This window comes from Carassius gibelio, chromosome A14, assembly GCF_023724105.1.
Source record: "Carassius gibelio isolate Cgi1373 ecotype wild population from Czech Republic chromosome A14, carGib1.2-hapl.c, whole genome shotgun sequence".
Taxonomy (NCBI): domain Eukaryota; kingdom Metazoa; phylum Chordata; class Actinopteri; order Cypriniformes; family Cyprinidae; genus Carassius; species Carassius gibelio.
In genome coordinates, this window is record NC_068384.1 from 17,319,536 (window position 1) to 17,391,624 (window position 72,089).

Sequence of the window (72,089 nt, forward strand, 5' to 3'; positions counted from 1 at the left end):
TTCACAATGCCTTCCTATCATGTTTTACAATGTATGACACTTTGTTTCCATAGGGACACTGATGAATGAGTGTTGATTTCCGAGTCTCCTGATAATGTAGTTACTTACACGTTTCCTATTTTCATTTTCCTTTTTTTTTTTTTTTATCCCACAGAGACTAAAGCTTTTTCTAGCGGAGCAGAGCGGAGCAACATTGCACTTCCTCATACATCATGTGTGTCAACACTCAAATCTACTGCATTGAAAATTGCCCCACAAATCAGCAAGCAATAAAGGAAACAGAGTGTTGAAAAAACGAATTTTTACAATTACGAGCAGCTGTTTGTGGATCTGCATATTGAGCACATAACAAGTTAAGTTTGAATTGCTAATAGAGAAAAGAAAAAGCAAAGCTACAGTTTAAAAGCTCAGATAAATCTAAACTGACTGTGGAAGCTGTTTTAAATATGTACGTTAACTTTAGCGTAGGTTATCCGGTCGCGTGTCTGGGCTGGTGACTATACAATGGATTTGTAATTTCTGTGTAAATTCCAAGAATCCAAGACTCCTCCCCAAATGTCCCACTGCCCTATATCTTGAGGTCATCGCGATGCATTTTTCAGTCAAAACTCATTTTACAAAGCAGGATTTTCTCAGATTGTGTCTTTTGTAATTCGCACTGCGGATTGTCATTCGCGTGAATGAGATTTCAGGCATTTGCCTGCGATTTTGCAAAACCTGACAGCGAGTGAAAATCGGGGCCAAAATATAGCAGTGTGAACTCGACATAAGCTACAGCCTCAAAGCAAGTACCACACCCCTCTTAGCTGGTTCAGTTCCGTGCTCTCCAGGACCAGAGTTGCCTATCACTGGTGTAGAGGACTATGAGTTTTTGTCTATATAGATAATTTTGCCCTTCATGACAACTGTGGGTGATTATATATATATATATATATATATATATATATATATATATATATATATATATATATATATATATTAGGGGTGTAACAATACGCGTATTCGTATTGAACCGTTCGGTACGAGGCTTTCGGTTCAGTATGCGGTACACATTATGTACCGAACGGTTCGTTGGACTAATTAATTATATTTGAAAAAAAAAAGAAAGTGAAATATAATGATATGCGTTCAACAAGGTAGCCCAATAACCCAAACGATTTAACAGGCAATGTCCCTGACACCCCCTAAGAAGAAAAAAACACCAACTTGTTTATGTTAGGCTACTCAGTCAGGCGCTCGCTCACTCAGTACACGCTGAGTGAGCGAGCAGTTCATGCACGGTACGCTGTGGCCAATGCGTTTAACAGACCAGAAATAGAAGATCCTCCAATAACCAACAGGTCTGGTGTTTGGGTGCACTTTGGATTCCCTGTAAGCCATGGTGATGGCAAGAGAGTGGTGGATAAAAAAACAACGGTATGTCGCATCTACATGACATTAGGGTACACCAGCGAAAAAAAAAAAAAAAAAAAAAAAAAACACCAGTGGGAATACTTAAAACATGTCAACTCATTTACGCCGACATCACCTTAGTGTGTCAGTATCTGGGAAAAGACGAAAAATAGGGGCCGTTCACATATCGCGCTTAAAAACGCGTGGAAAACGCTAGGTGCGTCTTTCTCCTCATTTCCAAAGCGCTCGGGCAGAAGCGCCCCTGAGGCGTCTGCCTTTGCTAAGCAACCATGACGTGCTCTCTCCATGAAGACGCGGAAATTTCAGCAAAGGATAAATGGATTTGCAGCTCTAAAAATCGCTTATAGTAGGCTAGCTCTGCTACTAAATTTATTTCAAAATTGCAATCCATTTACAACTATGATCAGCTTGGCTGAGCTTTCAACATTGTTACGGGAAAGGATGTATCTGATTGGTTAGTTCTTGTCACATGACCCGTGGTGCGCTTGCGGCATTCTGAAAAGTTGAGATGTTTTTAATTTTTGCTGTATCTAAAACGTACCGAACCGTACCGTACCGAACCGTGACATCAGTGTATCGTATCGAACCGAACTGTGAATTTTGTGAACCGTTACACCGTTACATATCTATATAACTCATCCATTTAAATTATATTAAGCCTTAAAGTTCTGCATAATTAAAGGCGTGGTCATTTGATTGACAATTGTATTGCCGCTGTTTTCACCACTGTTGAGCTACAGTATAGCTTTTTTTTTCTTTTTTTCTTTTTTTAATAAGGTAAAAAATACAATTTATAAATAAATGAAAATAAATTATATTAACATAAAAGCTTATTCAAAATATATATTTTTTAATTATAATATAAATATTACTGAAATCAAATTGCTGTAATCAGATCATTGACTGATTTGGGAACAAATCATTCAGACTTATCCAATAGGCAAACTCACATCCAGGTCTGGCTCTGTTATGATCTGGAACGTCCCCTCACAGTCTAACCAAATCCCACTCTACATTGTCTTCTCATCAGATATTCTGTTTCACTCAGAATGGCATCAAACTATAGATATAAAATGGGTCACAAACAATGTTTCTCTATAAGGTGTGTTTAATTCAGAACATTATATTTAATATTTATTGAACTATGTAATGCAATATCACAAAGTCTGTTACAGTCCGGTCCGACACTACATACCGTGAAGATAAGCTCTGGTATTTTTATGCTCATAACACAAATCACAAATTCTTTTTGCTCTTCTCTGTCTAGTCTGAGAGTCAGGACAGAGTAAATTCTACAGACAGCTGAATTTCGGAACTTGGGGGGGGGGGGTTAAGCTGGATATATTCCCAGTGCGGTGAAGTCTCTGGATCTGGTCATAGTTGAGCTGTCACTCTGGATTTAGACTGACTGATGTGCACAAGGTTCTCAACACAGCGAGTGATCTTGCGTATGTTGCAGGGGCCGTGAAGGTGCCAGGTATTTATTGCTTTAATATGGCTGGCAGTGAGGTGTCAACAAACACTGGGCATTTACACTCCGCGAACACTCTCGCACCAGGCCAGAGAGAGAGAGATGGGGAGGTGGAAGAACACAAGGCTGAGGTGATGCTGCTGGATGAAAGGGCAAGATATATAAATCTGGGGTTTACGCTTGTGTGCAGTAGGGATTCTTTCTGCCTTTTTTCTTGTTTTCATTGCTCTGTCTCCCTCCGCTTTTGTGTATTCATACATAGAGTCTGAATATTGCAGCAGAAGACAACGGGAAGCAGCCTCCTGTTGATTTGGGGTTATTGAGTTAAGTTCTGATGTTTGACAGTAGCTTCATCACTACTGCTTTAATGTGCCCACAGGACAGGTGCCAAGTGGGTCCACTTCTAGTCTTGTCCTGAGGCAGTTGAGATCAGAGTTAATTGTTTAAACTGTAAAAAACGAAGCAATGTAACTCTAGATCAGAATTCTTCCTCTTTGACTTTTGTTTGACACACTCTCCTCTTCTTTTTTTAAACGGGATGAAATATTTAGTAGTGCAGGCTTCACAGTTTTGTTGTAAATCATCCAGTAATCTCCACACACTCCTGCAGCACAATACCGCAGCTCTGTGGCTTGATTTCTGAGCAGCTCTTTTTAATTAGGTGACATATTTAAGCACCCCTCCCCCTGGTTTCATATCCATGTCTTCCAACACCGCTTTTCTCTTGCTACCCTTCAAAAATGCGCTGCGCTCTTTTCCTGAGGTTCCTGTGAGGAGAATCAACACCCCTAATGAGTTTCATCAGTGTAATTGATGCTGTAGGGTTGCTTTTACAACCATATAGACCACTTAGATCCCCAAGGTTCGCAGTCTAAGATCTATCTGGGTCTGAAACCACTTCAAGCACGCACAGTACCATCTAATCTGTGAAACTGCACACACTGGGCATGAGTGTAGGAGAAAATGTTAACTTATAGGCAAGTATTTATAAGTATGCACAGACAGTTGGATCTTTATTTTATTGAATTCGTTATTATTTATTTATTTTTGGTTTGGTTATAAGGTAATGTACAATTTAATGTTATATATATATATATATATATATATATATATATATATATATATATATATATATATATATATATATATATATATATATATATAAAATTGATAAACAGTGTCAAGGTACAGAAACCAAATAATAGCACTGGATAGTCTTCAATGTAAAAATGAAATATACAATCAAACCTACATTTATTCAGACACCTTCAACATTTCTCACATTATTACAGTTTTGCTATATATATCAAAAATTATATCTGGTGTCTGAATAATTTTTGGTTTGACTGTTAAAACTTCAAAGAAATTCAGTCAAGAGCAGTGAGTGATTTTCATTTTCATTTTCTTGGATTAACATTACATCAACCAGTAGCTAAATTAGGCGCGGTCACTTTAAGAGACCATGAACGCATCCAATATAATACACATCCCATTTTTTCCTTCATCTGTTTACTTTCACTTAAGAAATAACTGATTGTTTTTTCGAGCATAATTTCCAAGGTGGATATTTTGACATATTTTGTATGTATTTGTCGGCACAAGAGCATGTTCAAGTGTTTTGAGACGCCTTTCTCTTCTGAGCAGAAGAGTGCTCAGTTCAGTGTCGCTGTCCATGATACTCAGCTCTCTCTCTCTCTCTCTCTCTCTCTCTCTCTCTCTCTCTCTCTCTCTCTCTCTCTCTCTCTCTCTCGTGCACACCGAACACCAGTAAGCTACTCCGTTCAGATTTTCCGCGTCTTGTGTTTGGATGCTTTTAATGTTTAAGGCGTAAAAACATGTGAAAAAGATAAGCTTTCGTGACTATGCGCAGCAGCCTGTCAACTGTCCTGAGCATCTTTTTAGGCTGGCCTCAGCGAGTCAGTTATATAAAATATCAAGGTGAAAGTCATCATAGCTTGCTTAGTATAGACCCAGCTCCCAACCCAACTATGAGAATAGATTAACGGCGATATTTTTTTTTTTTTTTTATCGCCCGATAAGAGTCTCGCGTTAACGCAGACCTTTAATGCCGATAACTGCCCACCACTTATATATATATAACATTTGTGCACAGTCATTCAAAATCTGGGTTCAGTAATTTGTTTATGTTTTTGAAAATTTTAATGCTTACAAAAGTACAATGAAAAGTGAAAAATGTTAAATGTTCTAACAATAAAAATGTTCCTTTTATAAATGTAATATACATTTATAAAAGGAAATGATGAAAAGCACCCAAAACAGCTTTAATGAGACATCTTTTATATTACCTTCAAATATATTGTCCTAAAATCATCTTCTAAAAAGTGGCAGAAGTTGAAAAACAATATTTAAATATGGAAATAATCATCTATATTTAAAATGTAAATTAAGTCGCTTTAACTACAAAGAATCATATTCCTTTTATTAGTTATGTTACTCTATAAACAGCCCTAATTGTTATGTAGGCAGAACTTGGTAAGACTTTAGGGTTTTGAATGTGTCCCTCTCTGAAGGTAACTAATATATATCATGCTTCATTTCAAGTGGGTGGTGTTTTCGATGCCCTTCAGTTTGACTGCATCTCTTCTTTATTTGATCCCTGTGTGGCCATCCCTTTCCCTTTTTTTTAGAAATGAAAAAAATACTTTTTTTCCATTCCTTCATCCTCATGGAAAATTTTTCTCTGTTGGCTCCTGCATCACTTCCTCAGCCATCGCTGTGGCGACACCACCCCCCACCAACAGCAGCAGATGTAGCCCCAGCACTTTTCTGGGGCTTGTGCTGAGCCGGGAAAATGGCACTGAAACCGATGGAGCAACATCACCCATCAGAAATACCCTCAAAATAACATACACAGCAATGTCTGTTTTGTTTGTTTGTTTGTTTGTTTGTTTGTTTGATCTTTGATGGACTCATAGAATTGTTTTACAGTTTCCAGCTGAGCGTATTGTTCTGCTGCTCAATCTTTTCCTGAGGCCAGATCACAGATTGTTGATGCAGTGTGTCCACAATCTCACCTTTGAGATGTTATGGAGAAATTTAGAATACAACACTGGCCCTCAACCGGTTTTGCTCCAGGAACCAGATGTCGAAACCAACACAGTACCAAAATTTTTTATGAAACATAAGTGAACAAAAATGTCCTTAAAATCAATTGACAGTTGATAGTTTTGGTTTTCTAAATGTGTCTTGAGTTTCAATGGTTTCATGCTCTTGGCAGCCAGTAATTCGCTACAGAAAAGAGGGTGTGCTTGACGCAAACCATGTTTATCCTTGCTGTGATCTATTTTTAATACTGTCTGGTTTGTATTTTTGTACCTTGTGTAGTTGTATTCATGGATTTCAAGGATGAGGGCATGTCAACACAACCTGTCCATTTTGGCATCTGCTTGGTTTGGCTGCTTCTAACTCTCAGATCAATTTGTGCCAAAATACTGTAGGGTTTCATTGGACATGCAGCCCTTGACGTCAACAACAAATCATATGGTTAGCATTTTCTACTGCCTTTTAAAATGCGATAGGTTTTCTTTTCATATGATTAGGCTGGTTAGCATGGCCTTGCTAGCCCCTGCTGGAAGTTACCATAACTGTACCATCTGACAAGAGCATCATTTTTCATTGATAGTCATTCAAATTGCCATGTATTTTCTTCCAAGCAACAAATATTTGATCATATTATGGTAGATGCTTTACCATGCTTTTTTTTTTTTTTTTTTTTTTTTTTTTTGAGGCTCTTAAAAGCATGAAATAGATTTATATTTCTCACTGTCTGCTGTTTTTGACATCGTAAATTAGTGGCAAACGAAGGTCTTAATGCTCTTATATGGTGCCTTCAGTCAATCCATGTTGTACTGGGGAAATTGATGGCCCATGAACAAAGATGCCACATTCTTATTTTGTAAAAAAAAAAAAAAAAAAAAAAAACTACATGACGGAAAGTTTTTATTGCTGCTGAGCATCACCAGATTAGGTAATATTTGAGCAAATCAGCAAAATCAAGATTCAGAGCTGTGTTATATGGTCAGTTGCGTTTTATGATTTACACTGAGCATAGTTTTTTTCCCTGCTTTCAATGACTTTTTCATAACAAACCAGTGGGCTGTTTTTGGGTCACAACCCACCAGTTGAGAACCACTGCAATAAAACATGTAAAAAAAAAAAGTCTGCCAACAGCCAGAGCACAAAATACCACGGATCTTACAAAACGAGCTGTACAAACCGATAACACGGTGATAGACGGCACATCGTGAGCTGACAAATGAGAATGGAGGTTGCGATAGGATATCTGAAATGTGAGCAAGGCAGCTGTGAAGCTGTGAAATGCTGGAGCGTGGCTGTTAAAGATTGCGTGTAGTGTGGGAGACCGATTGTGGGCAGTGGATAGGCTTTTTCAGCACAATAATACAGGGATTTGTCGGGAGCAATGGTGATCATAAGAAAATGTGGCATGTTTTGTGTGTGTGCTTCTGCTTGCGTATGTTTGCTCATGTCAAGTGCTTATCTGTGGATAGGATTTGATTACCAGACAGTTTGAGTCACAGTTCTGAGTCATTAGTTTCATTTGCCAGTCCTTCCATAAGAGCTCGGAGAACATGCAGTAAAACAGCCCACTTCTCTCTCGGTCTCTCTCTGTTCCCAGCTCTCGTTTCTCTCTCCCCCATCCTCAGTTTCTCAGGCGCTCTTGATGCTCTCACACTAGCAAACACCTCAACGAGCCATTCCCTAATGTTCCCCAATGTTCCTACATGTTCCTGAGTGTTAATGCACATTGATTAACAAAACTAGCAATCCATGTGGCATGGTACGAGCAGAGATGGGCAGTATTTTAATTAAATGTATTAAAAATGTGTACTAAATAACTTTAGAGTATTTTTTTATTTGTATTTTTTAACTAAATACTTTGAGAGACAGTATTTTGTATCTGAAATATTTAAAATACAAAATCAAGTATATAATTTTATTCTAAGATTATACAATATCTTACTTCACCTGTGTTATTGTGCTACACAACTACAGCCTGAGATGCAAGTGAATCATATGACATCCTGTTGGATCCATAGGTGGAGTCTTAAAGGGTTAATTTACAAAATACAAAAAAAAAAAAAAAAAAAAAATGTGTGGTGAACAAAGGCCTCCTGTAGCAAATCTGTAGAGTTTCTGTAAGAACAATATCCATATTTAAAGTGTTATAATCACTTTAATCTAGCTTGTGCTCACTGTTGTAAAGGAAGCAAAGTTTCCTTACTTTAGCAAAAGAAAACCAGTTTCCTCTTGGCACTTATGCATGTGCCACTTCTGATCGGCGTATGCACAAATCTGACCTCATATTTCATTTCCCCGGAACTGCTTTGTTTACAACTGTATTTTTGTAGCACAAGTTAGATAAAAGTGATTATTAAACTTCTCAAGGAGTGATGCAGTGCAACACCCCCTGAGTGGCATCAAACAACTTGAAAGATCAAAGACAATTTTTAAAATAATTCCAACTGGATTCATCTGAAAGAAGAAGTCGTATACAACTAGGATCACTTCAGGGTGAGTAATTAATGGCTTAATTTTCAGGTGAACTAACCCTTTAAACCACTACAGTTACATGGAGTAGCCTACTTTAGCCTACTTTTCCTTTCCAACCATTCTGAGCTTTGAATGTGTAGGTTGCTGCCTATAAGGATAGAAAGCTCTCAGATTTCATTAAAAAAATCTTCATTATATATTCGGAAGAGGAGCAAAGGTCTTATGGGTAAGAAACACATGAGGGTGTGTAATTAATGACAATTTCCATTTTTTGTGTGAACTAAAATTTAAAACAATAAAAGACGAATGGTATGTATTAAAAAATATATTCCACTGTATTAAAATATATACTATCAGATATTGCTCACTGAATATTATTACAGGACAGAAGAAAAATCTGTGCTGCTCTAATGCTTTCTAGCTGACAAGTGAAGTTAGCTACTTGTTTCTATGGACACAATTATTTTTTAAGGGGGATTTATGAAATAATTTTCAAGTATTAATTGCTTTTTATTGTGTTATTATGTGTGAACAGCATGTAGCGGAACTTTAAAAATTAGAGCCTGCATATATTTGACCTCTATTCTACACAGCTGGTTCCATTCTCATTAAAACGGTCTGTTGAGTTCCTGGCTCTATGAAGCCCCTCCTTCAGAAATACGCAATCGGGCACGGATTGGTTAGTGTGTTGTGATTTGCTAAACATCACTCCCCCATACCATTGAACTTTGAGCATTGTATAACTTTGCAAAAGTTGTTTATGCTCTAACAGCAACATTACACACTAATTAAAGTTAGTAAAAAAAAAATAATAATAATTATCACAATAAACCACCCCTTAGAGCTAGTCAAATAATACTAGTAGATACATTCTTACAAAATCAGTTCAAATCAGACTGATGTCAACTAACAGGTGGATGAGAATACCTGAGGTGTGCTCAGAAAGATTTTACAGTGCAGGTGTGCAGTTTGATGAACTGTCTTAAATGGCCAGATCTCTGGCCTATAACATCTCTGATCCTATTTCAGTACAATTATGCATGTTAGCTTTATTTTTGGAGGCAAAGTGTGTAATTTCTGTCCATCTAGCTGCACCTAATGGAATTAAAAATGCATTAAAAATTCCTGTTTTCAAACAGGTATCCAGAACACTCCCCCTCTGCCAATTGTTGACCAAATTATTATTAATTATTATTATTATTATTATATTAATTTGTTATACATGCAGCCCTGGTTACATCAGCAGAACAGCAAAATCATTTTAAAAATGTATTTAAAAATAAAATTATTTAAAAACTTTTTGAATTGAATTGTAATTTTATTTTATTTTTAATGTGTGTAGACTCTTAGGACAATCCTCCAAAGTCTCATTCTCTTCACATTATGATTACCATAAAAAAAGTTTTAAATTTAAACTTTTCTCTCTAATTAACAATGAGGATGACAACTTTAATTGCAAACTCCTAGCTGGTTTCTTCACTCAGAAACAAATGTAAGGCTAATATATTTTTGTCTTAATTGTTTTATCACATATTCATGTGATGTTACACTAGAGTGCCACCTCTAGCTCATTATGTTTATTATAAGCTTTTATTAAACGCGAACAACCTGTGAATAAGTCCAGTGAATACGCCACCAGCTGCCCACAGATCATACGCTTTAAACCAGTTAGCTATAGTGCTGACTGAAGATAAGGTTTTGCTTTTTATAGCCAACTAAATACGGCATAGCAGCTATTCCTGGATCAGCTCGAATCTGTTGCTTTATATAGACTGTGATAGACAGACTGGAGTGATATGCATGTGAAATGTGTATGTAAGCTTGTGCTGATTAGGGTCGCTGGGTATGATTGCTATCGAAAACAGTTGGCCAAGAGTTAATTAGCTTTTCTTTTAACGGCTACTATCAAATGTGGGACCAGGATGGAAACCAAGCGTGGTCTTCGCAGGACAGCACGCACGCGCGCGCACGCACCGCACGCATACTAATTCGAATACTGTCCAGTCCCAGGTGTACAGGAGCTGCGTGTGGTTTGTCCTAGTTCCTGTACAGTGTGACTGTACGTCGGATTGTGTGCGAGCATGTGCGAGCAACGTTGCGACAAACGCTGACCCATTTCAATATGCTGTAGCCTAATATTTGCAAGCCCGGATAAGTTTGATCTTTTTCGAGAGAGTATAGGATCTGTTAATCTTGTAATGCAAGCGGATTTAATTATAATCCAAGAACGCCAGAATTCAGTTTAGCACCTTTAGTTGCCAATTTCAATAAGACCCGTCCCCCAAAATCAAAGTTTACCACAGGCAAGATCTTGCATGAGAATTGCTGCGCTAAGTGAGTTCGTGCGTAACGTCGCCACTACTTCACCAGTGTGATCTTGCCGAACGTTCGCAGGCAGACTTCTCTTAAGTGCGCTCGTGTGTGTTGCGCGTCGGACACATGTCCCAGTTTTGGCACTGAGGCGAGTGTGTAGGAACCCAGCGCGTCCTCCTCTCTCTCCTCTAACCTCATCACAGCGAGACGGCACGATTCCGCAGGATGCTTCACCATATGCTTATCTTATCCACTGAGGTTGGGGTTTGGAAGTAAGCGATCCATCGGGCGCAGAGCGAGTTCTGGATTTGGACGCTTCGCTGGCACGGCTTTGCGGGTGATGGTGAAGCGCGTCTTGCGCGCTGACGCTCGTTTCCTCGAACTTTCCTCGGGACGTTTGGCGAAGGGAAATGTGAAGAAGGCTTAAAGAATGGCATGTAAACATGGTTTCTGCCAAGAAGGAGATGGTGACTGCGATGTACCCTACTTCTATTCCCACTCTCCTCTACTTTCTGTGTGTGGCGGCTTGGTGAGTTCCAACTGGATGTGAGCGTTACGCATGGCTTCTTTACGCCTCGCCAAACCCGGGCGTCTTTGAACTGTTTGTGCTGTTGATTGATACGAAAAATAGGCGTTATTTCATGTGTGCGCAATGTTCAAATGCTACAGTTTGCTCTGTGTTGTTTTTAGCATAAAGAGAATATCTGGACAGATCAGAAAGGATGAGAAATTATACCCGGAAAATTTCACACGCATTCTGGACCGACTTCTGGACAGATACGACAACAGGCTCCGACCTGGATTTGGGGGTACGTGCCAACATTTTCACAATCATAAAAAAAAAAGAAGAAAAAAAAAACACGTTGCTTTTAATAGCCTACCTACTTCTCGCGCAAAGCGAACTCTCCAAATGTTGTGTTTTTCTGCAGGTCGCATGCTGTTTACAAAGTGTTGTTTGTTTGGTGAGGGTTGGTGTCCTCTGAGGGGAGATGGAGGTGTTAGCCAACTCCAAATGTCATTTTGCTGCCCACTTTCTTTTGCTGCTCTCCATGTATCTGTTAGATCGGTGCCGTTGAGTTATGTAATCGCGCCGAGAAAGCCGCTTAATGCACACATTTTAAGTAGGAAGAGTACAGATGTTCGCTTTGTTTGCGTAAACCGCTCACTTTCTCCACACTATCCTATCTTTAAACAGCGCGCATCAACGTTTTAACCTGTTTTCCGAATCCGAATGATTCGCTGCTGTACAATGGTTGGTCATGAGCGAATTATTTTATTGTTGCTCTATTTTTGAGTACAATAGCACAAAAGATTTGACTGCTCACTGTGGTTAAAAAACTTCAGTATTAACCCTTTAGAGTGTGCTTGAAATGTTTAAAAATAGCCAAGATCTGGATATTAAACTTCGCGTGTTAACACTTTATCTTGTTGTTAATAGCATGAAAAATCATTATTAGATTATATGATGCTTTGGAGATCATTAGTTAGTGTGCATGCAAATAGTTAGATTGGAATTTAATATTTTCAGCCTAGAAACATGAGCTAGTGATGTATAAATCATTACATAATATTGATTAATGACTTATTGATGAAAGTTATTATGTAAAGAAAAACATCAAGACTTGCTGCACACATCACAGTTTCCGCTCTTCACTTTCCCTCGTTTAATTTTTTACCCAAGAAATAAATAATCAAATCAAAGACTGTGGTTCTCTGTGCGTAATGCCAGGATGTGATTGGAGCTCTGGGAATGAAGCTCTTTTTTATGTAACTTTTTAGTGAAGAGGCAGAGAGCACATCTCTCCAAACAGAGCAGTACACCCACCTTCACATTACAAGAGCTCTCGAGCGGAGCTGGATCAGGCTGGAGGGGATTGATCAGCTCTCAGCTAGATGGTGTGGGTTAACAGTTCTAGTAGGATCGCATGAGTTACCCTTGCCAAAGAATCCAGTGCTTCTGAGATGATAGATATCAGGGCTTGGGTGCGTCTCTTACCACTGGCTTTGTTGTTGTCATCTGATTGTTGCACTGAGGACTTGGGTTTGAAGAAATGCACTTTTAAATATACTGTATTTTGAAATTGTTCACCCATTGTGGAACATAAAAATAGCAAATTTGGCCAATGGTGCATATGACAAAAAAGCACCATAAAATCCCATATGACTTGTCCACTATTTTCCAAGTCCTCTGAAATCAGTGGCTTGAGGGAAAGATTTGTTTTGTAAATGACAAGCTAAATTTTGAGTTACTGTTTCTCATACAAGCTGTCTTATGGCTTCAGATGGCTTGGAACATAGAGCATGAGTCATATGGACTATTTTATGACATTTAAAAGGATTTATTTCTTTATTTATTGTTGTACTTTCTAGAGCTTGACTAAATACTACTGAAAAGAGGTGTAGGATTTACTTTCAAGCAATTTTCACAAATATTTAACTTTTTTTTTTTTTTTTTTTGAGCAAAATTTACTCAAATGGTTATTGTTTTTACAACTCTGAAATAATAGTAATAATAATAATAATAATAATAATAATAATAATAAATTTTATATTGCATGAACTGTTATACTGTTATACTGTCTTCCTTGTGTTTCAATAGAAACAAATGAGATAATTGTCCTGCAGTAAGAGTATTGATAAAGTGAATGTGAAAAGCAGCTTGGTATTCAAAGAATTTGATGAGAAGTGTTTCATATTGAGACCTTTGACTTGTGATTGCATACGTTGGTCTTTTTGGCAAATCTGCGCAGTTTGAGGGACTGTTGAGATCTCTTTTAAATCTCTAGAGGAGATGCATCTGAAAGCTGGAGACCTGAGAAATCTCCATTTACTCGCAGTTTAATCTAATTTCTGTTGGAGAATCATTTGAGATATTAAACAGATCTCTCTTTTTTATTTTTGTGTGCATTGGGGTGAGTGAGATTGTTCCTGTCTTTCATATTTCTGTAGGATTCATGGTTGTCAACTGTGAGAGATGCTCAGAGTGTCTGTTTAATGACAGATGATCCATTTTCTTGTGTTTGACTGAAGGCACTTCTGTCTCAAGTGATTTACTCCAGCATCGATCAGAGAACCTCTAGAACATTAAGAGTTTAGCCCTCACAAGTTCAGCCAATGAGACGGTTCAGTGATTAATCATGTGATTTAGAGCTTTGAATGCCTGGGTCTGTTTCCAGTAACACTTTATTTATTTATTTATTTATTTATTTATTTATTTATTTATTGTTATTATTTTTTTCTCTCCACAATTTTTAAAAAGTAGATAAATAAATGAGACATTGTTTCAGTCAGAGAAAACTGGAAAAATTAAAATCCAAACTGACAAAATTTCCTTTCCTACAACACAATCCTGATCATACTGTGCAGTACTTTGCGGTGTAGGTTTTTAAGAAAAGAAATCTGCATAATCTGCCTCAGACTTGACTTTCCTTTTGGCTGTGTCACATCCAAGATGAAGATGGGTTTTATTTATTACTCATTTGGAGGCATTTACTGTAGCATTACATCACTTACCAATAGATCCTCTTGCAATGAATGGGTGCCTTCAGCATGAGAGTCCAAACAGATAATAAACCATCACAATAATCCACCCGACTCCATCTATTAACATCTAGTAAAGCAAAAAGCTGCATTTTTGAGGAAAACATCCCCATTGTTACAATGTTCCGACCTTTTAACTGCTGCTTTTGGTTAAAATATGAGTCCTCTGTCCATAATTTTCCTTTTATTAAGTGAGAAAGTCATCAAATCATCAAAGTTTTATCATCTTTTTGTAATCTCATTCTGATGGCACCCATTAACTACAGAGGACCCATTGATTAGCAAGTGATGTAATGCTAAATTTTTCCAAACCTGTTCTGAAGAAACAAATGCCTCTACATCTTGGATGGCCAGAAGGTGAATTTTCATAATTGAGTAAACTATTACTTTTAGCGAAATAGCTGTTTAGGTGTTGTTTTAGACTACCACAATACTGTAGGTAATGCTTCAAAGAGTTGTTATCTAATGCTGCTTAACATTGTCAGAAACTTTATGCAATATTAGCTAATAATTACAGATTTTCCTCTCTCAGATTCCATTGTGATATGAAACACACACTTTATATCATCAAATATATTCCTGACTGATCAAATCAATACCTGCCAAACATGTTTTCTCATTTAAGGCGGCAAATGAGTCGAGAATGTGGATTTATGTTGACTTAGACAGCAACAAAGCAAAAGGAATGCTATTAATCCATATATATATATATATTTTTTTTGTATTTCATTTGTTGGTTCGGTCACATTCATAAATCACATCAGTTTTGTGCATTTCTTTCAGATTGATTTCTAGTCACAAGAGTTTTAATGTGATTCTGATTCCTGTGTCCGACCAGGTCCAGTGACGGAAGTGAAGACAGATATTTATGTCACAAGTTTCGGCCCAGTTTCTGATGTGGAGATGGTGAGTGCTGTGAGATTTTTATGATTATGTGTGAACAGGTTGGATTTGTGTGAGCGTACATGTATGTGTGCACAAGCAGCTGTTACATAAGGTGTCATATCCATCCGCTGAGATATTATTACAATTAATAATTCAGGCAGCTTGCTATATAGATCAGTTCAAGGTATCTGCTTAGTCAGATTGAATCAAGTACTATGTGGCAGAGATTCAAAAAATATATATATAAAATTTGTGGTTGAGTCAACAGTTTCAGCAGATATTTTCCCCTGAGAAGAATATGAGGTTCAGCACCTCGCACAAGAGCATAACAACACTAAATGTGACCAAACTTATAGTGTTTACAGCAGATTGGTACCTGCAATATTAAAACCAGCAAAAAGGAATGCACCAAAGGACATTCAATATCCATGTTCTGTATTGTTATATGTTTCCAAGTGAAACAGAAAATTCAGCTGGTTTTCTCCAGTACACTAGGGAAAAAATGGTCTTGAAACAATTTTCATTCAAATAATTAAAAACAAATAATTACAAAGAAATGTCAGGTAACACATTAAATTAAATGTGACATTTTGAAGTAAAAAAATAAAATAAAAATAAAAATAAATAAATAAAAAAGATTGTATTAAATTGTAAAACATGCTCCAGCAATCTTTATTTTATTTACAACTTTGAAAAAGAATTTTTACGGTGGACTTAATTGGCTTTCGAATATTCGAATATATATATATATATATATGATGAATAAATGCTGGAGTGATTTTGGAGACCCTTGACTTTAGATTGCATACTCTTTTGAATAATCTGCACAGTTTGAGACATTTCTTTAAAAAAGTACATAGGGTTAATTTTCATTTCATTTATTTATTTACAAGGAAATTCTTTCTTGGTGGAATTTTATGAAAATGTTTAAGTTCATGTTGAGAACTTTGACTTGACTAAATTGCGTACTTTGATATTTGCATACTTTTGGTGAATCTGCACAGTTTGAGAAGTATTTGATTGTATGCTATTTTTAAGGGTTACGCTGGATTTCTTACAAGAAAACTCTTACTTGGAAGAATCCGATGAGAAATCTATAGTCCCCGGGAGTTGACATGGTCTGTTCACTTAGTTTTGTCGTGGCCACAACATAATAACTCGTGGGAACGTGATAATATGTCATGGCCATAAAATTGTAACTTGTGGTTACGTCATATTAACTCGTGTCAATGTGGTATTATCTCATGGCCTCGAGATGCTATGCTATAATGCGTGTTGCTTTGGTCAAGCCGGGTTGTTTACGCATTAAACTTGTCATTCCCTCAACATAAGAAGTTGTGGTGATCAAAATGATCTTGTGACCATAACATAATATCATGTTCCAATGAGTTATTATGTTGTGGCCACGACAAAACTAAGTGAACCAACCATGTCAGCTCCCGGGCACTATAGAAATCTTTGAGTTCATACTGAGATTATTCAAAAAGTAAATAGGGTTCATTTTGATTGTTTTTAAGGGTAACGGGAATTTGTCAGGAGCACAATTTGTCAGTGTGGGGGCAAGTGTTTTTTTTAATGTGTAAACAGTGTTTATGCAAGATTATGGTATATTGTTTATTTTATTTTTAATTGATAAGTTGATTTTTACAGAAGCACTCTTATGAAGGATTCTGGCAGGAATAAGTCAGATGGATTTTGAGTGCTGTTCTGACTGCTCTTTATCTGTGCTTTCTTCCAGGAGTACACCATGGACGTGTTTTTCCGCCAGACATGGGTGGATAGGCGGTTGAAGTATGATGGCCCGGTCGAGATCCTCCGGCTAAATAACCTGATGGTGACCAAAGTTTGGACCCCAGACACTTTCTTCAGGAACGGCAAAAGATCTGTGGCTCACAACATGACGGCACCCAACAGACTCTTCCGAATCATGAAGAACGGCACCATCCTGTACACTATGAGGTACAGCACACATCCGTCCGGTCCTGAGTTCAGTTTACGCTGAACAGAGTTTGGCAGACTGTGTTTGCTCGTGGGTGACTGACGTTATGCCAAGTAGGATGTGTTCCTGGATCATCTTTTGTTGGTCCTGCAGCCACATTTGTGTTCAATGGAAAATGGCAGGTTGATATGAATGTTGCTGAAGCCTCAAAGGCCAACCTAAGGCTAACACTACAATACTAGCTGTTTGAAAGAAAAGGATGTTGATCCAGGAACATGTCCTACTTGGTGAAAATAACTTTGAAGGTGTTGCTGGACATCACATCCTCGATATTTTACTAATTTCTTTCTGTGTTTTTTCAACAGGTTGACAATAATTGCAGAATGTCCAATGAGGCTCGTTGATTTCCCGATGGATGGCCACTCCTGCCCTCTGAAGTTTGGCAGCTGTGAGGATTACTCTATATATATATTTAAAAAAAAAAAATCACAGAACACTAAAGCATGATTTGAGATAGTATTTCAGAGTAAAGGAACATGGCAGTTTGAAGTGAGGAGAAGAACATTACTTATGAAGCGTTTCTTCAAGAGCACTGAAATATTCCCTTCTTTGAAAAATGGATTTCTCTCTCTTCACTGTCAGATGACTAAACAATTCATATGAGAAACAGAATTGATAAGTTAAGGATTTATTTTATGTTACCCTACACATTTAGAATTGAAGTTCATCTACAGTACAGACCAAAAAGTTTGGACACACCTTCTCATTCAAAGAGTTGTCTTTATTTTCATGACTATGAAAATTGTAGAATCACACTGAAGGCATCAAGGACTATTTGACCAAGAAGGAGAGTGATGGGGTGCTGCGCCAGATGACCTGGCCTCCACAGTCACCGGACCTGAACCCACTCGAGATGGTTTAGTGGTGAGCTGGAACACAGACTGAAGGCAAAAGGGCCAACAAGTGCTAAGCATCTCTCGGGGAACTCCTTCAAGACTGTTGGAAGACCATTTCAGGTGACTACCTCTTGAAGCTCATCAAGAGAACGCCAAGAGTGTGCAAAGCAGTAATCAAAGCAAAAGGTGGCTACTTTGAAGAACCTACAATATGACATATTTTCAGTTGTTTCACACTTTTTTGTTATGCATATAATTCAACATGTGTTAATTCATAATTTTGATGCCTTCAGTGTGACTCATAGTCATGAAAATAAAGAAAACTCTTTGAATGAGAAGGTGTGTCCAAACTTTTGGTCTGTACTGTACATGCTTGTGAACTTCCAAAAGCTGACAAAATTAACTCATAGCATGAAAATTTAAAATTCAAGAGATTTCAGGAAAAGGTCAAACCTATTGATAACTTGTCCCATCAAATGCTTTCTAGGATGCAAATATCACTTAATATTAAAAAACACCAAAAACACACTTTGAAAAGGTGGCTGATTCAGAAAAGCATACTACCACAGGCTAATATGTTAGTATACTATTTCAAATTGAGACTGTGTTTGTCAAATCACGGCTATGTTAAAAACAGCACACTGCGCATACTATTTCTGCGGCATATAGTATGTACACTACCATTCAGAAGTTGGAATCCATGGGATTTGTTTATGATTTTGAAAGTAGTCTCTTATGCTCACCAAGGCTGTATTTGTTTGATCAAATACATTAATGCTATAAAATACAATTGCATTTTAAAATAACTGTTTTGAATCGGAACATGTTGTAAGATGTAATTGCTGTGATGCAAAGCTGAATTGTCAGCATCAATACTCCAATCTACGGTGTCACATGATCCTTCAAAAATCATTCTAATACTGAATACTGAATTTCTTTACCAACTCCAAACTTTTGAACGATGTTATTTATAGTAAATAGTATTTATGTTTTATGTGAGTAAAAGCCAAATTGCTTACTAAATTTGCTAAAAAAAAAAAAAAAAAATATATATATATATATATATATATATATATATATATATATATATATATATATATATATATATATATTTATATAGTGTTCAGCAGAGCATACTGCATGGGAAACTGCTTCCCACAATGCAATCTGCTCAACTTGACCATTCAAGTGATGTTACAATTTAAAATATTTTTTCTTAATAGTCAGGCTGTCAAGTTTTGTATAAATAAATAAATATTTATTTAAGTTTAAATAGCATGCAGTATTCAGTGTTTACTGCATATTATGTAAACTGCGAGATTCCTTGGCTGCTAGTTTAAACACTGAATAGTTAGTTCTTCGTCTAGAATTACTTTTTCATAGTTGCAAAAAAAATTAAAAAATAATTAAAAAGACAGTGCAGACCAAAAGTTTGGACACACCTTCTCATTCAAAGAGTTTTCTTTATTATCATGACTATGAAAATTGCAGAGTCACACTGAAGGCATCAAAACTATGAATTAACACATGTGGAACTATATACGGAATTATATACGTAACAAAAAAGTGTGAAACAACTGAAAATATGTCATATTCTAGGTTCTTCAAAGTAGCCACCTTTTGCTTTGATTACTGCTTTGCACACTCTTGGCATTCTCTTGATGAGCTTCAAGAGGTAGTCACCTGAAATGGTCTTCCAACAGTCTTGAAGGAGTTCCCCGAGAGATGCTTAGCACCTGTTGGCCTTTTGCCTTCAGTCTGTGTTCCAGCTCACCACTAAACCATCTGGATTGGGTTCAGGTCCGGTGACTGTGGAGGCCAGGTCATCTGCAGCAGCACCCCATCACTCTCCTTCTTGGTCAAATAGCCCTTGATGCCTTCAGTGTGACTCTACAATTTTCATAGTCATGGAAATAAAGAAAACTCTTTGAATGAGAAGGTGTGTCCAAACTTTTGGTCTGTACTGTACGTATATAGATATACACACAGTATATAAGATACATGTTTAATTTAAAAGCAAATACCTTAGAGATCTGAAAAGCAGCTCCTTTCCACAAGGAGAAATTACTTTTTCCTCCAAGTGTGTGAATACGGAGTTGGTTCATATTCTAAAAACTGAACAAAGAATCTCCATATCAGCAGGACTGTTCATGACAGTCGGTCAGCAAAAATGAAAATGAAAAAAAAAAAAAAAAAAAGAACAGAAAGAGACATCTGAAAAGGCATAATCTAATGGGAATATGTGGCAGGTGGGTAGGGCTCTTTTATGGAGACTGCTGGAAGATCTGGAGATAAAATCAGCCCAGAGAGCTCCTGCTGGCACGTTGTGACATTGTGATGGAGGACGATCTCGATGTTTTGGTTTTTTAGTGGTGACTGTGCTAATGTGCTGACGGATATCTTGCTCTCTCTTCTGTGTCTGCTTATACATCTTTCTGTCCTTTCTCTGGGCCGGAGGGGAAGCATCTAGACAGAGAGCTTTTCATCCCCTGTAGAGGCGAGAAGGTCACCACAGCTTTCCCTCCTGCCCCGGGACAGCGCAGACCTATAACAGCTCTCGTTTTCATTTTACACTCTTTCCTTTGCACTCTAATACAGTTTTCTGCTCCTATCTCATGTCATGTCATTCTCTTTCTTCTGTATTCATGTATTATGTTATGGTTGCTGAGGTCACTAGAAGAGTTAGGATTAGTGATTTGTACTGTACAAGTACTAAACCTTAGAACAGAAATAGTAGTAGTAGTATTATCAAAGGTTGTGGTTAAATTAAATAAATATATGCAATGCATGTTTCAGAGTGAAGCACGGCACTTTGTTCATTTACACACGCAGCTTGTGGTCTGGTGCTTTCAGTCTCTCAGTTTGTAGTTGATGTGGCTCACTTGAACTAATCTTCGCATCTGCTCTGAGTTTGGGTTGCATTTTTAAAGACAAAGTACAGAAACCATCTTCCCAAAGCTTGTTATGGTGCTTGATATTGCGATCTGGTGTTTCTTATCTTACTAGATCAAATGTATTTTCATAAGTGTTTATAATTATATTAAACCAACAAGTTTTTAAGGCAGAATGTTGTCATAATTATAAACACACTGGTTTGTAACACAGTTTTGTGGTTTACTAGACTTCCTTAGTTCCTTACCCCTGCGTTCCTACTTTCTGCCATAAAAACTTGTTGGTTTAATATTTGGGAATTAAGTGATTAAGGCAGCCATAAATATTGGAATTATAATTTTATAGTTGTAATGTAAATTAATATAATATTTATTATTATTATTAATATATATATATTTTTAAGTATTCATTTTTTTTACAATGAAATTTTACAAAAGCAATAGGCCCTATTTATTTTGTTTATATTTTAATTGAGTAATAAAATTTAATAAAAACTGAATAATAATAATTTTATTGTTACCGACAACTATTATCTATTGTCATATTTAAATACAGTTATAACATTTTTGACAAAACTGCACAGCCCAAAAAACAAAACTGTTTTTAAGAAAGCTTTCTTATGCTTTAACTAAAAATCGTAGTATCTCATCTTAGTAACAACCTGTATTATTTTATTCATATTGATAATATACTTTTAAAAGTTAAGTTAATTTTGTTTGTCATTTTTATTAGCTTTTTATATCTCTAGACTGCTTTTATTCATTAGTATTTATTAGTTTTTGTTTTATTTATTTTGGTACTTCAGGTTATAAATAGGTTATTATTATAGGTTGATTATAGGCTATATTATATACGTAGATTAAAAGGTTGTTATTATATTAATTTCAGTTAACATTCATTTTGTTTCAAGTAAAGAAAATGGTTTTATTTTAGCTCATTTAAATACCCCTGGCAAATAGAGACATTTTTGACAGAAACTTTTGCTCTGACAAGTTCCAGTCTCCAGAAAATCGTTTGTAATTATACCCATGTTTATCTGATCCGTCTTTTTCTCCCGCATGGGTTCGTTCAATTCCCCTCGAAAAATTCTGTCATGCCCAGTGTGACTTTGGATCAAAACTTGCTTAGTCTCTTTGTCCCCTCTCTCTTGTCTCTTGCTCACTCTCTTTCTATTTTCATGGGGTTGTTGGTGGGTGTCTTGGAAGCCCTTGCTCTGCTCTATTTCCCAGTGTGTGGGGGTTCAGAAAAAAAAGGAGAAAGAGACAGCAAGGAGGAGAGGAAAAAAAAGAATTAAGGAAGATAGAGATGATTATGTTGATGATCTCAAAGGAGGACAGGAGCACAGGGAACGTGCTGATGGACTCCTGGATGTTCAGTCAGTCTCTACTCCGAGAGCATGAGCCGTTTGATGTATGGATTCACCCCATAAATGAAATCTGTCTGATTCCAAGCAGGAGAACTTCTCAGCGGATCTGATTTCTGTGTCAGGCTGATTGTTCTGCTTGGCTCGGATTTGAGATTGGCACGTACAGTGGAGGAAGTGGGCAGCAGTGAAAAAAAGATCAGTGTCTAAGCGGCGACCGTTCGACCCCGAGCTCAAGGACTAATACGCACAGTTCCATGCGTAGGCATATACCCAGAGGAAGATTTATTGCTCAAAAATGCTCTTTCATAGCTATGGAGATGTAATAATGTTGTCAGATATGTTTAATTGAGGTATTAACCCCTTTATTTTTTTTTCGGTGGAATAAAAATAGTTACAACGAGACAGTTGTAGATATGGTGGAGTTTGTTCTTCCTGTTCGCAGCAGTTTTTGGAAAGAAAAATCATAAATTAGATCTCTTTAATATCTCATTTGTTTCTTCCTAAATATTTTTTTTCTTGTTTTCCAGAACAAATATATAAACATTCTTAAATCAAGTTATATTAACTAAAGAAGTTAAATGTCTTAAGGTATTATGTTTTTTTTTTTTTTTTTTTTTATGCATCCAAATCCAAATATATATATATTTTATAAAAAATTTGTATTATTAAATTAAATTCTCTTGAGAAAAGAAGCCATTAATCTCACATGAAACTTCACTAGAACAACAATCTCACCAATGTCTGTGCTCAGATTTGCCAAAGCTACCAAAATCTGCAATCATAAATCTCAATATAAACAAATTTTTTTCCAGTCATCTGCAGTTTCTAGCAATATGCCAGCAAGTGCCTCGTTTGTTTCCAGTTTACCTAAGGCTTTTTTTCTCTGGAGAAAAATCTGAGCATCAGGAGACTGCAGCAAAAGAGTCCATTTACTCTCTGTTTAAACACATTAGTCTTTTTCATTTCCACTGGGATACACACAATGCCACATATATGGTCTGATTGTTAGTGTTATGCACACATATTCTATATATGTTACCCTGGACCAGAAAATCAGTTTTAAGTGTCAATTTTTCAAAACTGAGATAAATAAGCTTACCATTGATGTATGGTTTATTAATATCAGACAATATTTGGCCAAGATACAACTATTTGAAAATCTGGAATCTGTGGGTGCAAAAAAATTCTAAATACTGAGAAAATCGCCTTTGAAGTTGTCCAAATTAAGTATTAGCAATGCTTATTACTAATCAAAAATTAAGTTTTTATATATTTACGGTAGGACAAAATTTCTTCATGGAACATGATCCTTAGATTTTTGGCATAAAAGAAAAATCTAAAATTTTGTCCCATATAAATTATATAAATTTTTGTTTTTTTGACTATTGCTAAAATTATACCCCTTATACTTAAGACTGGTTTTGTGGTCCAGGGTTACATATCATAAGGTCTTGTTAGGACAGCTCTTTTTTGTGTGTCAGATGCCTACCCAAAGACTGAGATGATCTACACCTGGACCAAAGGCCCGCAGCATTCTGTGGAGGTCCCACCTGAGTCGTCCAGCCTGGTACAGTACGACCTGATCGGACAGACTGTGTCAAGCGAGACTGTAAAATCTATCACAGGTACAGACACATAACACACACACAGTGACACCAACATTTTCGCTGCAAATATCTTGCAATATGCAGTATACTACCGTTCAAATGTTTGGGGTCTGTAAGATGTTTGAAATTCAATTTAAAATTATTTTTAGCAGCATTTATTTAATTAAATAAAGTAATACTGTAAAATGTTATTACATTTAAAATAACTGTTTTGTATTTGAATATATCTCGAAATGTAATTTATTGCTGTGATTTTTCATTTTCCTTCAGAAATCATTTTTATATGCTGATTTGCTTATTGTTATTATTAATGTTGAAAACAGTTGTGCTGCTTCAGATTTTTGTGGAAACATTGTTTTGGGATTCTTTGATTAGGTTCAACAGAACAACATTTAAATGGGAAATATTTCATTGTAAATATATTTATTTATCACTGATCTTAGAACTCAGTGATTTAAAAATCTAAACTTACCGTAAACTCAAAAACTGTTATTTCTTTCTGGAAATGCAAATCTAATTTTGTTTATGCTGCTTAATCTAATTGAAAAATGACATTTAAAACATCAAGCCCCCACAGATGTTATGCCTTAACTGTTTGTTCTGTGTGCTACAAATACCACAAACCTTAAGTTCTTATCAGTCTGCACATTCAGAGACACCTGGTCTGTGTCCGAGTCATCTGATCAAAGCATATGGAGAATATCTGATAACAACGTAAGCTAGATTAAAAGAAAAACATTTTTACTCATGCCACAAGGACTAATGTCAGCTTGAATGTAAAGGTCAGTATGAGCGCTTGCAGAACGGCTTGGTTTTTTAGCAACTGTGCACCTCAGTGAAACACAAGTGAGGAAAGATAAATTGCATTTGATTATTTATTACGTCTTTTTGATCAAAATTACCAAAAGAGATCTGGAGTATTCAGGATGTGGTTTGATTACTGCAGCGCTGTTTCCCAATAAGGCTGTGAGCCTCATTCTGTTAAAATAAGATGAATCTGCCAGCGTAGCTTAACAGCCAGAAAACTTTGCTGTTCAGCCAAAATAAGTCTGCTGTGGTGACAGACTGTCATTCTGACCTTGTTCCTTTGCGTGTCCGCTCTTGGGCTAATAAGGCACTTTCCTGTTTCTGTTTTTCTGTTCTTTCAGGTGAATATGTGGTAATGACGGTCTACTTCCATTTGAAACGGAAAATGGGCTACTTCATGATTCAGACATACATCCCCTGCATCATGACTGTAATCCTTTCTCAAGTGTCTTTCTGGATAAATAAGGAATCCGTGCCCGCCAGAACTGTCTTTGGTACGTGTTACTCTCAAATCTTCTGCACCGTTTACCCCTCTGAGCTGCCAACACCATTTTCATGCAAATACAGAGAAAAATGCTGCTTCCTTCTGTCATATTTTCCTCCCTTCCTCACTCTTTCCATTTATCTTTCTTTATGTTACTATTCCTTTTTTTTTCTTTTTGTCTCATTTCACTGTGTGAAACCGTGGGTCATTTTATTTTTTAACCTTTTGAATGTAGATTAGCATTACTTTTTTACCATGATTGCAGTGCTAAAGGTATTCTGTGTGGTGCGTGAAATGTGACACTACATTTTTTAGCAAATGACATCCAACTTTGAGCTGCCTTAAAGCTGTTACCATTAAATATTCATGCATTTTCTATGGTTAAAGAAACTTTTAACATTTTCAAACAGCAGGTACATTTTTCTTTCTTTATTTCTTTCTTTCATAATTTTTTAAGATTATGTATCCAAGTTAACAAAAATATTAAGCAACACAACTGTTTTCAATATTGATAATAATAAGAAATGTTTCTTGAAGACCAAACCATCATATTAGAATGATTTATGAAGCATTATGTGACACTTAAGGCTTGAGTAAAGATACTGAAAATTCAGCTTTGTATCACAGGAATAAATTACATTTCTTATATATTCAAATAGAAAACAGTTATTTTAATTTGTTATAATATTTCACAATTGTACTGTAATTACTGTATATTTAATCAAATAAATGCAGCCTTGGTAAGCATAAGAGCTTTTATTTTGTTTGTTTGTTTTTTACCCAGAACAAGTGTGAAACACTTTAATCTATCTTCATGTAGAACATTTTCTGATTGTGTTAAAGTTTTAGCTAGGTGAGTCTTTAGTCTTGATCCAATTACAATGCTGTGATGCCTCACAAGCTACTGAATCATAACATGTATTACCATGTGTATCGTATCATTAGGTATTTGGCGATTCCCAATGCTATAAAAACGAGAGAGAGTTTGGTTTATATGTGTTGCAGGATCAAATTAAAACAAAATGTGAGCAAGTGTGTGTATATTATAGTTTCACACTTCATATAAAATGTTTTTTTTTCTAATTCAGTGAAAGTTATTGAATCATATTTTCAAAAGATGGTTTCAGACACTACAAAAAAATTATTTACTCATTAATCTTGCCTTTTTTTCCAAGGAAAATATGTAAACATTCTTAAATGAAGATACAAATGAGTTCTTGTTTGCTGAGCAGTGTATCAAAATAAAGTGAGTTTATGATTCAAACAAGAAAGAAAAAAATTGTCAGTGGGGTCAGAAAAAAATAATACTTTTTTTCCATTGAATTAAGTGTACTTTTCTTAATATATATATACTTAATTTTTAGGTGTTTTAATATCTCATTAATTTTGCTTCTCAATTAAATATATCTTGATTTAAAAAAAGAAGGTTTAGTATTTGTAATGGAAAACAAGACTATATGTAAGTGTCGGAGATGTCGGTGTACAGGGTGAAGGGGCAGCTGAAGTTAAGACAGTATAAGACAGGGGACGACGTCAGGGCCATTTTCAGGATCTGGAATGTGGCATTGGTTTCCGGGGTCCAGACTATCTTTCCCTTTCCTGGTTAGGTCTTACAGGGGACAGGCTATAGAGGAGAAGTTAGGAATGAAGCATCAGTAGTAGCCGCCAACCCCAAGAAAACTCGTACCTGGGTTTTGTTTGTGGGACATGGGAACTTCTTCATTGCCTCAGCCTTCTTCTCCTGGGGAATGATGAGCCCTCTCCCAATCTTGTAGCCCAGGTATTGGGCTTTGGTGAGGCTGAGGTGACACTTCTTGGGGTTGGCCATCAGGACAGCCCACTGGAGCTCCGTCAACACCCTCCGTAGATGCTCCAGGTGCGTCTCCCAGCTCTCAGTGGATAATGACGTTGTCCAGGTAAGCTGCGCCGTAGGCTTGATGTGGCTTGAGCTAAACATCCATCGACCGCTGGAACTTGGCTGGAGCCACGTTAAGACCGAAGGGAAGCACCCGGTAATGCCAGTGGCCATTGGGAGTGCTGGAGGTGGTCTTTTCCCGAGAGCTTTGGGAAAGGGGTACCTGCCAGTACCCTTTTGTCAGGTCCAAGGTTCTGATATACCTGGCCTTCCCTAGCCGATCCAGGAGCTCATCCACCCGTGGTATAGAATACCCGAAGGTGGAGACTTGGTTGAGCTTCCTGAAGTCGTTACAGAACTGGAGGGTGTTGTCCTGCTTCGGTACCATCATGATTGGACTGGCCCAGGGGTTATGGGAGGGCTCAATGATTTCTAGACGGAACATCTTTTTAATCTCCTCCTCTATAGCAGGCCGGCGAGCTTCTGGTATCCGGTAGGGATGCTGCCGGATTACGACGACTCCTGGTGGTGTGCGGATTTCATGCCCAATGATGGTGGTTCTGCCCAGGGTTTCACTAAAACCCCAACTGACTGAGGTGCCGGAGCACCAAGTCCCTGTGATCACACAAGTGCTCTCGGGACCAGGCCATAATGAGCCAGTCGTCAAGACAGTTGAGGATCCTGATGCCCACTTCCCAGAGTGGGGCAAGGGCGCCCTCCGCAACCTTCGTGAAGACACGGGGGGACAGGGAAAACCAGAAGGGGTGGACCTTGTACTGCCATGCCTGACCCTCGAATGCAAACCGCAGAAACGTTCTGTGGAGAGGGAGGATTGAGACATGAAAGTACGCGGCTTTCAGGTCGATCGCTGCAAATCAGTCCTGGGGCTGAACACATTTGATAATGCATTTCTGCATCAGCATCTTGAACGGGAGCTTGTGAGGGGCCCGATTCAAGACTCGCAGATCCAGGATCAATTGCATCCTTCGCCAGCAGGATAGCAATCTCCTCTTGCAAGACAGAGGCGTCCCGGACTGCCACCAAAGTCTCGAGCACACCATTGAACTTGGGAGGTCGCCGGGTGAACTGAATTGTGTAACTGAGTCGGACCATCCGAATGAGCCAGCGTGACAGGTTGGGCAGTGCATGCCACGCTCCCAAACTCCGTACAGGTGGCACCAGAGGGACAGTCGACATATGTTTGTATATACATGTACATATGCATGGTGTAGCGATGGGGGGTTGTGTCAGTTGGCGATTCCCAATGCTATAAAAACGAGAGAGAGTTTGGTTTATATGTGTTGCAGGATAAAATTAAAACAAAATGTGAGCAAGTGTGTGTATATTATAGTTTCACACTTCATATAAAATGTTTTTTTTTCTAATTCAGTGAAAGTTATTGAATCATATTTTCAAAAGATGGTTTCAGACACTACAAAAAAATTATTTACTCATTAATCTTGCCTTTTTTTCCAAGGAAAATATGTAAACATTCTTAAATGAAGATACAAATGAGTTCTTGTTTGCTGAGCAGTGTATCAAAATAAAGTGAGTTTATGATTCAAACAAGAAAGAAAAAAATTGTCAGTGGGGTCAGAAAAAAATAATACTTTTTTTCCATTGAATTAAGTGTACTTTTCTTAATATATATATACTTAATTTTTAGGTGTTTTAATATCTCATTAATTTTGCTTCTCAATTAAATATATCTTGATTTAAAAAAAGAAGGTTTAGTATTTGTAATGGAAAACAAGACTATATGTAAGTGTCGGAGATGTCGGTGTACAGGGTGAAGGGGCAGCTGAAGTTAAGACAGTATAAGACAGGGGACGACGTCAGGGCCATTTTCAGGATCTGGAATGTGGCATTGGTTTCCGGGGTCCAGACTATCTTTCCCTTTCCTGGTTAGGTCTTACAGGGGACAGGCTATAGAGGAGAAGTTAGGAATGAAGCATCAGTAGTAGCCGCCAACCCCAAGAAAACTCGTACCTGAGGGACAGTCGACATATGTTTGTATGTACATGTACATATGCATGGTGTAGCGATGGGGGGTTGTGTCAGTTGGCCCAAAAGGCATCACATTCCGAGTCATCACAGCCACACTCCTCGTGTTCCCAGAGGAACTGGCCAGAGATGCGTGGAGAGACGTTGCGTCTCCGAACCATGACCTCTTGATCACTGGCAAAAGGGGGTATTTTGGGTGAGAATGAGGAGGCAGAGTGACGCTCATCGTAAACCCGCAAGCCTTGGCCCTCTTCTGGGGGAAGGAGTGGCGCTGTCTCCGCCAGCTCCTGAAGAGCAGTCTCCCACATCTCAGAATTGCCTGTGTCAGGGCCGCTTAGTCACCTTCCTAGAGGACTTCGCAGGTGGAAGTGACACGGGGGACGCCGCTTTCCTGCGCAGGGCTCGACGCGCCGGCTTTCAAGAACTCTCAGCATGGGGCGGAGCTGGTGTGGAGGATGGAGGGGGGCGCCCATTGCGACGAGCAGGCTGAGGCACTGCCCACGACGGAATGGTTGCAACCAGAGGATCACATCGGGGTGATATGTGATGTATGGCCTGAGTCAGTGCTTCTGTTCTGTTAGGAACTGCAGGACACAGCCACTGACAGCGTCGCCACACAGGACAGCCTGGGAGATGGGAGTGTTGAGAAAGTGTACTTTGTCAACGTCTCTCATACAGGCCAGGCTAAACCCGAAATGGCACCAGTGGACATCGCCTTCCCGAGGTACTGTTTCGTGACTTCCGGGGCCATCCACGACTACATCACTTCCCCATGCACATCCGGGAAGAAAGGAACCAGAGAAAAACGTGGTTGTGAGCCATGCTCTACACCGAGAACCAATCGAACAGCCATGAGCACTCAGGGCTGTGCGGTGCATTCACCTCCATCCTGATGCTCACAGCTGCCCGGGCAAGCACGGCTGTCAGCTCTGGGTCCAATTCGGCAGTGGCGACAACACCCGAAGGGGGCAGCCCTGCCAAATATGAAAAAAGTTACCGACAGATAGGGAACCATAGTTCACTAAAAATCCACACAAAATCGATTTCAAAATCGGTGGCGATTCTTTGTCGATTTTAAGTGCAATTTTGTTTAGTTTGTCAGTGGGCTACGGCTCTGTGTAGTAAATGCTGCTCAACCTTAACCAGTGTTGCCAAGTCCGCGGTTGTTTTTTATGTCCGTGGGTTGAAGCAACCCCAATACCAATAAAGGGATGTTTAGCCCCTAAAATGCGAATGTTTTTTAACCCCGGGACACAATTTTTTATCGGGGAACTTCCTGTAAATGTGATCGGGCTAGTTTTGGACTAGTTTTGAGAATCAAATGGGTAGGATTTGTTTGAAAACCTGGCAACCCTGATCTGAACGCATGTGCTGGAGATGTACTTCAAATCACAGGAGCGCCTTTACTGACGAGATGCGCATGAAAAAATCGCATTTGATTTTTTTGCACAGCCCTAAGGGTATTTGGGGCCAGTACCCCATCTACCTCGTCAATGTGGCATACTTGTTCCCAACAATTCCACAGGCGGTTGTCTTCTCATTGTTCTCGGCAGAAGGAGCCCCCTGGCGTGACCAGCGAAAACATATAGAGGTAGACAGATGGTGGATTCACCCTCCCTCTCACTATCCATTTCCATGCGGGCCATGTACGCAGGCGAGTGGTATCTGTGATTTTTGCTCGGGTTGAGGCTTCACCATGGTGGGATGTACCAAGGTGACCGAACTGCCGGAATCCAGCAAGGCCCGAACTGGTTTTGCATTTACATTCACCATCCAGCTGGGCCCCCTGGAAGGGCCCTCGTGGTGTAGAAGGCACCCGGTCATCCAGGCTCAGTACGTGGCCGCTGGACGAGGTATGGGACCGTCGGTCTGCTGACTGGTCGCGGTGCACCTTCGAGTGGATGTCGCTCCATCACCCTGCGGGGTGTCAAGCCTGCTCTCTCCCCTGCTTCGCAGGCATTCAATGCTTTCGTCAGCTCAATGGCTTCGACCAGGGTTGCGATGTCCTGAGGGCAGTGCTCGTAACAGCCAATTCACAGTGACCTTCTATGCCACTTGATCTGCGGTGGGCAACCCGACAAGGAGCCACAGGTGGGCCAGTCAGGCGAGTTGGGGAGCCTGAATCCTCACCATCTGAGAAGCAAAGAAAGTGGTTCTAATAGGTGAAACAGAGAGATCATAATAGTAACCTGGCGATCACAAGTCTGTGTCTCGGGGAAAGTCGTGGCCTAATGGTTAGAGGGTTGGACTCCCAATCGAAGGGTTGTGGGTTCTAGTCTCGGGCCGGACGGAATTGTGGGTGGGGGTAGTGCATGTACAGTTCTCTCTCCACCTTCAATACCACGACTTAGGTGCCCCTTGAGCAAGGCATCGAACCCCCAACTGCTCCCCGGGCGCCGCAGCATAAATGGCTGCCCACTGCTCCGGGTGTGTGCTCACAGTGTGTGTGTGTGTTCACTGCTCTGTGTGTGTCCATTTCGGATGGGTTAAATGCAGAGCACAAATTCTGAGTATGGGTCACCATACTTGGCTGAATGTCACTTCACTTCCCCACTTCCCCTCATTTTACCTGCCATTCCCGCATTCTCCACCATATGTCGCAGGGTGAATGAGAACACAGACTCTGTACTGCTGGAAAGTGCCCCAGAGGGTTATTTATTAACACACATAACTGATCTCACATGCTCAGGTGACAGGTGCAGGCTTCCACTTTGTGTTCATGGGGTGCGGTGCTGTGGTGAATGTCACTCTCCTGAGATGCCTTATGAGTCTGTAAGTGAGCAAAAAAGAGGTATGTTAGAGCCTTCTAGACCTTCAGTCCAACTCGCCTTGAAAGCCTCTTATTCTGGTTTTGTAGCCGGTGGGAACGAGCTCCAGGTGCACCACTCATCACGCACAGGTGTTGTGATCAGTGTGTGAGAGGCGTTTCCAGGGGGATGCTGATTTGGAACTGCAATTTTTTAGTTTTTTTGTTATTCTTTGCTTAACTGATTACACAAACTATCATTAATTTGGCTATGGTATGTAGTTGTTTGTGTAAATCCAGCAGAATTTACACACTTTTTTTTGTAAATCCAATATAACATATGAAACAAGCTTGCTACGTTCACAATGCACACATTAGAATGTCTTATTTTGTGAACAGCCAAAAGCACATCACAAAAAAGAAAAGGCCTTTCTCGTGTGTGATGCATGTGTGGATTTGTACACTACTAGTCTCTTTTCTTCTTCGTACTAAACTGTCCTGTTCATTTCCATAGATATTTTAGCACCATGTGCCTGGTCAGTCCTGAATACCCTTTATGTGCTGTGACCTAATCTGTCTGCTGCAAACACGACAAAACACTACTACATCCGCAGACACTCATTCACACTCGCATACACTCGTGCATGCACCTCCTGTTTCCTTCCACACTTCACCTGGGGCACTGGAGATGCTGAGAATAGCACGCTCTCATTCTCCACTGGAAAAGTGTAACAATGACCCATCTTCAGATGGCTACTAACAGAGCAGTGCGCTTGGACACAGTCCAGAGGAACGGATTTTCATGGCCTAGATGGAAGTGTGCTTAGTGAAGGGGTTTCTGGGTAATGACAGAGTGGGTTTTTGATGGCTGTTGCATGTTCAGAATGGACGCAGCAGGAGACCACAATGATCTGTTATTTATCTGTTCTGGGATGACTTCCATATTTTGCTTTCTCTACACATGGCTCGAGTGTATTTTGGAAGGTTACTGGCTTCCAAATGGCTCCATTACTGATTGTTTTTTTCTACCTTTTGTCATCACAATGTAGTTTGAAATTAGTTTGGGAGTGTTCAATAAAATGATTTATTTATTTATTTAATTTTATTTATTTTTATCTACCCAGAACATTTAAGATATAAAGCTACAATAGTGTGTTTAACTTTTGCAACACTTTCTAAAAAGCAGCTGGGGGTGTAGAATCCTATACAAAATACTGTAATAATCATAGTAAATACTGTCATTGTTTACTCATCTTTTACTATTTTCTAGTAATGTCAAACTTGTTAGACTTTTGTTCATCTGTGGAAAACAAATAAAATGTAATGTTATAATGAAATCCAATGTTGTTTGGTGTCATTGACATCAAATCTGTCATGGCACATCTTCAGAAGCAAAGTTCACAGAATACCAAAAAAAAAAAAGACAGTATGGAATGGCATGAGGGTGATGAAATATTGACAGAATTGCCTTTTTCGGTAAACGTTTTCTATAAATTTGTTACTTTTACTGTTAGTTAGCAGCTGATTGATGGTCGTGTCCTGCTTTGTAACTCCTTTTGTTTGTTCCATTAACATTTGTTTTGGTGACAGAGCTCTCTCATTCTTCTCAGCCAGTCGCATAAGAGCACTAAAGCAAAGCTCTCACAGCACTGTGGATCCGGCAGTGCACAACACATCCAGCACCCCTGGCTAAATGTAGCCTGTGATGTACCTATTGATCGTTCCAGATCAGTCTGCATGTGGGTGTTTGTGAGTGCGTGGTGATCGTGTGAAGTTTTCCAGAGAGTGTGGATTATTCTCCGGAGCTCTGAGCTCATCATATAGGCAGTTTCAACATGGATTTGTTTTTATTTGAACCTGAGCTCAGTGCAAATCCCGCAGGTCTGAGAGCCACCAAGAGCACTAGCGGTATCTCTTTACCGCTGTAGTAAAGTAACTCAGGTGAAGATGTTAACTTCACTGTTTTTTTCGTGGTTTTGATATTTTGCTGTTACTAACAAAAATTAACATATATGGAAAAACACTTGTGTTTGTCTTCTGTGTGAGGAAAGAGACAAAGAGAATGCTGCTCACCAAAGGCATTTTCTGTAGAGATGAGCAGCTTTGAGATATGAGTTTTATAATATAATAGGGTGCAAATATAGAGAACAGGCCCAGGTTATCATTTACCCCGAATTCAAGTGTTTAACATTTTTATTTTATAATGATTCAATAATTTAATAAATTATTTTATTTTTAGTAAAATATAAAAAAATATATATATATATATATCATAATATTCAAATTATTTAACATTTGAAATTTTAAGAACATTAAGCCTGTTGTGGATCCATGAGATTGTTATTATTGTTTAATATTTTTTTTATTAAAATGTATACTAAATTTACCATATATATATATATATATATATATATATATATATATATATATATATATATAGTTTGTTTGTTTAAATAAATGTTAAATATTAAGAAAAACAAACAGAAAATTAAACACTTTCCCATATATTTATACTAATTCTAACCTTCATATGTAAATTATAAATTAAAGGGGTCATAAGATGCGTTTTTAAATTTTCCTTTCTGTTTGGAGTGTTACAAGCTCTTGGTGCATAAATGAGATCTGTAAAGTTGCAAAGACTACATTACATTTACATTTACATTTAGTCAATTAGGAGACACTTTTATCCAAAGCAACTAACAAATGAGGACAATGGAAGCAATTAAAATAAAAAAAAGAGCAATGATATGTAAGTGCTATAACAAGTCTCAGTTAGCTTAAACGCAGAACACATAGCAAGGGCTTTTAAATAATATAATAAATAAAAAGACAACAAATAGAATAGAAAAAGAATAGAGCAAGCTAGTGTTAGAAGTATATATATATATATATATATATATATATATATATATATATATATATATATATATATATTCATTGCTGTAGTGTAGCAATGTTGTATTTTTACACTATTACAGTAGTACTGTAATACTATGTTTTCATGAAAATCAACATAAAAGCTGACTATCATGTATAATTTCTTTACACATTAGAGTAATGAAAATTTGATTTTGTTTGCATTACAATAATGAGAATTGAGGACAAATGTGCTTAGTTGTCATGGAAATAATGCTAATGCCAACAATAAAAAAAACATCAAGCCAGGCTTTGGTTTTAAGCTTATTTTAATTAGTTTGATTTTGAATTGAAACTGACCCAGAAATGTTCTTGACTGGTTTAATTTCAAATGGAAAGAAAACAGCTGGCACGCCAATCAACAAACAGCAAATTAAAAATGTGAAAGTGCCTTTTTTATGTCCGTGTTTATTTCTAACGTCTTGCAAACTCCAGAATGCAGAGAGAATATGTGGGAGAGTGTGTTTGTATTGTGTGCGGGGCTGGCTTGATGTGCGAGAGGTTTGTATGTGTGTTTTCTTATGTTTTATTAGTGTATGCATGAAGGTTTATGTGTGAGTCGAGAGAGATTCTGTGAGTGTGTGTGGGAGGAGAAGGGATACTGGCTGCCTCCGTGATTTGTGTGTTGGTGTATGTGTGACTCACGTCTGGCATGCTCACTGCTCTGTGGCAGGGTTTAGTTTCACTGAGAGAAAAATGCTTCCAACTTCAGACATTCAGGTTAAGAGTGAATTCCCGACTCCCCCTGGTGGTTTAAAGTGTTACTGCTGAAGACATCTACCTCATTTTTGATCTGACCTTTAACATTTATGTCAGGCCCACAGTATGACTAAATAAACCGAATAAACCTAGAACATGGACCAAAAAATTGAATGCTTGGAGAAGTTCTTAAAGCTGAAAATTCTTCATTAATTGCAGAGAACTATATTTTTTCTTCTGTTTAAAAAAAAAATCCACATGCGAATAATACAATAAATATTAAAAAGAGGAAAATGCTTCCCCTGCATATTGTTGTTTGCACCAGTTATTCCAAGTTATTATTACACTATTATTACATTATTACACATTATTACAAGCAAAATACCTTTTATTGATCCGTTTTTTAACTGAACCATAGTGTGAAGAACATGTTAAAGGGGTCATGTGGTGTTGCTAAAAATAACATTATTTTGTGTATTTGGTGTAATGCAATGTGTTTATGTGGTTTAAGGTTAAGAAAAACACATTATTTTCCATATAATGTTCATTATTGTTGCTCCTCTATGCCCCGCTTTTCTGAAACGTGTCGATTTTCACAAAGCTCATTGTTCTGAAAAGCAAGGTGTGCTCTGATTGGCCAGATATCCAGTGCGTTATGATTGGCCGAATACCTCAAGCGTGTCACAGAAATGTTATGTCCCTTAACATACTGTGATGCCATGCCCCAGCATGACTAGACAAAACCAATAAAACCCATTAAAAATGAGGCATTTGTTGCATCTAATGGGGACATAATTACTGATTAGAATGACTTATACTGTGTTTCTACACTTTGCATTACATATCATGCAGCGTAAACATAAAACCATGTCTGCATTTGTGATCAGAGAAACAACAAACAACAAGCACTATTCTACACTGCTCAAAACTCACGTTTGTAAAAAATAAAAATAAAAATAAATAAATAAAATAAAACATTATATGAACAATGTATAACTTATTTTTATGCCAACATTTTAAATAAAAAATATCGGTATCGGTACTTGGTATCGGCAAGTACCAAAAAATAAAAGTATCGGTATCAGGTGAACTGGTTATGGGTCTAAAATTGGTTGTGAATACATACCATTTCATGAAGACTTTAAAGGGATAGTCTACCTAAAAATTAAAATCATTTACTTACCCTGATGTTTTTCCAAATCCAGATGAGATTTTTTTTCTTTTGGTGAACACAGAAGAATATATTTGGAAGAATATTGGAAAGCAAACTGTTGCTGGTAGCCAGTGATTTTCATAGTAGGAAATACAAATGCTATGGTAGTCAATGGCTACCATAGACAGTTAAAGAAATGGACACAGCGACCACATTGGAACTCAATTGAGACAAGTGAAGCCCATTTTTAGCGATTTTTAGCACTTCCGTTTCTGACTCAAACTAAGCTTGATGACATCAGCAACCTGTCTGACAGATGTAAATCTTCTAGTAGCTGTGCGTACAAACTGCCATCGTTAATCTTGCAGAGATGGCGAGCTTGAGCGGGAGTTCTTTGGCGTCAGTAAGCAGAAGTATTCTGATTAATTACTTTGTATAGTATATTAAAATATAACGCCAGTACGCCATATTAAGTTAATTGCCTGCGAGCTTCTTCTCCTGTCTGTACGGTAATTTCTGTACTGTGTGACAGAGAGTCGAGTGGTTATGACGCAATTGTTAGCCTATTTTTGCAAAAACTGTTTCTATGGGGCCATAATGTAACATAGAAGGTAATGGAGCCCTTTATACATTGTCGTGTATCTTTAGAAATAAATAATGGACAAATGGAGTCTTTAAACACCTCAGATGTAAAGTAATTAGCTGTCAAAGTGACGCCAAAATGAATGTGATGTCAATGGGATGCTAATCCAAGTGAAGTTCTGCTAAAAGATGGCGGCACGCGGCCGACTTCAACTTCCGGTCGACTTCCTTGCTGCCTGATGGCTACCATCAACTGTTTGGTGTTTTATTTTGTGTTCAGTAGAAAAAAAAAGAAAGAAAGAAACTCATATAGGTTTGGAATGACTAAAGCTAAGTAAATGATAACACAATTTTAATTTTCTATAGAGTGTATTTTTTCAATTACTGCATCATTGTGCCTTATTGTGTCTTTATAACCCATTGCTTCTGTTGGCCTAATGGCATGGACTTTTGTGGTCAACTGATGAAGCACTAATTGTTTTCCTCATCAACTTAACTTGATGTTAAACTCTCAACAAATTACATTGTTGTATGGTGGTCAGTTTTAAAGCACTCCAGAGGGAGACATAGATATGAAAGAGAAGAGAATAAAGGTATAATAGCTAATGGACACTTATGGACTATTAGAGTGATTCTCAAACTGTTTGTTTACATTTATGATTTGCAGTCAGAGGTGAAGTATTTTTACCTGGTTGAAAGCAATAAATATTTTGTACAATCATTTAGTAGAAATTACCATTAAAAGCTGTATGCTCATATCAATTCATTACAGACTATGTTCATTTTAAAAAGCACATCATATAAAGCGGTTCACAGGTCATGAGTATGCATACATTCACACACATTTTTATAATACACAACCATAAACACACATTCATGTTCAAGCTTGTACACTCACAATTTAGTAACATTTGCTACTAGTTATTGTAATTAATATTTTTAATATGCTTTTCTAACAGGTATCACCACTGTTCTCACAATGACGACCCTCAGCATCAGCGCTCGGCACTCTCTGCCCAAGGTCTCGTATGCCACTGCCATGGATTGGTTCATCGCTGTGTGTTTCGCTTTCGTTTTCTCTGCTCTCATCGAGTTTGCAGCTGTGAACTACCTCACCAACGTTCAGGCAGAGAGAGCCAAGAGAAAACAGGCCGCAGCCGCCGCCAAGAGCTCCACACGGTCAGGCAAAGCTAAAGACACAGAGGAGGTTCTACAGGTGAGATGATGTTACACACATTACAGAGACTAAATATACATTATAAAACACATAGTTCTTGCTTTTAAATTTGCCATGTCTCAAAGTGTGTGAAATGTTATGCTGTACATCAAAAAAAGTCCTATAGAAAGATTCCTTCTTACTGATACTTAGAAGCATAAAAATACATTTGATATATATATATATATATATATATATATATATATATATATATATATATATATATATATATATATATATACACACACATACATACATACATTAAAAGAAGAAAGGATTTTCCAGGTCTGGTGCAACAAAATGTGCATTAGGTTTTGTAATTCATTTGTAATTCATGTAATTGATGCTTTATGTATTGTACCAAATAAGACTAAAATTTATATTTTTAATTTTGCAAAAAGAAAAGGAAATCTATTTCATAAGTCATTAATTATTTTATTACATTTTTTGCATTATTGTCATGACAGCACATTCTGCATTCAGGTTATCACCACTGCAATAAATAGTTAACTTTAATGTATAACTTTTTTTCAATTAACTTTATTGGTATAGATTAAAAAGTATGATGTGTAAAAGCAATATGCTTTTAAAAAGAAAAGGGAGGGAGAAAGGAAGTATTATTATTATTATTTATTTAATTTTTTGCATTGTATGATGACCATTCATAGCTAGAGTTTCATCATGGTACTTCTGCAAACTGAATGTTATTTTAATTTCAACTGAAAGGACAGCATAATGAGAGAGCTGTGGATTTCATCTTTTGCTGGGATATTGTGCATAAGCAGAGATGCCGGATTAGAAGTGGCACATGCTGACAGCTGTGAGACTTAGTGAAAGTGTGTCTTTCTAACTGTTGATGTGATGTATTTCGGGCCTGTTTTTATGTCATTTATTTCTACTGGCTGTTAAATATGTTAATGTACCTTATCTAATGGTGGCTCTCTGTAAGACTCTAAAATCACCAGTAACTCTTCTCCCTCTCTATCTTCTGCTCCTCATAACACACATTTTTATTAGCCGAGTAAGGATGGGAATCTTTACGGTGAATGTGAAAGTCTGACAGATGCAGGTTAACAGAGCTCGTATGACTCAGTCGTTGAGCTCAGCATAGCATGAACTGTACGTTCGACTTTATAAACATTACAAATAATCCAGTTTGGGAATTTACAACATGTTTTCAGTGCTGCTTCATAATTTCATAGATAGTTTTTACAAACTACTTTTCTTTTTTTTCTTTTTTTCTTTTTTTTTTTTCTTTTTTTTGAAAGAAGTCTCTTATTCTCACCAAGGCTGTATTTATTTAATCAGAAGCTAATTAAATATTATTACAGTTTAAAATTTAATTCATTTCTGTGATGCAAAGCTGAATTTTTAGCATCATTACTCCAGTCTTTAGTGTCACATGATCCTTCAGAATTCATAATAATACTCTGATTTGCTGCTCAAGAAACAGTTCTTATTATTATGAATGTTGAAAACAGTTGTGCTGCTTCATATTGTTGTGGAAATTGATACCCTATCATTAGTTAATTAATATTTCTATTTACCAAGGATGCCTTAAATTGCTCAAAGGTGACTTTTAAAAAAGTTAAAAAAGATTAATATTTCAAACCGGAAGGTTGGTGGTTCAATCCCCGGCTCCACCTGACCAAGTGTCAAGGTGTCCTTGAGCAAGACACCTAAGCCCAGCTGCTCCCGACGAGCTGGATGGCGCCTTGAATAAATGACACCGCAGTCGGTGTATGAATGAGTGTGTGAATGGGTGAATGTGAGGCAAATTGTAAAGCGCTTTGGATGGCCATGTGGTCTGTTGAAAGCGCTATATAAATGCAGTCCATTTACCATTTCCACAAAAATATGAATCTGCACAACTGTTTTCAACATTGATAATAATAACCATTATTTATAGTTTAGCACCAGTAATAACTGACAATAAATGATCTCCAAATCAGCATAAATCGGAATGATTAATGAAGAGTTATGTGACACTGAAGCCAGGAGTTATGATGCATAATTTTGCATCATAGGAATACATTACTTTTGAAAATACTCTATAAAATATATATATATATATATATATATATACCCATTAAGTAACATTTAAGAAGAAATCCTAATATGGATCAATTTAAGTCTTTGTACGTACATCACATGGTCAGCACGGTTCTTTTCCTAAAAAGACAGAAAAGTGAGACAAAACAAAGTAAACAAAAGACAAGTAAAATATACGAATGATCAGGGAAATGACATGAACTCAGCATTATGGGTTTAATCCTAGAAATCATGTTTAATCCCTGTGTCCGAGTACTACATCTGCTGAGATTTGAATTTGACACATTGGGCCATTGGAGTGGAGTTGTGAAATATGTGTAAACCAGGAGGTTCTTTTTAAAGGTCCCATGACATGGATACTATGCTTTTTAATGTTCTCTTAGGTGTACTTATATTGTTAGTATGATTTTTACATTTAAAATTTAGAAATAAAAAGCATTTTTAGATCCTGATATTAGCCCTCTGGCTTGAATGCTCTGTTTGAAGGGGCGTGTCTGCTGTGAGACTCCGAGTAAACCACAACTGTTGTGATTGGCTGACATCTTTGCATTTGAAATGCGTTCATGTGGAACCCCTCTCAAATATAACGTTATATATATATATATATATATATATATATATATATATATATATATATATATATATTATTTTTATTTTATTTTTTTACTATTACAACCGACGAGATTAACGAATCGTGGAAGTGTGGATTATATAAAAAAAATTTCAATCTTTTCCCATCACATGAAAGGCTGCAGTGATGAGCATTGAGTAGACAGAGTCTGTTTATCGCGTGGATGCAGTGATCTCGTCATTATTGCAACACGTTATCTCACAAAATGCTTTCACCACAGCTAACAGCAAACACATGAATACAGTTAGAGCTCCGTTGTGCAGCATAACAGTGTCATTCATTGTAACGGCAGTTTGGGCAAGTGTGCAGATATACTCGCGATGTGTAACAGCTCCGGAAAAAAAGCGAGCTTTCCTTGATCGCTCTCTGTAGTTAAATCACAATTGAAATAACAGATTTCAACGAGGAGATTCAAGATCATCCTGATTGAGCTTCCATTTTCTCAAAGGCAGAGAAAGATAGAAAAATCTCGATTTACACCGATTCAAATTTCTAGAAACTTGGGGACCGTATACAGGCTAGGGGAACTCATATTAATCTTAAAAAACCTCAGAAAGTGACATTTTCATGTCATAGGACCTTTAAGTGTAGGTGACTGTAGTTACTGTAGTTACCAAGAAATGTGTTTCTTATAGTTTAAAAAAGTAAGCTCTTGTTTAACAACATGGCAGATTTATATACAATATGCACAGAATGTTTTTCAACAGAGAAGTTAAGATCTTTATCAAAAATATTAAATACTATGAAGGTACAGGAATTTGGACAACGTTTACATCTCTCAGAGCTGTGTATAAGTCTCTTTCTGTCTCTCCTCACAGCTTGCGCTAACATATTTTCCACACACCACGAGACACCAATTACACTTTGCCAACTGTTCATTTCTCAGAGGAAATGGTGAAAAATATCAGGGTGAAACTGGGTTATCAGGTCCAGTGAGAAAAATAATGATACATGATATATGATATATATATATCCTGATTTACAGTGTCCTGATTTTATTTATTCATTTAAAGAAGTCCCATTTATAAATTATTATTTATTAGTTATATTGTTGAATATTATCACAAATTAAAATAACTGTTTTCAATCTGAATATATTTTAAAATGGCATTTTTGGTGTAGGGCCATGGAATATACAGTTTGTACAGTATAAAAACCGTCTGTCATTATACAGAGTTGTGTCCTGCATATGTCACTAAAACAAGAGCACACACACTGAGTGAACTCATCTCTCTTGTGCTTGTTTATATGAAAAAGCTGTTTATAGAATAGCTCCACCCTCCTCCTCCATACACCCACAAAGAGCAAACCATCTGATCATAAAAGCTCCTTACAGCCCTGAACGTTACTGCAAGCATGACGTCTGTTCATTTGCTCGTTACAGACACATGCTCACTGCATGAAATATTATTTGTGTACATAAAAAAGTTGTATTCTTTTGGCTGTAATAAAATGGTCTTTGTCAAGTGGGTTATGAATGTGCTTTGATTTGACCAGTTTGATTACGTGATTACGATACAAGTTTCTTACGTGTCTTCTCATTAAAATAAAGGTTTGGCAGCTCAGATGTGGAAATGCAGTCTTTTGAAAATATTATTAAACAATAAATTGATTTTATATTGCTTCATATTACAGAAGACAAAGTGTTATTTTTGTACCTTTGTTTGCTTTAAGATTTTAAAGTTACTGTCAGTGTTGTTCAGCCCAAAATGAACTTTTTCTAAAAATGTGCTCGCCCTCAGGCCATCCAAGATGTAGAGGAGTTTGTTTCTTTATCAAAACAAACTTGTTTGTTAGATCACTTGCTCACCAATGGATCCTCTGAAGTGAATGGGTGCCGTCAGAATCAGAGTCCCAACAGCTGATAAAAAACATCACAATCAAGGAAGCGTTGTTATGGATTACAGACTTGTATTTCGGCCAGAAGCGACGTTAGCGTTAAAACAACGGACTACAGACGTGTGGATTACTTGTGGATTATTGTGATGTTTTTATCAGCTGTCTGGACTCTCATTCTAACGGCACCCATTCACTGCAGAGGATCCACTGATGATCAAGTGATGTAATGCAAAACATTTCCAAATCTGTTCAAATGAAAACACAAGCTCATATACATCTTGGAAGACCTGAAGGTGAGTACATTTAAATACAATTTACATTTTTGCCTGAACTATTTGAACTAAGTATGTAAATAATGAAATCCATGCTTTTTTCAATAACTAATTCTATTATTTTCAACTTGAACAGCATTATTGACAGTTGTCTGTTGTGCATTATAGTTACCTTTTCTCCAATTTACCCAACAGCAAAACTCAGATACTAATGGCAACCTGCGGAAACGTGTCACCTCCAATGTTCAGTCTCAACCAGACTCTAAGAAGACCCAAAGAACCGAAAAGTCTAGCAAGAGCGGAGCAGCCACATCCAAACCGACCTTGACCAGCCAATCATCCTTCACCTCAGAGGGCACCAGCAGTTTTTCCAGCCAATCACGTCTCAGCCCCAGTTCTGCCAGCCAATCAAATGCAGCCACTTCATCCTCTGCGTCCAAGACAACACTGCCTGCCCCGCCCTCTACGCCAACAGTTCCAGAGAAACCATCGCCCGCTGCAACTCCGGGCGCCGCACCTCTTCATCATCTCCTGGGGCCTAAATTAGAGAATATTAAAAAGAAAGAAACCAAGCCTGCACCTCAACCTGCCACTCCTCCAGCCGGAGGAGCCAGCAAGATCGATGAATATGCACGTATTTTATTCCCAGTGTCCTTTGGGGCATTCAACATGGTGTACTGGGTGGTTTACTTATCCAAAGACACCATGGAGGCAAAAGGAGGCTAACGAGAACAGGCTTGGATATTTGTACCTTTTTTTCTACAACTCAGATGAATAAAGAGCCATCTTAAGGATTACATTAACAAGCAATTCCAAGAAACTTAATTACAGTATATGACTGCAGACAAAACTGCACAAGCGCACAGAAGAGATTATCTGGGTGAAACAATATTACAACTTTTTTCTTTTTTTCTTCTTCTTTTTTTTTATAAAAAAGGGCCATACATAAGATTAAGCATGTGGATATATTATAATAAGTAAAAATAATTAAATTTAAAAAAAAAAACAAGCAATCTCACTGGAATGAATCATTGATTTATCTGTTGTCTTTTTGAATAGCCATATTTCCAGTCAGGAGGAACAATGCCACTAAATAGATAGAAAAATAAATACCAGGGTTGTTTAGTGTATAATAATATAGATTATTAGTATTATTATTTTTTACATAGAGACGCTTCTGGGGAAAAAAATCCTTCATTTGGAAAACTGGAATTTTCAGAAACCCAACAGCTCTGAACTGACCATGCAGATGTCTGCCAAGACGACATATTTCTGACATAATACACAACGTATTTCTTTCAGTTGTGATGAAATCTAATTTTAAACCACATCAAGTATGTAGACTATCAGGCATGAATGGTATCTATCCTGTGTTCTATCGCCGAGAGAAAATGTTGGAACTGAGCGTGTCCTGATTGGTGAAAAACACATATGCATGTTTTTTATATTTTTTAAAGAGACAATAAGATTTTTTGTTGTTACAAATTAAGTTGTTAAAGCACCAATGATGATTTTCTCTTTTTGTTTTTGAAGTTGAATGGCTTGTTTTCCGTTCAGTTCAATTTGGGTTTCGTTTTCATTATTGCAGTATTTTTTTTCATCTTATAGCTGATACATTCTCTGCTATAAAAAAGGAAGTGTGACATAGGGAAGGAGTTTCACCATTAGAAGCACACAGCATGTGCCTAAAGGCCCCCTGGAGCCTGGTGCCGTGGCAACCGCACAGGGGCCAGATGGTTCTGCAGTCATTTAGAACAGTTAGAGGGTTAAATAGACTGATGTTGTCATACAAGAGCCAAAAGATGATGAAAACCTCCACCGATCCACATAGGGCTGTTTTTGTATGGATTTTAACTGTGATTGGTTGAGGTCTTCATTATCCCCCAAAAAATATAATAATATATATATGACTCAAAAATGTTGCCACGGAACAATAAAAGAACATTTTCAGTAGAATTTTTGATGTCAAAGTCCAAGAGTGATCTAAAAAAGCACCATAAAATAGACATCTGGTAAAGTCATATGATAGCTTTGTGTTAGCTGTTGTCATTTTTTGCATTATAATTTTTTAATCGTGTTATTCCATATAAGATATGGAAGAAGAGTTTATCAATGATTTCAGTTTTTGCTTGTTTATCAAACAAAGCTATTCTATGATTTTAGGAGATTAAATATAGAGCATTTAAATGTTAAAATATGAACTACTTTTATGCTGCTTTTTTGTGCTTTTTGGTGCTTGACAGACTAAAAAGGGGGTTTCTCAGTGATGCCATAGAATAACTATTTCTTCTTCCCCAAAGATCTAGTGAAAGTTGCTTAAAAAAAAAATTCTTAGTGTGGCAAACCCTTTAATACCCCAAATAACCTTTTTTACACTCCAAAAGGATGTTAAAATGTGTCTTAAAATATATTTTTAATAGTTCTAAAGAACCTTTTTGCACTATAAAGACCCTTTTGTGCATTCTAATGGTTCCTTGGATGCTAAATGTTTTTAATAGAGCCACAAATCCCAACAAAGAGCCTGTATTATTTACGATGTTCATTTATATACCAAAAATCTCCTTTTGTGTTCCACAGAAGAAAGCAAGTCATACGCGTTTGGAACAGCATGAAGGCGAGTTCATTTGGGTGAACGTTCCCTTTAAAGTTTGATTTATTTGACTCAAGGAGTTTTGCTGTATAGTATAGGTGTGCTGGAGATGATTCTGTGATTTTTGGGGTGATCTTAGAAGACAGCTTTTGAATCCATTCCACCATTCTGTTAAAATATGACAACAAAAAAAAACATATATGGCACAAACTTGTTTCATTTAATTGAATCTATTACATTTATTAAATGATTATTTGATAACTTACAACACATGTGCATGTGTATTCTTAGACCTGTGTCTACATAAATACATGCATGACTGTGGATGTGCTGGTATGCCTGTGTGCAAGTGAATATGGAGATAGAGACAGTCTCACTGATTAGAAATCTCGACTATCACTCCACATGTTAACGAAGCAGCACAGTTCATCTAATGAATCATTAACATTGCTCTCCCTCTATCACACTGTCACCAGCATAAATGTATAAAGAAGGCTTTTGAATTTACTGATCAAAGAGAAAAAGAAAACATTTTACATTTTAAAAAGCATAATATTTACTACATACTCATTATATACTGTATATTGCCTTTTGTATTTAAAACAGAAGACCTGAAAGACCATGTATTATTAATATTTGTATTATTCTTTTTATTCTTTTTTTTTTATATTTTTACTTGTCTTCTCTTGGATTTCTAAGTGCGATATGAATATACAGATATATATACACTACTGGTAATTTTTTATTTATACATTTTTTTTTTTTTTTACACAAACTTTTATACATAAAATATTCAAATAGAAACAAGTTTTTTATTGTATTAATATTTCACAATATTACTGTATTTTTTATCAAATAAATATTAAAGGAATAGTGAGTGATTAGAATATGAGAAAATTAAGTCACAGGAAAGCAAGACAGAAATCCGATAATGCATCCTCAATATTTTACATGGTTACATAAGCAAAAGACATTTAGTTATCTCAGGATTTGGCTAAAATATGATTATTTAATTATGGGATACAGTATCCAATTGTACAGTATAAATCAACATTTTTTAAATGGTAGGCCATTCAGGGTCAGTGTTGAAAATTTGAATACTACTGCATATTAATTTCTCACTCTCAGTCTGTGTTTAAGGGTTAGTTCACCCGAGAATGGAAATTTGTCCATCTTTTACTCACCCTAGAAGAATCCTAAGTGTATGTGACCTTATCTTTCAGGATAATCCAATGAAATTAAATAAAAAATTGTCCTTGCTCTTTCAAGTCTTTCAGTAGGGTAAGCGGGTGTTTGTTTTTCAAAGTTCAGAAGTCGTGAAATAAAGGCTGCACAAAATAAAATGTTCCTCACACGGCTCCTGGGGTGAATAAAGGCCCCCTGTAGTGAATCCATGCATTTTGTAAGACAAATATCCAGATTTCAAACATAATAAACACTTTTTTTCTCACTTCTGCTGACTGTTGGGAACTGGAAGACATGCATCGATGAATCAAGAGTGAGTAGAAGATGGATGAATTTTCATGTGTGTGTGTGTTTGGTGCAGGCTATCAGTAGCATGATGGAGTGATCAAAATGTCTGACTTCCCCGGGAACTCAGCCTAGTGTGAAATTGACTTTGTACGTTCATCCTCCATCACACATACCTCGTTAACCTGCCACTTTAATGGTTCTGTATATTGTTCTCACTCTCTAACAATATTTCCCATTCAGAATGATAAATACGTGTTTATATGCATTTATACACACAAAAATATGAGTTCATGCATGTGTATTTCAGTCCAATTTCCAGCCTCAGTTGAAATAAGAGCAAACTTGAGCTATAGTTTTGCATTTAGGCTTAAAGTTATTTTATTTATTTAGGCTTAAATTGAAGGTGTATTTGAACTGCATATAACATTTGCATCCATTTGGATCATGCAATTTTAACACAAACTAAAAAATGTAAGTGATGCACATTTGTCACTCATACTGTAAATGTCACAGGTATTGCTTTAATAAGACTAATAAACTGTATGTGTTTTATACACAATAACCAGGTTTATATATTTAATATCAGTAAATACAATATGCCTTCATTTTAACTAATTGAATATTGCTTGTTTCACAGTTAGCCATATTTAAAGGGTTAGTTCACCGAAAAAATGAAAATTATGTCATTAATAACTCACCCTCATGTTGTTCCAAACGCGTGAGACCTCCGTTTATCTTTGGAACACAGTTTAAGATATTTTAGATTTAGTCTGAGAGCTTTCTGTCCTTCCATTGAAGCTGTGTGTACGGTATACTGTCCATGTCCAGAAAGGTAATAAAAACATCATCAAAGTAGTCCAAAGTAGTCCCACGGGCCGTTTGCCTCAACGCATCTCCACCAGCACACCAACAGCTTATCATTTAAACACAGAAGACTCTTTTGCTCCACTGAGCCAAATACAGGCATTGCTATTAGACCTCTTACTTGAGACGCCTAGAGACCGGAAATGTCCTGGCCTGTACTGAGCACACCAGTACCCTTAAGGAAAACCCAAAAGTTTCAAAGATGAAGTTCATCTAAGGTACAACGACTGTATGTGGATCTCGAGTTGCTGCATGGTCATTTGGAGATTTCAACAAGCCAGGGAAACATTTCCAGGTCACATTAACTTCAATAGCAAAGGGGAAAAAATAAGAAATAAAATTTTGCATCAAGAAAATTAAGCCTATTTTTAAGACCTTTCATATTTTTTTTGCACTTAGCCATTATTTCTGCTGTAATTGTGATGCATTTTTGTTCCTCTTTTGTAAGCCACTTTAGATAAAAGTGCCTATAAACAACACCGTATATCCTAACATTTTATTAATTCATTCATCCATTATTATTATTATTTTGTAATCATTTTTATTTATTATTTTTGTATTCCTCTTATGGTGATTATCATTATATTACTGTTATTTAGTTTTATTATCATTCTTTTTACTAACGTCAGCATGAGTTGAAAAAGTCAGTACAAATAAATGTAATTTATAAATATTTAATGTATTAATAATATATATATATATATATATATTTTATTTTATTTTATTTATTTTTTTTTTTTATGCTTGCATTGTATTGCATTGCAGCACACGATTTTCGTGGATATCACACAAAAATCATAATGACTACATTTCTTTCTTTTGATGAAATATGACCTGTTCTTCTAAGGTTCTTCTATGGCATCAGACTGCAAAACCTTTATTGGTTCTTAGTGGCCGCGCTATTATAAGAGTGAATCCTGTGAACACAGATTCAGAGTTGCGTGCACCACATGCATCTAGAAAAGGAACTTCAGCAGACTTACGTTTTGAATTCAGTTTCTTTCTGTCTTTCTTTAATCTGCAAAACCACTTTGTGATCCGTTATTATCTAATTATTATCACAATGAATTTTTTTATAAGACTTTTTGAATGCAGAGAGGAAGTCATTTGTATTGCCACTCTAAAGCCTCCACAGAGCGGGTGAGAGTGTCTCGAGGCCAGTAGCTGTCTAAACTGATAAACTTGAGTTCATCCTGTATAACTGGAGACAGAAAGACAGAGAGATTGTGTTTATTCATGCCCTACAGAATTCATCATGTTGGCTGTGATAAGAACAAATATCCATAATCTTCCTCTGGATGGATCCCAAAAAAAGAAGAGAGATGTAACACAAAAAGAGGGACTAACAGCTATTGAGTGGGAAATGGATTTCATTTGGATTCATTTGTCAAACTTCGACCTGGAGGGGGGAAAATAATCACACCACTTCCTTTGTATATAACTCATATAATTAACTGAATGTCTATTTATAAAAATTCAGAAAAAATACAATCAGTGTTTTGTAGTGTATATTATTATTATTATTATTATTATTATTATTATTATTATTATTATTATTATTATTATTTACTTACTGCCCTATGCAAGAAAACTACTTCAGAACTGATGAACAGGTGCCTGTGATCTGGCAATGATGATGTCATTGCTCTCGGTCCAATGAGGAAAGAGAAAAAAATAAACATACACATCTGTAATGTATGAACAAAACATCCGTGTGTCTTTAAATGATCCTTATTTCTATATTTTTCATTTCAGCATGTGAGTTAATGAGTGCTGGGATTTATTCTCATTTAAAGGCTGTATTAAAAAAAAAAAAAAAAAAACATGAACAGAAAATTTCTTTCAAAAATTGCTAACGAATCATGAAACATCGTATTGTCTTGTCTTTCTCTTTGACTGAACTCGCATGTGCAAAATGTCACAATTTCCACGAATTTGCGTTTTTGTAGCTTACTCACAGATATATCTAGATATATCTCTAAACTTGCACTCTGAATCAGATTTTCAGGCCACCAAAAAAGCCGTTGTTGTTTAAATGAACAGCCAATGCACACAAAACAAGTTTTCTGTATTTAGTTATTTAGCCCAAACAGTTTAGTTTAGTTTTTAATGTACGTCAACAATTGTTTCACGTCTATTTTTATTCCTCCAAATAAATTTGAGAAGAAACATCTTGCAGCTTCACAGAAACTTAATTGAGAACTCTATTAAACCTCATGAGAAAATGAAAGAATGACCTCTGAGCAACAAAATGTGCCTCTGGGGAGTTACGACAAAAAGAAGTCGTACTCGTGTTGAGAGGCAAACCATTTTATCTGATAAAACCAGGCAGGCGCACGTTCATGGCATCAAGCTTTTGACAGACGCGCGCTTCACCTCTGTAAAGAGACATTAATCAAACAATCAGCATCTATCATTTTTCCCGAAGAAGAATTATCACATTAAAAATATTCTCAGGCAAATCTGGCCTCTTTATAACAGTCAGCCTCCATCCAAAAATAACCGTTGCTGCCATGGCAACAGCTGCTTCAAAGTAATAACAGTAAATAGCTTATTGTGGTTGTTTTGAATGGGCATTTTGCAGGAGGCAATTTCAAGCCAAGCAATTATACTCTGATAATAAGATTTGGCCTCAGATTTGGCCAGCGGAGACCTGAACACACACACACATATGCACTGCAGGCCTTTTCTTGTGTTTATTGTCTTTTTTCTTTCTGTGGCTCGGTGGTAATATCTTTAATGTTGAATTGACTGCGACAACAGCTCAGTGTTAGCGCTAGTGAGTGAGATACACCTCAGTGTGGTTAACTGGGTCTTTGTGAGTATACTTTCTGGGTTTCACTTCTGGTGTTTAATACGTTTGTTGTCTTGGAGAGTATGAGTTTGATGTTCAGCCTGACCAATAAAGATCTGATCACGCTGCATTACAGTTCACAAAGCAGTGAGAGCTCTACTGGTGAAAACCGGTGCTGCAACAACATCAATTCTGCCAAGAGCGAATTGGTAGTAGTTGTAAGCATTTATGTGCGGCACTCATTCCATTCCAGACTCATGAATTCACTTCACCCCACCACAGTTTTTATATATATATATATAAAATGTGGTGTGTGGTGGGTTGTGCTGGGGTGAAGTGCACAGCAAGTACAGTTCGAAATGGTTTGCAGTATCTAGCAGTTTAATTTAAAAATGCAAGTTAACTCAACTTCCAACCTACACTCACGTGGGGAAGTCGTGGCCTAATGGTTAGAGAGTCGGACTCGCAATCGAGTCGTGAGTTTGAGTCTCCTGCCGGCAGGAATTGTGGGTGGGGCGAGTGAATGTATAGTGCTCTCTCCACCCTCAATACCACGATTGATGTGCCCTTGAGCAAGGCACCGAACCCCCAACTGCTCCCCGGGCGCCGCAGCTTAAATGGCTGCCCACTGCTCCGGGTGTGTGTTCACGTTGTGTGTGTTCACTGCTGTGTGTGTGCACTTTAGATGGGTTAAAAGCAGAGCATGAATTCCTAGTATGGGTCACCATACATGGCTATATGTCACTTTCACTTCACTTCACGTCATTACATCATGTTCGTAGACATACAACACTACAGTATTTACTCTCTCAAAATTATAGTAACAATGCAATGTTAGACATGAACACAACATTTTCCCCCTTTTTAACATATAACATATAACATACTTAGTGGGGTAACTATAGGCCTCAATAAAAATTGCTAATCTACTAATTATTAATCTGAACCAGTCATCTCATTCATTTAACCATTCAACCTTAAACTCTCTAGTATATAACACTGTAAATCATATTTAATAACAGCAATGGTACAGATTGTAAAAATTCTGTATTATTAGAACTTACTGAGTCGGGATAGCACAACTTGGTAGCATAAGCTATGCAGACACAGTGCATGCAATACATCAGATCTAAGGAACATAGTGATTTAACCAACTAGGTTTGTGAATATTAAGTTTAGGTCTAAGGGTAGGAATATTGGTACACTGACAGGGTTCTCAGCAGGAGTTGATGTTGTGCATGGGAATGCAGTGAGTTTGGAAGCATTCCAAGTTTTCCCATCGCTCAGAACATATGTTCCCACCCCCAGTTTCTTGTTGACTGTGAGTGGATCCGTGAACTTCCTGTGTCCCTTAGGAACATACAGATGGTTGCGATCTCACTTTACCCCCTTCCTGAAAGCAAGGAGTGTGTGCACGCTTGGCATCAGTATACAGTTTAATTTTATGTTGCAGCCGTCCCGTGTAACCCTTTGGTGAACCCTTCTGGTGAACCAGTTGCAGCATGCGGAGTGGCACAGTCAACTTGCAAGAATTCAGTTTCGGCAGGTTTCCATGGCAGATGTTGCTGGATGGCCATTTGGACATAGTCTTTGAGCACACAGTTAAACCTCTCTACAGCAGCATTAGCTGCTGGATAGTAGAGAAAGGTACCATGGTGCCAGTGGTGTTATTCAGTTTTTCCAGAAAAGCAGCGAAGGCAGCAGATGTAAACAGAATGCCGTTGTCAGTATCTATGCTAAATGGATTGCCATGGAGACTGAATACCGATGACTATTGTAAGAATTGGGGGTAGCTGTCAGAAAAGCAGTAAACTCCTCATCCACATCATCACCCTGAGCTAAAGCAACAGCACTGTCTGTGGGAAAAGCAGGTAAGGGCATACTTGACAGATAATCAACAGGAGCATTTTGGGAACCTGGACGGTATACCAAATCATAATGTAAAGACATGAGACGTGCAGACCACCTTGCTACACGAAGTCCAGCACGGCCTACACCTTTAGTGGTAACAGGGTTGTCAGAGCCTGGTGATCTGTACGTATAGTGAAACAGTGGCCCCATAGATAACTATGCCACCTCTCAACTGCCCACACTCATGCTAATGCTTCCTTTTCTACTGTGGCATATTTACACTCAGCAGCATGCAGGAAGCAAAGGCTACAGTACGTCGAATACCATCTGCACTGAACTGGGAAAAGTATGGCACTAAGACAATAATCAGAAGTGTCTGTGGAGACAATGGTTTGCATTGCAGGGTCAAATAATGCTAAAGAAGGGCTAGGAAATGTTTTAATTTAGTCTGTTTTTATCTCCTCTTTTGACCAGCTGAATCCATTTGGAGCTTGTACGTATGCGTGCACTGGAGCTACAACAGTGGCATAATCAGGAATGAACTTACTGTACCATGACATAAGTCTAAGTAAGGAACGCAAAGTAGATGCATCAGAAGTTACAAGGGCATGGAGCATTGTCTGTACTCGTGACTCATCAGGACAAAGGCCCTCTGCTAACACTGTATGTCCTAAAAACAGCAGGCTGGTTTGCCAGAAACTTGTCTTTATTGAGTTGTAACCCAGCAGCTTGTAGGCACTGTAAAACCATTTATAGTGTTTTGTCATGCAAAGATATGTCACGTTAATGGATGATAATATCGTCCAGATAATTTTCGACCCCTGATAAGCCCTCAAGGATGATGGTCATCGTCTTCTGGAATGTGGAGGTGCTGAAGCTAATCCATAAGGAATAGGCCATCATGGGTAATAAAGGCTGTGAGGTCACGGCTGTCCTCGTGCAGAGGCACTTGGTAGTAAGCATCAGTCAGTTCAAGAGTAGTAAAGACAGCAGAACCTTTAGAAGCAGAAAGCAGTTCATCCATATGCAGCAACGTAAAAAGAGTCCAAGATTACTGCCACGATTTGGCCCTCTGAGGTCAGTACTCTTCCTGATTTTTCCATCAGAAAAAAAAAAAAAACATGGGAAATCACATTGGCAGCAGCCATCTTTGCGACCAAAACAGATTTTCATAAATTGGCCTCAGCGCCAATTTGTGGTAACTAGCAGTATAATTTAAAAGTAAAGCGGACGAGACAGGACTAGCAAGCACTCAGCATGTTTACTCAACTTCCAACCTACGCTCACGCTCAATTTCTTCATACATTATAATTTTGATTTAGTGTCTGATAATTTTGACTTTTAATGTCATAATTATTACTCTTTGTATCATAATTTAGACTTATGTCAGTTAAAGTTATACCTTATTTCATTATGACTTACTGTATCATAACATAATCGTAATTATTATTATTTATCTATGATTTTGTTTTATGTTGCATACATAAGCTTCCATACTTAGCTGGTACAGACATGTGATTTAATAAATGTAACCTTAAACTCAAAAGGCTGTATGTAAGTCCAAGCTCGGCTGGCTCGCTGTGCTTAAGTGCAGCCTTTTCTGCTTTTATCTGCCAAGAAATTCAAAAAATAAACACTTACATTAAAACATGATTTCATTTAGTACATGTAATTTACGCTGAAAGATATTGTGCCTGACATTTGAAATAGTTGCCCTCTAGGGGAGCTGTAGTCATACAGTGGCTGGTTAAAAGGTGTTTTTTGTCATAGTTGTTTACTGGTAAACGAATCAATTAGCATCCAGCACCAGAACTATACATTTAGAGAATATGCATTTAGATCTGTAAACGTATTAAGAAGAATAAACTAAATCATTACGCAAACATGACAGTACAGGCTAAAGTTGCACAGCTCATCCTACAGGTAAACTAGAAAGCATGTATTCTCACACAGGCCTTGACAGCAATCCGGCTGTACATTTAGATGTTAAAGGGCTCCCTGGGATACAGCTGTGAAGGTTATTTTTGTGCTCTAAATGCTCTTGGTTCAGGCTTCTGAGGGAGAGGATAGTGGTGGGTGTTTGCCTCTGTTAGATCATATGCTGAGCTGTCAAGGGTAGGCGCAGGTTGGCTGCACTTCAGATTGTGTCTGAATCTCAACTCACTTACGGTAATTATGCTCTATGCGGGAAATGTTTGCCGTTCCTTCTTGCACAAGTGCATGAATAACGCACACACACACGTTCAAGCACATGTTCTCACATTCTGCCCCCTCATACACACATTCTTGTTGATTTTAGGATAACCCACTCTCTCTCACACACACACGCACACACAGAGAGAGAGAAGTCACCATAACTACCCACACAGAAGACAGCTCATATAGCTCCTTTCTACTGGTTTCATGGAATTGCATCTCCATGGCAACACTTATGCATATGCATAAACCACATTCATTTATAATATAATGCATAATTCAGTAAGATATAATACAACACGTGTCAGAAATCGTGATATTCTAATGTTTTACAGTAAGTCAGCGTGTGTTTTTTTCTGATGGTCTATTGCTATCATGTGATGCAGCATGTAACAAAACTCGATAAACTCTGACAGTCATAGTGAGTCCATAGTAACCGTTTCCCTGGAAACCAATCTGAAGTGAATTAGCAATTAAAAGTGCTGAGAAACCCCCATCAGTGAATAGAACTATCTGCATATTATGTGCGTGGATGGATGTGGCTTTTATTAGCAAACGATGAGGAATTGTTCTGTGATTCTGACCAGTGAACCACCATTGTTGGAAATGCAAGGATGATTTTATTTGTTTTACCAGGTTGAATTTGCATCATATGCTCATTAGTATCAAAACTGTAAATGAAGAGAACGAACTAGAGTAGGATCTACTTTGAAACAATTTTCAATCAGAAAGATTTAAAAAATAATTACAAAGAAGTGTCAAGTAACATTGAATTTAAAATGAAAATTTGAGAGAAAAAAACAATATTTTTTGAGGCTGTGAATAAAGATTAAGTCTGTTTCACAAGAAAATTCTATTTCTTTTTTTAAATATATTATTATTTTTCAAAATTGTTGTTTCTGTGTAATTGTTTATCAAATTTACTAGCAATTTATGAGTGAAAATTGCACAGCTAATTTTCAGTGTAAAACAACTAAACTTTAATTTTCTTGTAAAACATACTTAAATTATCTTTTTACAATTCCATTCATTTATATATTTATTTGAGAATATTTGTGCCCAAGTAAGTGTCCACCAGGGAAAAATCATACGTCTGATTGCTTGGAGAGAAAGTTTTTGGGTATATTAAAATAACAGCAAAACTTCATGTATTGAAATGTAATAGTCAAAGTGATCACCGAAGCCTGTCAAAGAATTGATTTACTTTCATTATAAGTATATGTTACAGTATATTTATTGTGTTCATAACCAAAAACAATTTTACCCTAGAAGCCAACATAAAAAACACTCTTAAAGAAAAGCATCTGTTATTGTAATTTTGATTCAATTACAGTTAATTACAGCTGAAGACCTTCCGTTTTCTCTACAGTGACGAACCGAGATTCCCTGCTCCATTTAATCACTACCTTTTCTTCCTCGTTTATGCAATGCATTAAAATGACAAAGTACACATGTATCTTGAATGAACACAGTCCATCATTTCTAATGATGATTTATAGCTTTTGTTAAGTACTTGGGTCTGAGTAGAAGGGCTGTAATGTTTATTTGATGATGGTATAGTTTATCTAATGCTGTAGTTTAATGGGAGATTATGGATGAGTGATCCCCCCCACCCCCCAACCCCATCCCCTTCACTCTCAGAGTGATGCTGTTACCCAGGCAACAGAGCTGGAAACAGCGGCATCAGTAGCAGAGATCAGCTGATTGCCATGCTGTTCACATGAGCATGTGATAAGAGGACACACTGCATACTTCACATTTGTGCTGATGCTCTGAAGGGTGAATTATGGTGTGATTCTTTGTTTAATGCAAGGCATTCTGCCATTATTGTGATTTTGTTTTTGAGTGTTCAATATAGCGTAGCAGCTCAGGGCAAATGGATCAAACTCAAGTCTATTCTGTATATATATATATATATATATATATATATATATATATATATATATATATATATATATATATATATATATATATATATATATATATATATATATATATATATATGGCAGCCTGTCAGAAATGACAAACCAGCTACAGATTTCCATGGATGAAGTGTTTGTGCAAAGATCACCACAATGACACAATGTTGTAGGGCTACTGGGTGGCTGCTAGGGTGATATGGCTGGTTGCTATGGTGTTCACAGTGGTTGTTAGGCTATTGTAACTGGTGTTTTGTGTTCTTAGATCATTGCTAAGGTGTTCAAAATGATTGAAGGGGTGTTCTGGCTGGTTACTAGGTAGATGTTAGGGTATTTTGGGTGGTTATTAAATTATTGCTATGTGTTCTGAATGTTTTTAAGGCATTCAGGGTGGTTGCTGGGGTGTACTTGCTGGTTGTTAGGTGGTTGGGTATTTTGAGTGGTTGTTCAATTGTTGCTAGTGTGTTTAGAGTGATTAACATTCTGGTTGGTTGCAATGGTGGTTGTCAGGGTGTTGTTGGTGCTTTTTAGGGTGTTCTTGTTGGTTGCTAGGTGAATGTTAGCATGTTTTGGTGATTATCACGGTCTTCTAGTTAGTTGCTAGGTGGTTGTGAGGGTGTTTGAGGTGGTTGTAATGTTGTTCTGGCTGGTTGATGAGTGGATGTTAGGCTATTTTGGACGTTTGATGGTAAGGTGTTCTGTGTGGTTGCTATAGTCTTCTGATTGGTTGCTAGGTTGCTGTTTGGATGTTTTAGGTGGTTCTTACATTGTTGCTAGGATGTTCAGGTTGTTTGCATGGTGGTTAGTTAGGATGTTCTAGCTAGTTAGATAGATGTTATGGTGTTTTGGGTGGTTGTTACTGTAGATTGTTTCAAGTTTTTTCATGGTGGTTGCTAGGTTGTTTGATGTTTTGGTGGTCATTAGGGTGTTTTGGGTGATTGTTAGATTTTTGCTAGGGTGTTCTGCTAGTTGCTAGATGGTTGTTAGGGTGTTTTATCTGTTTTTTAGATTGTTGCTAGGATGTTCTGGGTAGTTGCTAGGTTGTTGTGGTTGGTTGCTAGGTGGTCATTAGGATGTTTTGGGTGTTTGTTAGCTTTTTATTAGGGTGTTCTGGCTGGTTTCTTTATGGATGTTTGTGTGTTTGGGGGTTTTATCAGATTTTTGCTAGGGTGTTCAAGATGGTTGCTATCTGTTAGCTTGTTATATTGTTTTGGGTGGTTGTTCGATTGGTGCTAAGTTGTTTTAGCTGGTTCCTAGGTTGGATGTTAGGGTGTTTTGGATGATTGTTACATTGTTGCTAGGGTTTTTAGGGTGGATGCTAGAGTGTTCTGGCTTGTTGCTATGTGGTAGCTTCTTAAGACACTGATCTGAGTGGTTGATCTGGCTGGTTGCTAGGTGGTTGTTTTCTGTCTCCCTACAATGTCTCTATAATGTTGTAGCCTTTAGTTATGAATCAGGTTCCTCAATTTATTGTAAGTGTATGGGATGTTTTTTTTTTTTATTTTGCCTATTTTATAGTCCATCAGTTGATTGTAAATCTGATCAATGTTCAGGGCTGCCTGTTTGTAATATGTACTTTTTTAGTGAAAGCACTAGAGGTCACTGTTTACTCATAGCTTGTAGCAGCACCAGCAGAGGAGCCTGCTGTGTGATTTACAGTCATTGCAACTCAAATGAGAAATGTGGGCCATTATCTCAGAGGTGACCCTCGCTACTATACTGCTGTGATCTGCTAAATTGTAACAAAGTATTTATAGTTGCCACGTTATCATTCCAAACAGGTGTGTTAAGTGGTGCAGATGGTGGTGTAATTTGGTGCGATGTAAAGAGCTGAATGCTTATGATCACAAATGAAGTGTTTATATTCAGTTGCCGTATTTGCTCAGCAGAGGACCCTGGCTCTCAGGTAGGGGGTCGGACCCGAAAACACAGCTTCTCCCGTTTACAGCAGCGGAAAGCCTGAGTGATGTCAAGAAGCCAGTCTCATTGTGAATTAGAGTAATTGGGTAGATTAGAACATTTCATACATAATTGACCATTTCACGTTCAAATGTTTAGTAAGTAGCCTAGTGACATTTGTGCGACAGAGTGGAAATATGACACATCTGACCCAGTATTTAAATAAAAGATTATTCTGAAATCAAGCAAAAGTGACAGGTGTTGCTATTCTTCAGGTTTATTTAAAAGGTAAAATTTCATGTATGAATTGTCACAAATCCAAATTGTATTTGTTTGTCTATTAAAATGTTTAATATTTTATTTTAATAAAGTTGGTGTTAAAAAATGAGACCTGATATATTGAACAAAGAAACTGAAGACTTTTCAGACATTTATTATTATTATTATCATTGATATTGATATTGATTATGGGTATTGGTTGATAGGGTGTTCTGGCTGGTTGCTAGTTATGTATGTTTGTATGTATGTACAGTACAGACTAAAACTTAGGACACACCTTCTTATTCAAAGAATTTTCTTTATTTTCATGACTATGAAGATTGTAGAGTCACACTGAAGGCATCAAGGGCAATTTAACCAAGAAGGAGAGTGATGGGGTGCTGTACCAGATGACCTGGCCTCCACAGTCACCGGATCTGAACCCAATCCAGATGGTTTAGGGATGAGCTGGACCGCTGACAGAAGGCAAAAGGGCCAACAAGTGCTAAGCATTTCTCGGGGAACTCCTTCAAGACTGTTGGAAGACCATTTCAGGTGACTACCTCTTGAAGCTCATCAAGAGAATGCCAAGAGTGTGCGAAGCAGTAATCAAAGCAAAAGGTGGCTACTTTGAAGAACCTAGAATATGACATTTTCAGTTGTTTCACACTTTTTTGTAATGTATATAATTCCACATGTGTTAATTCATAGTTTTGATGCCTTCAGAGTGAATCTACAATTTTCATAGTCATGAAAATAAAGAAAACTCTTTGAATGAGAAGGTGTGTCCAAACTTTTGGTGTGTATACTGTATGTATTGTATTACATTAGTTATTTGCTCACAATACAATTAATTTAATGGTCCTTAAATAGTTTTTATGCTATATTTAATTCCTTTTTTCACTATGAAATATGAGCCAGACTCTTCTTGATAGGTTTCTAGAGATTCAGCTGATATGGATGCAAGAATAACATCCCCATCTGCTGTGGGTTCATGTTTTATTTATTAGGCTCTTCTGCTGCTCGTGCCACACAGGGCATCTACTCATATGAAAGAGGGAGTAATTGTGAGATTTGGTGGTCAAGCTGAACTCAGACCTGATGAAGTGGAGAATGAGATCTGATTGAATCGTGAGTGATAGCATTTAGAATGAAGGTTCCTGGGGTAGGTGTGTCCCCTCCTGAGGGTACAGACAGCCTTCAGGTAAAGCACACACAACACACACACAAACATATAGAACCAGGACCGGATTATCAATGCAGTGGCCCCAAAAGTGTTTTGAGTGTCACTGCAACCAGACTGCAACACATTTCAAGCCAAACATTTGATTTAGATTTTAAAAATATTTTTTTTCTTCCCTCGCAGAGTGGCTGCAGAATTACTGTGTTCGGTTGTGCACAATTAGACTTAATGGTTTTCTAAAAGAGTCATCTTAAATTATTTTACACATTATATCTGGTTCAAAAGGAAAAATACTTCATTATTATTATTATTACTTTACTATAAATTTCAGTTGAATGAGTATTTGCCTTGTGTTGCTATGTTGTTGCTAAAGTGTTTTTATGGGTTGTTAGGCCATTTCTAGGGTGGCTGCTAGATGGGTTATTGGCCTAAGTTTCTATGATGTGTAGACATCTACAAATTGTTTGAAATCCGTCAGGCGAAAATCATAAATCATAAGCTCACATCTATTATTGTTAACTAAAACTATGAAAATCCTTTTTTACTAATTGAAATAATACCTGAAATAAAATGAAACATGAATAATTACATTATTAAAAAAAACTTTTTTATGGAAGTCTCTCATCCTCCCCAAAATACACTTATTTGATTAAAAACACATTAAAACGGTACTATTGTGAAAAATTATTACAATTTAAAATAGATGTTTTCTATTGTAATATTAAAATGCAATTTCATAAATTCCACAAAAATGTGAAGCAGCACAACTTCAAAATCTGTTTTTTTTTTTTTTTTTTTTTTTTTTTTTGAGCAGAAAATCTGTGTGTTAGACTGATTTCTAAAGGATCATGTGACACTTAAGAATGCTGAAATCCCAGCTTTGCATAACAGGAAAAATTACATTATATATATACAGTGGGGCTCGAAAGTTTGGGCACCCTTTGCAGAATCTGTGAAAATGTGATTAATTTTCAAAAAATACGAGAGATCATACTAAATGCATGTTATATTTGATTTAGTACTGTCCTGAGTAAGATATTGTACATAAAAGATATTAACATTAGTCCACAAGACAAAAAATTGCTGAAATTAGTAAAATAACCCCATTCAAAAGTTTGGGAACCCTTGGTTCTTAATACTGTGTTCTGTTACCTGATGATCCTCGAATGTCTTTCTGTTTTGTGATGGTTTTGCATGAGTCCCTTGTTTGTTCTGAACAGTTAAACTGAGCAGCGTTCTTCAGAAAAATCTTTAAAGTCCTGCAGATTCTTCAGTTTTCCAGCATCTTTGAATATTTGAACCCTTTCAAGCAGTGACTTTATGATTTTGATATACATCTTATCACACTAAAGACATTTGAGGGACTCACACTCAACTATTTAAAAAGATTCAAACATTCACTGATGCTCCAGAAGGAAACAAGATGCATTAAGAGCTTTTGAACACGATGAAGATGGCCAAATTTGTCTTATTTTTGTTGAAATATAATTTCATTCCATTTTTTCCATTTAGTTCTGCCCTTCGTAAGCAACAGAAGATACTTGTATGTTTCCCGGTACACAAATTAAGTACAATTTACATTGATCTTCAAATACCCAGCTCTTAATTAGGCTTAGTTTGTATTTCAGTTTACTTTTTTCACCTCTAAAATTAACTCACCCGCCTGCATGCATATGAGCTCAACATTAACACGGCAACAACCTTTTGGCCTGTGTTTGCATATGAAAAATCTTTCATCTTATCAGTCCAAAACTGTGTAGGCATTGGAAATTTAAGATTTCAAACCGTTACGTGAGACACAAACCAATAAAAGATTTCTTATATTAGTCTTCAGATTTTCCTGATATAAGGTATTGCTCAGGGAGAGACAGGAAAAATCAAAGAATACAATTAGGGAAAGATCAAAATTGCATCTGAGCTTGAGAAAAGGAAAACCTTATTTATTAGCCAAGGAGATGATGTTTGGACACCCACGTTCCTTGCAAGAACCAAGGAAGCATGTGTGCTACCGTACTTCAGAGGCATGACAAGACGTTTGCATCGAGTCGTGCAGAAAAACAGCTCCTGTGGGATTTAAGATGAAATATAGCAACTGGAGTCAGATGATGACATATCAAACCAAGGCAGCATTAATTTGATTAATTTATAATACAGTAAAAACAGTACTATTAAAATACAAAAAAACTAACAGTGTGATTAAATGATGATTGAGCTATTTGTGGTTGTTAGACTTATAACTGTGACTCATTGCATTTTTTGATACAATGTTTCTGTGCATGAGCGCTAAGACAGAACACCTATCAACTTCAGTGGTGTTGATAAAAATATAAATGAAAGGTAAATGATTCAAATAAAGCACATTATTAACCAAAAGTTCATATCCTAGTCCCACGCAACCTCATCAATTCAAATTAAACTCTTCTGTTGTGTTCCAGATGCGTCCATCTCATCGTAAATGTCCAGAAGAGTGAGGCCTGTGGCATTTCGGTGGTCAGCGAGCGGCTCTGCTGGAGTCTGTCTGGCTCTGTGGCTAGGACAGTCTGAGCCAGCGATGACATATGTGAAGCTGAACACCTGAGCGCTAGTGCCAGATTTGAAGAGACTCTTACTCACAGATGATAGCATTTATTTTCTCAAGTGCAGAGTGGCACGCCCAGTTTCCGGGTGACTAATCATTTTGACTCAATAATCCAAAAGGGATCATTTGACCACCACTTTATCCTCGGAAGAGTGGATGTTGTAATTACAAGTCTGTTTTAGTTTCAGGAGATCACACTTTTGATTTACTTCCACGAGGCGTTGAAGCAAAAGTGGCTGTCTTCTCTAATTTACGCAAACCGCCACCCATTTTTTTCTGTGAAGCAAAATACTTGCGTCCTGCCGGGAAGGCGTTGCGAGGGAAAGGTCCTCAAGGTTCATGCTTTTTTATAGTCTGAGCTCATGCAATTACAAGTTTAATTACACACTGCCAGGCAGATTTCACCATACTAACTGCCTCAATTAAATGCCATCATCAACCATGCAGCTTGGACACTTCTGATTACTCCAATGGAGATGACATTATGACAGCTGAATGGGAGATGAAACTGAGTGGAAAGATGCTTATAATGGCAACATAAAGATCAAGAGATATAGTGAGTTGTTTTCTCAACATGGGTGGGTTTCCCAAAAGCTACTGTGGTCTCAAGTTTAGTCGTTATCCATTTTAGATCGTCTATATAATTGTTTTTACCCATTTCTCACATCTAAAAGACTAAAATGTTTAAAAAACTAACTTCTCATAGTATTATAATTTACCAAATAGGCTACTGTAACAACCTAAAAAAAACATTTTCCCTGATGATATTTAAAAACTGTGGCTAACCAGAAATAGATAGAACATTCAAAAATGACGTTTTCATAACTTTATGAGAATGTTAGCAAAACGTCTTTATAACATATTATTCTTAGGTAGTTTGATCCAATCAGTTAAACGAGTTTGCAAATTTTTTTTTCTTTTTTTTCCTGAGAGTGTAATGATTAATGATTCTGGTTCATTTGTCACACTTGGAAATGTAAGGCATAATTCATTGCATTGCAAAATGGGACACATGCACATTTTGGAAAATTTGCATATTAAGCATCTACTGCAGAAACAGTAGAATGCTATGAACAATAGCAAATCTCACCAAGAGCAGCAACAAGCTTCTTTTTGAAGGTCAGAACAATATTATAAGGAATGGACTCCACAAAATAATTGGAATATTGAAGAATAATTAAATGTAACATTTAAGATGGACTGAAAGCAAACCCATGCATTTGACATAGCATCACCTGAAACACTTAGAAACCCTGTTTTCAAAGCAACACTGTGTTGGATGAAGTGCTACTCCTCTTATACTGTGTAGAATGTGAATTTGCATTGGCTAACATGTTTGGCATTTAGCATTACACTATCATCTGTCTTCTTGGGGCCGCGGGCAGAAAAAGTCTGCCTTTTTGCTTTAAATATTTATGCAGAATCTGGAGGGGACATGGGAGCAATTACAAATTCATCATCTGGACCTGATCAATAGCTAATACAGGTTTCTAAATCAAATTATTTTAAGAGAAGTTACATACTTGCCTGTTTATTGTTGGCAGACAGACACAATTAGTCGACAATGCAGCCATTTGCAATTAAATTTGTGAATATCTGGACTGGCGGATAGTGAGATTATAATTTCATTTTATTTTTAAAGACCCTATATGCAATGCTGGGAAAAGTTATTGGCTGTCTCTTATTTTTATATTAGCATTGCAGGATCTTCTTGTGTTTGTTGGATTATTTATGTATGAATGCCACCCCAGCATAAATAAACATTACGAGGCAGATAGGGTCATAAAATATTATTAAATGGCATTGTTTATTGCAGATTTCCTAGATTAAGATAAAGTTTGCGTCTGGTTATGTGATGCAACATGCGCCCACACATATGCACAGTTTTTACTGTGATACCCCCTTGTTATTGATATCACTGGGGGACATAAAGTATTCTTGACAGAAAGCGCTTGGATGAAAAATGTTTCATGTGGAAATCATTTTATTCAGCATTAATAATGCATAACTAAAAGACCTGATCCTAGACCTCTGTTTAACAGACAAATAGCCAGTGACTTGACTTTTTTTTAATCCAACCACATCCTGTAGTGCTGATGAATTTAGAATTATAATCTAGATACAGTATATTTTTTTCTAGATATTATATAATAATTATAATCTTTTTGAAAATAGTAGCTCAATGTAAGCTTTTCATGCCATTTTGGGGTCATTTTTAACCCTGATTAACATAATTCTGGGTCATCTTATTTTATGTTTTACATTGTTAATATTTTACCCTGATGTAGTCATTTGTAATTCATAAAAGCTGGGTAATCATTCTTATTTGCATATTTATGAGGTTTAAACAATTGATTGGACAAGCACGGAACGTGACCAGTTTTAATAACCACTCATCCATCTGTGAGGATGTTTATCATTCCTGTTAATGCTGCAATGTGCAGGGCATTAATATTTCTGCAACTATGCAAATGCATTATTGTTCATAAGGCAAGCATTGTTTACATTTATTATTAGTTTCACACTGTATACCTTTGGGTATTTTGTTTATTTAAATATACCAATAAAATTGCAACTTTATTTGACAGCCAGTGATCACCATGTATTTTCATTGTATTTAAAAATGCATTGAATTGCACAATTAGACTGGTTGTGGCCCACATGAGAACAATCTGTGGAAGGTTTGACTTGACAAGATGTAGAGTCTTTTTCTTCATATTTGGAGAAATTCAGCAATTTCTTCAGTTGCTCACAAATGGACTCTTTGCATTGAATGAGTGCCGTAAGAATGAGAGTTCAAACAACTTATAAGAACATCACAATAATCCACAAGCAAGAAAATAGCTAAAATAACAATAATAATAACCTCACAACATATTGCTTCTGCCAGTGCAAAGGTCCCATCTCCTGTTGTGTATATATCTATCTATATATATATATATATATATATATATATATATATATATATATATATATATATATATATATATATATATTCTAATCTATACTAATACTAACGTTATATTGCACATTAATGTATACACCATCACACACCGTGTCATTATGTGATTTGTATGTTCAGTACCAGAGAGGGAGTGTGAGCGATCAGCGCCCTAATGTAACTGTCTTTAGGACCCAGTTCTCTATCTGTCTCTTTCGTTGTACTTATACCCTCTTTCTTTCTTTCAGGAGAAAAAAAAATAGTGTGCAGTATGAGAATCAGTAAAGAACATCTGAAATCGCGGCGCGTCATGGCGCGTCGGTGCGTTAGTTAGTTAAAGAGAGAGAGAGACGCGGTTGAGGATCAGAGACCCTCAGTGATGCTCATATGCATCTGAATTTATAGTGAATTGTTGTGGGAATTAATTAATGCTCGTTCCTGATCCACATGCGCTCTCTTGAATAACACATTGGCTGGCAATAAACTTGCACAATCCGGTTGTTATCAGCCTTTATCCATAAGAACAAAGCGGAGCTGGTGGATCACAGGTGGGTGTCCTCTCTATAAAGTACAGCATCGTTGTGGATATTGTGTTCCTGGCCATGTGTGTAAATGATACTCAGGCATGTTGCCATTTATGTGGAAATCATCATCAGAGCGCGAGCTGTGGTCATTTGGTGATGGTTTTCTGCTAGTAAAGGGATATTGATATTCATATCATGAATTGTTACACGCTGTAAATATTAATGAAATGTCTGGGGTCCATCATATACTGTAAGATCAGCAGGTGGATTGCACGGAACCGTGTGTGCTACATGGGCCAACTTAACCCATTATAGTGTGTGATTGGCAGTATTTTGCTGAAACAACCTCGGTTTCTTCAACTGATTTGAGGAATTGTCTTCTACACAGGTTTGAGTGGCAGAAATGAGGGAGAGGTTCGCGTTTCATCTTCTCATCTTCTTGTTGACGCTGTTTTGGCACACCAGGTAGGACTGACAGTCTTGAGTTCGGTTTTTAAATTGGCTTGAGGAAGTAATACATAAAAATGATTGCTTCAACCTTAATCTGAGGAGACCGGGATTGACTCGAAACCTCTTTCTTCGTGCGTAAATGGAGAGTTTTACGCGCACTCCGGTGGTCACCAAAAGAAATCGCTCTGCTGACAAAGTCTGACAAATACTGGCTAATTGTTTATTTGAATAGGAATAATTAATTTAAGTTTAATTCATGCAAATTTGATTCGTTTTTGTTATATCTTTGAGAGGCTTCGTGAAATCATTGGCTTTTGTACATGATCAGTGATTAATCCTCTAGGTGGTGCAGAACAGCGTAGAACCATGAGGAGCGCTTTCTCATTTAGGGGAGGTACTATATATATATATATATATATATATATATATATATATATATATATATATATATATATATATATATATATATATATATATATATATATATATATTAGGCTATTATTATTTTATTTTTTTCTGTTATTATTATTTTTTTATTTTTTTTACAGAAAGCTAAAAGCATGTACCCATTCAAGGGTTTAAAATTCTAATTATGCATAATCCTAATAAATATTGGGATATTACATCAAAAGTCATACAGACACTCTCACTTAGCCTGAGCCTATTTTTGTAATCGAGACTTTGGTGGTTTGTAATTGTCATATCGACTTGACAAAAGGATGTTTATTTTGCAAAAATATTGATAAAAATAAATAAATAAATGTATATATTTGAATATATAAATGTATATGAACATGTTTTTTGTTTTTATTTTGCAATATAAAAGCGTTATTTCATAATATTTCATGAATTTCTAAACCCTCATCTCAGAGGCTTTTTCATAATAGTGAAAAATGCCATTTCAAATAAGGTGTCTCTTGCTATAATAATATTTAAAAAAAAAATGAAATACTGTTCAGTTTGAGCAAGAAAATGGTTTTTCATAGATAGGCTACCGATGCAAATGTTTCGAGGTAAAAGGTGACACAAGATCATTTAAATTAATATGTTTGTATATTCTAACATTCGGTGTGTTTTTAGACAGTTTCTTAATTCCAAAGTATTATAGAAAGTGCAAATCATAAAATCAAACCAAAGTGGTTGTATACACCTGTAGTACTTTACTTCAAGTGCATAACAGCAATGTGCATATATGTGTGCTTTGGAGTGCCCAGTGAGTGTTTTGGTTGAAATTTAGCTTGCTTTGATCCTGATAAAATAATAACTAAGAGGGTCAACCTTGATGTTTTTACAAACCCTTGTTTAAATACTGACCACATGGATTATAATTACTTTGACTGCTCTGTAACTCAGCACAGGTTGACTGCCAGTTTAGCTTTATCTTAATATGATGGCCTGTTTCCTTTTTATTTTTTAAATCATCAACTTAGACCCTCTCTCAAGAGTGTACGTGGTCACATCATGCCTTACCAATCAATAAACCAATATCATTTAAATCTAGATAATGCATGTGATAAGCAACCCCGTCCTCCTATATGTGTCATAAAGTTGATTCATGAAATCTGCTTTACTGGTTTCCACAAGCAGCGAATAACTCGAATCGGGACGAGATCAGATAAACCTCTCGCTAATCTGGGTCATGCATTGATGCACCCCACGAAAGGAGTAGAGGAAGCGTAAAAACAGAGTGCTTTCTATAACTCTAAATGGGTCGATAGTATCCCTTCAGGTTCTTTTATGCTCACCCAGATAGTAACAGTATGACCTGCTTCAATGAAGAATAATTAGCTATAAAATACTCTCAGTTTATGTGAGGCTTATGTAGGAATTAGCTACAAATTTGCTCTATAATGAGGTATTACCCCGTGGCAGAGTGCAGAATTGTTCATATGCTGATTTGCCATCTTAACGACTTTGGAACATTTTGGACAGAAGTCACATTCAGAATGATTTCCAGGGCAGCTGTGGCCTAATGGTTAGAGAATCAGACTTGTGACCCGAAGGTTGCAGGTTCGAGTCTCAGTGCTGTTGTAGGTGGGGGGAGCAAATGAACTGCGCTCTCTTCCACCCTCAATACCCATGTCTGAAGTGCCCTTGAGCAAGGCACTGAACGCCCAATTGCTCCCTGGGTGCTGGAGCAAATAGCTGCCCACTGCTCCAGTGTGTGTTCACTAGTCACTGCTGTGTGTATGCACTTGGATGGGTTAAATGCAGAGCACCAATTCTGAGTATGGGTTACTATACTTGACAAATGTCATGACATTCTTTCATTGAGAAGAACTTGTTCAGTCATGTCCGTTTATGAACTATGGCTTTGTTCCAAAACCTAGTGAGCTGCCTCACTGCTGCCTACATAGACAGCTGCCTTGCACTGCAGCAGAAAAGTGACTGATTTGTAATGCTCTACGTAGGCAACCACTTCATTAGCCTGACAACTCAACTCACGAGTCACGGCTGATTCCAATATCCTCCTGAGAACCAGAAATAAAAAGCTTTGTGAATCTGGTATTTATTTATTTTTGTTCATGTCATTGCATTGTTTAGAGTATAAGAACAAAATGGTAAAATATTTATATATTTTTTTATTATGTTTTTCATATGTTATGCTATGCCATCTGTAGAGGACACCAGGACTCAGTTTTTTTTTTTTTAATTGAATGACAAGAATAGACATGATAAGGCAAAAACTATGGTAATTTATTATTAGTATTATTATTATTTTTGTAAATCAATACATTTCTTCAGTATTTTTTTGTTTGTTTGTTTGTTTTTTGTTTTATATATACTTTTTTATATAACTTTGTTTAAGGATGGTTCTCAACAATGTTATAAAATATATAACAAAATAATTTGATATACCATTTTGCTTTATGCAATGTGTTTTTAAAAATTCCATTAACTGGTTTTCCCATTAAGCACAATGTAATCTATAACCTGTGTCGAATACTTCTAATATTAAAGTACTGCTTGGACAACATGTTGATAAAAAAGAAGGGTAATAATGGTAGTAACTGGCCAGATTTTCATAATAACATAATATTTCATAAGAATATTGATATATCATTTGTTTTTGTGTTCAATTCTTTTATCTAGTCCTGGTGTCCTCTACAGTTGACATGGTAAGAAATGATTTCCTGTTTCATAACAGGAAGTCATTTTGATTTGAAACCCCATAACATTTTCCTGTGATGTTGATTTATGATCATTTAAAAACTAATAAGATTTAGAATATGATTACAAATTATTATAAATTATGATTAATTCTATCACTAAATTATAGATAAAGTTTGACATTAGCACGTTTCTAGACTAAAGCATAAAATACATTCAACATTAAATAGTCAGTTTATTTAGATTTTATATGCATTTTATTGATACTTTCTGTAAATCTGTATTTTCTTTCACTGTTTAGATGCAGTTAAGGTGCCTGGGTCATGTTTGTTAGCATTTCTTCTGGCGCTGATCATATTTCTAACTTCTAAATCAGGATTAGGAATAAAATAATGTCTTCAGAATCATTCATACAGATGGCATTTGCCTGAAAATTTAGCAAATAGTTGGCAAGCATGTCTTTGTGTCAGTTTTCTGGTGATTATGGGATAATACAGGAATTCTTCACCCTACAAATGGTTGTTGAAAGCAAAAATGCTACAAAATTCACTGTTTTGTAAGGAAATGTGACATGCTCGAGCAAAACATGCACTATTTTTGGAATTAGCACCCCACAATTTGTAACAAACAAGTATTGGATATTATTCAGCAAATGCAGATGCAGAGGAGTCTAACTGATATTTCTTTTTTCCTTTTTATTTAGCTTGTTGCATTCATGCATGCAGTTTGACCAAAAATTTATTTTTAGAAAATAGCTTTTAAAGAAAATGCATCTAGGATGCCTCAAAATGTTTTCTCAATAGTCAGCGCATAGGCTTTAACAGTCAGCTAGCAAACAGATCAAGCTGACGCTCATAATGCATGCATGATTGCTTATGCTAATTAAACCAATTATGCTTAATTGTTAATTATATTCCTGAGCAGCGTTTCACATAAACTTTACTGCAAATAGAACATGTGGAATAGAGTGAAAGCCACTCTAATCACATCACAGCGGTGTTGGGACATTAGCAGCCCTAACACATCCAAAAAGGAGATACTTTTCCAAAAAGTAGCAATGTAGTCTGACAAAATGCTTGCTGTTTTCATGTTTCTTTGAATTGCACACAAGCAAACTCAGACAGTAATCAAAGCACACTCCTAGATTAGTTCTGTCTCTCTCAAGCATTGAGAAAATCCTGTTTGTTTCAACAAAACGATTCATTTAGATTGGACTGTTCAGTTTAATGCTTTAAAAATAGTCATGGATGACAAACGTCATAAAATTGCCTGCATGTCATTTTTTTGTTTGTATGTGTTTATGTATGTGTTTGTTTGTTTAAAATGATTTTTACATAATGCTTTTGATTCAGTGTTTAATGAATTGGTTAAAAAATTATAACTTACAAAATAAATGAAATTGTCATTAATTCATTTATTATTATTATTATTATTATTATTATTATTATTATTATTATTATTATTATTTTGTAAAATAGCTATTCTATTAAATTCTGTTGTTTAGAATTATTCTTTTGTATGCAGTGTTTTATAACAAAGTGGTTCAATTACTTATCATTACTTTATCATTTTCCTCATGTTGTATGTATGTATGTATGTATGTATTTAAATAAATAATGTTGCCTATCATTATGCTTATGATTCTTGATACACTTACATAAAATCATACTTATAAATATCCTAAATTGCCTGCATGCCATTGTATTCATTCATTTTGTCATTTGATTCCTTTTAAACCATTTTATTCATTTAAACAATTCTATCAATTAGCTAATCATTATGCTTTTTCATTCAGTGTTTTATTAGCTGTGTTTAGTTTGTGTAAATTTACTATTCGTGTAAATAGGCTGCATGCACATGAACTTAGATCCTCCTGGTTTTTAAGTCAGAAACAAAAATACTTTCTAATTAATTTTTTTAATGATGCAATCAGATTATTATTTAAAACATGTAAAACTTTATTGCAGTTATTGTATTAATTGTATTAATTGTAACTTAACTGTAGTAGTTTTTACTAACCTGTATTGCAGCTTATTAATTTTTAAAGACTAGTTTGACTGCCTTCAAAGTACAGTAGCTTCCCCAAGTCTGACAGCTAAAATGAGTGTCAAAGTTAAAAGATTAAAACTTTTATTGGAATCCTGTGCAATAATTCTCAGAACATCTTACATGAGAGCTGGAACTTGCAGCTAATGGAACTAAGATCATTTCGTCATTTCAATCAGTCTGTAGTTTCTCCACCCTCATTTTTGAAGTCTATAAAGCCTTTCCTATGCTGTTCATGAGACTGTTAAGTTCACACACACTCTATTGGCTTTGTTATGTAGGTCAGTGTCTGCAGATGCCAC

The 72,089-nt window shown here is 36.7% G+C and overlaps 2 protein-coding genes across 2 annotated transcripts in view; both read left to right on the forward strand.

Annotated features, from left to right (window-relative positions):
* The first annotated feature begins 10,500 nt into the window (after window positions 1-10,500).
* On the forward strand, window positions 10,501-45,968 carry LOC128027686 (gamma-aminobutyric acid receptor subunit alpha-6). Its single transcript, XM_052615495.1, has 9 exons — window positions 10,501-11,258; window positions 11,420-11,538; window positions 15,108-15,175; window positions 16,893-17,113; window positions 17,459-17,541; window positions 23,729-23,872; window positions 25,003-25,155; window positions 38,060-38,316; window positions 43,306-45,968. The coding sequence occupies exons 1-9, from the start codon at window positions 11,173-11,175 to the stop codon at window positions 43,834-43,836; spliced, it is 1,662 nt and encodes a 553-aa protein (XP_052471455.1). The 5' UTR covers window positions 10,501-11,172; the 3' UTR covers window positions 43,837-45,968.
* Window positions 45,969-65,926: 19,958 nt separating this feature from the next.
* The window catches only part of LOC128027088 (gamma-aminobutyric acid receptor subunit alpha-2-like), a 22,347-nt gene continuing 16,184 nt past the window's right edge, over window positions 65,927-72,089 (forward strand). Inside the window, exons 1-3 of the mRNA XM_052614399.1 lie at window positions 65,927-66,204; window positions 66,569-66,645; window positions 72,069-72,089. The exon at window positions 72,069-72,089 is cut by the window's right edge and continues 95 nt beyond it. Of these exons, the coding sequence (XP_052470359.1) occupies window positions 66,584-66,645; window positions 72,069-72,089 (83 nt within the window). The 5' untranslated portion in view covers window positions 65,927-66,204; window positions 66,569-66,583. The remainder of the gene's footprint in view (window positions 66,205-66,568; window positions 66,646-72,068) is intronic.

Excerpts from the sequence above, each read along its gene's own strand:
- LOC128027686 (XM_052615495.1), top strand. The coding sequence starts at position 11,173 with ATGGTTTCTGCCAAGAAGGAGATGGTGACTGCGATGTACCCTACTTCT. Across the intron at positions 15,176-16,892 it reads CAGTTTCTGATGTGGAGATG|GAGTACACCATGGACGTGTT; the intron begins GTGAGTGCTGTG and ends GCTTTCTTCCAG. Across the intron at positions 17,114-17,458 it reads ACCATCCTGTACACTATGAG|GTTGACAATAATTGCAGAAT; the intron begins GTACAGCACACA and ends TTTTTTCAACAG.